Raw genomic sequence first — 60,948 nt, 5'->3', positions numbered from 1 at the left:
GGGTCTGTCACTCCCCCATTTTTTTTTGCCAGGGTGTGGGGCTGTTCCCGGCTGCGCTCAGGGCCACACGGTGCCCACTCCTGTGTAACCGGCACTCAGCTCACTGGGCCATCTGGTCCATTTCCCCACTGTGATTCAAAGGTCAGGTTTGTCACCCAGACTTCACTTCTGGGACCTAACAGATGTGGGCCCACTTGCTCTCTCGGCCTGGTTCCTCGTGTGGGTGGACTGATACCTTCCATCTGAGCGGCCAGGCCTGCAGCCTGCACCACGCACAGCAGCTGCTGACCACTTAAAAATGTGGGTTGTGGAGCCCAGGAGAACAAAGTGTTAAACTTTCAGGCCGGGGCAATAGTACAGAAGCTAGGGCACCTACTTTGCAGGTAGCTGACCTGGGGCTTCCATGCCTGGCATCACATATGGTTCCCTAAGCCCACCTGGACTGATCCCTGTGTGCAGAGCCCTGAGCACCTCTGGGTGTGGCCCAAAAACATTTTAATTTGGGTGGTGGCTGTTCTGGCTCTAGCATGAAGAGCTTCCTGAGTGCTCTGCCCAGCTGCATTTCACTGGTTTTAGTCTAATATTCTTGAACCCTTCAGGGCTGGGTATATACACCTCACCGTTTCACTGGGCATTGGTGCCCAAAATCAACTGTGGGCGAAAATGGTAGAATGAATGAAGGGTTCCAGAGAAAATGCAGAATTGGAACGGTGAGGTAGGGGCTTTCCCAGGGGTTCCTGAGACGCTAGTTGGATCACAAGGTGACTAGACTGGTGGGGGAGCCTCCAACCTCCCTCCCAAGTGTCTGCCAAGATGTGAGGTAGTGTCACCTGATTGGGCAGTTTTTCAATGACAGATCATTGCTGGTGGGGCAGGATGCCTCAGAAAAGGAAAACCACCACCCATAAAAGAGGCATCGAGGGGCTGGAGAGATAGCACCGTGGGTAGGGCATTTGCCTTGCACACGACCGACCCGGGTTCGATTCCCAGCATCCCATATGGTCTCCTGAGCATCGCCAGGAGTAACTCCTGAGTGCAGAGCCAGGAGTAACCCCTGTGCATCGCCGGGTGTGACCCAAAGGTAAAGGTAAAGGTAAAGGCCCTCCCGTTGATCATCGATTTGCTCGAGCGGGCCCAGTAACGTCTCCATTGGAGACCTTGTTGTTACTGTGTCTGGCATGTCATGTGACCCAAAAACCAAAAAAAAAAAGGCCATCGAGCTTGCCTTGCATGCTGATGACCTGAGTTCAATCCCCGGCATCCCATAGAGTCCCTCGAGGACTGCCAGGAGTAATTCCTGAGTGCAGAGCCAGGAGAAACCCCTGAGCACCACCGGGTGTGACCCAAAAAGAAAAAAATGTGCTGATTACTTCCATAACCAAGATATATCTGCAGCAACATAGATTCTTTGCATGCACAACATTTTCTTTGGAAAGAAAGATGTTGCAGCTTCGTGTGCATGCGACTTAAGTTCATTCGCCAGCACAGCAAAAAAAAAAAAAAAAAAAAAAGGAAGAAATGTGTTCTAAAATGGGGGAAGAATGGAAAAGACAAGAGAGCGGATTCTTTGGTCCGGCATGACCATTTTTCCTTGCATTGTTCCTGAGGTGCCCTTGGTTCCTAACGCCTAAGTTTCAGGAGAGCAACATTCTAATCCTCCAGCTAGAATTGCCTCATTTTCCACTGTGACATTTCTACCACATGTATACATTAGTGAAGCATGTCAACTTAATCTCATTTTCTATGCTGTGGTACCTTTTGAATTTTGTCCTTTGGAAACGTGTTACCTGCTAAGAAAGAAACTTCACTTTATTCGTCTTTTTTGCGTCTATAAGTTTCAGCTGACAAATCCCACTGTATTTATGAAAGCTATATTCCACAAGCTTTAAATTACTACAGTTGCTTTAGTCTTTCTCCCTGTCCTCACAGAACCAGCCCCACACACACACTCCTTGTCCCCAGAAAACTTGCCCACAAGCCTCTTGGGCAGCTTCAGAAATAGTTTATTTGGACCAGAGGGATAGTACAGAGGGTAGGGTTCACTTACACACAGATGGTCCCCTGCACCTCATAGCCCCGTCGGGAGTGATCCTGAATTCACAAGAGTGAGACCTGAGCACTGCCAGTAATGACCAAAATGGAAAAGAAAAAAGAGTTTATTCATTTATAATCATCTTCTCACTTAGCATGATATTTGAATCTCTTCATGTCCTATGGAACTGCCTCATTCTAAAATCCAAGTTAGGGCCCAGAGCATGTGCCTCTCACGTGGGAGCTGCGCATTAGACCCTACAAGGCTCCCCAACACCTAAACACAAAGCCAGGGGTGGCACCCACTTACCCAGCACCACCAAGTGTGGCCCCAAGTCAGAACAAAAACAATATTGGAGGGGCTGGAGAGACAGTTCAGGGGGTGGTGCGCTTGCCTTGCACAAGGCCGAGCTGGGTTCAGTCTTTGGTACCACATATGGTCCCCCAAGACCACCAGGAGTGATCCCTGGCCATAGAGTTGGGACTCAGCCCTAAACTCTGCTGGGTGTGCCACCCCCCCCAAAATACTCTGGCCAGAGATGTAATGCAGGGGCTGAATCAGTTGTCTAGGGCCGGATGAGAGTCCAGGGGGAAGGGTGTTTGCCTTACACAAGGCCAACCCAACCGGTTTCGATCCCTGGCATCACATAGGGTCCCCTGAGCATCGTCGGGTGTGACCCAAAAAGTCAAAATGCAAAAAAAAAATCTGAACATCTTGATATAGGAACATCTCAGGGCTAATTAAGATATCACTCTTTCCCTTAAAAAAGTCCCAGAATAAATCTGGGAAAATGAGTCAAGGGCTGGAGTTCCTGCTTTGCATGTGGGAGCCCAGAGTTGGAACCCCGGTAACATGGGCCCCAAGAGCACCACAGGGAGCAAACTCCCCAAGTACTGCCAGGTGTGACCACCCAATTAATCACAGAGTAACGTGCATATTATGAGTCTATTTAAGTTCAAACTCTGTGTAGTAAGTTATGTCATGTAGAGACACCTAGTGAAAAAGAGACGGGTCAGGAAATTGTTATGTTGATCACTCCAAAGGAGAGGAAGAGGTTATAGAGTTGCTTCCATCCCAGACTCCGTTATTTCTGTTCTCGGCAACCTCTGGGTACTTTGTAAGTACTTGTCCAGTATTTCACAGAGAAAGACAAAATATGTCTAACAAATACCTTAAGGTCTTGTATATTCAATATTTAGCTTTGTCAGACCCTAGAATTTTGCTATATTAGGAATTACTTTTACAATGCGAAAAATCCTTTTGGGGGACGAGAGAAATAGTACAGGGTGAAGGCACTGCCTTTCAGGGAGCCAGGGAGATTTCATGCCCTGCCCCTCATGGCCTCCAAATCAAGAAAATTAATTTGTTTTGTTTGGGGGCCACAAGCTGCAGTGTTGGGACAGGGGCCGAGTTAGAAATTCTATTTTGTTCGTTTGTTTATCGTTTGGGGCCACATCCAGTAGTGCTCTGGGCTTATTCCTGACTCTGTGCTCAGGGATCACTCCTGCAAGCTCAGGGAACCACAAGTGGTGTCAGGGATAAAAACCAGGGGCCTGTCACTTTTAAGAGTGCACCTGAACACTACTATCTCTTTAGGGGGGAAATTTTTTAACCCTGTGGGACAGGGTTAATGAGCCACACTGTGAAAATGACTGGCATTCCCAGGGACTTTGGTTTTTTGTTTGTTTGTTTTTCCTCTCCTCTGCCCCTTGTAGATCACGGCATCAGAGAAAGGAATCGCAGAATGTCCTGTAGCCAAAGAGTTGAGCTCTGCTCATTTTAGGATTCAAGTTTCTGCTTAGGCACCTGCATTTCTTAGTATTGTTCTTCCTATGTGAAGATTGGCAGGCACCTTGGAAATATCAGGTGAGTTCACAAAGGGGTTAATGCCAGGAAGACTGTCATAAAAGTTCAAAGAGACTTTGAAAACTTGCGTCTTTGGCTTGATGGACAAGTGTGTTAACCAATAGGAATCGAGATCTGAGTATTACTTCATCATGCTAAATTGCCATTGGTTGGCTCACAGGGGCGGTGGGGTGCGCAGATGGTGGGCCTCGCTATTAACCCTTTCAGGGAAGAAATGTAATGCCTTTGCATTAGTTTTGTTAGTAGGGACATATGGGGGGAAAAAAAAACACCACAAGTTCAAGCCTTTGATTCTCACCGCAGAGGACAGTTTCACCCCGCCGAGGAACACCCGGGGACAAATTTCCTGGAGAAAGGTGTGGAACTTTTCAAATGGGGCATCAACTGACCTTGCGGGTAGGGGAAGGGTTCCCTTTTTGTACTGTCAGAACAGAGAGCAGTGTCGGAGATGATTCCATTAATCTTGCCAGGCGATCAGTCACCCAGGGGATTGAATTGCATTTCCTGCCCAAAGATGTAGAGACAGATGACCTTTGGCAGCCCGCAGACCCCAGAGCACAGCTGGAGAGAGGAGGTGTCAGCATTTACTTTGGGTCTCACCCCGCCCTTTGTTCCGAACTCTTGACTCTGTGTTCCCGCTGCTGCAAAGTTTCTTGTAGCTGTTGATGCTGCTGATTTTTTTTTCAACCTCCCACTCTTGCAACTTCTGAGAAACAAACTGGCAGGAGAAGAGAGAACCAGAAAGGGGGGGTAGGAGGGGACAGAAGACTGCACACTCGCTGCAGACTGAACCAGCTCACCGGAGCCAGGCAGCCACAAAACTAACAGGAATGCCTGTGTTTACGCGGCACCCTTTCAGGAAGACCTCTGCAGCCACTACTTCATGTCAGAAGCACTGCCAGGACAGAAGCATTTGCGTAGAAGGACATTCCAGATTCCCTAACTATCGGGAGCTGCATAACCTTGGACAAAGTAAATGCTTTCAGTTATCTGCAAAAATGAGAGATGGGGGGGAGGGTGTCACACCATCAACTTTCCTGCAAGCCTTAGGTAAGGATTGAATGAGGCAGTGTTCCCTGAATGAAGGCTGGGGCCTAAAAGGAGGCCTTCATTAGGAGGCAGCCAGACCTCAAAGCCATAATTAATGGTCACGAATTGGGGAAAGTGTGATTCCCCCCAGGAGGGGAGGCCCCCAGCGATCCAGCTATGGGATGAGATTGTGGCGTTTCTCTCCCCAACGCCTTCCGCCCCAGCCACTCTCCTTCAAAGGCTGAGCTCCTGGAACTTAGGGGCGTTCTTTGAATAAACCCCTTTCTCTCCTCTGGGCTTTGCATATGCTGATGCCTCCGTCTGCCCCAGCCTCTGCAGCGGGTTAGATCTCCCTGCTTCCTGCTTCCGTCCTGGCTAGTCACACTGAGACCGGGAGGGCAGGGCGCTGCCGGCCTCCTGCATTGATGGATCTCCCACCTAGCCCTAACACCTTTTGCAGATGGAGTCGGTGCCTTTTTCAACCCGCCGTGAAACCACATTCCTTAATTCACCATCCATGTATTTACCATAATTAATACATTCATCATGCGGTGGCAGGAATCCAACCAGGTTGATCTCCCAGCCCTTCCCTGAATACTCTCAAGAAATAGATGTGCAGTGAATAAACACAAACAACAAAACGCCTCTCTTCAGCTTGAACTTCACCTCAAGTATGCCTTTGTGGGCCAGAGTGATAACAGACATCCCATATGGTACCCCCAACATTGCCGGGAGTAATTCCTGAGTACAGAGCCAGGATAATCCCTGAGCATGCCGGGTATGACCCAAAAAAGCCAAAAAAAAAAAAAAACCCTCAGTGACTCCTTTGAAAATGAAAGGTTCTAGGAAGATGGGTGGGTTGCCTGGGGATGCTGGTCCACAAGCCCCTCCTCCTAACCTATAGGAATTGGTCCCAATAGGAGGCCACATAACTGAGTGTGAGGGAAGATTTTTTGTTGTTGTTTTTTGGGTCACACCCCGTGATACACAGGGGTCACTCCTGGCTGTGCACTCAGGAATCACTCCTTTTTTAAAATTTGTATTTATCTATTTGTTTATTTTGCTTATTGGATCACACCCAGTGATACACAGGGCTTACTCCTGGTTCATGCACTCAGGAATCACCCCTGGCGGTGCTCAGGGGACCATATGGGATGCTGGGAATCGAACCTCGGCTCACCGCACGCAAGACAAACGCCCTACCCACTGTGCTATCGCTCCAGTCCCTTTTTTTTTTTGCGGGAGGGAACATTTTTAAATTGATGTATGATTTAGTGCCAGCAGATATTGGGCTTGCATACCTATTTTTATTTTTCTGTTTCAGGTTCATGTAAAAAATGTCTCAGGACAAGAGGTCACAGTGGAGAAAGTCTCCACAGCCCTGAACCAGAGCTTTTGGACCCCAAAGCTTAGCTCTTCCTGAGATCAGAGACTTGGTTGCAGAAGCACCTGTGGGGAGAGCTACCTGCCTGGCTGACAGCTGACATGTGTTCCCTGCAGATCCCAGGATCCTGCTGGGGGGGGAGGAGCTGCTCTCTGCGGGAGAGTGAGGCTTCCTGGCTTCCCGGGGTCTATGCTCAGCAGTGGCAGTTTTTTATTGTCCTGCTTGAGCTTGATATCCTGTGGTGGTGTGGGGGGGGGTGCAGAGCAAGTTGTGGGGACCAGATTCGGCGGATTCCTGAGCCTCTAAGTCACCCACAGTTCCACAAGCCAGGACCTAGGTGGCCTTCATCATCCGAGATTGATCTGTCAGTTACAGCTTCACCTGCTGTGGCCACGTGTGTGGCCACGTCTATGGCGTTCCCGAGGTTACGGTGCTGATGGTCACAGTTCGTGCAGTTTTGTGAATTCTCTCTTCACCTGAGTCAACTGATCTTTCTCTGAGGAGAAAGTTTGCTTCTGGGCCAGAGAGATAGTTCAGCAGGCAGGGAGGGCACTTGCCTTGCACATAGCCTATTCGGGTTTGAAAAATGGCATCCCATGTGGTCCCCAGAGCACCGCCAGGAGTAATTCCTGAGTGCAGAGCCAAGAGTAGCCCCTGAGAATTGCCAAGTGTGGCCCAAAAACAGACAAAAAACGATTTTGGGGGATGAAATGAGATCCCAGAAAACCTAGTAAGCACTTTGCTGTTTCTGCTTCCATTCCCTACGTACTATCAGACTTACTATTTTGCTTCAGCTTTCTCCCCTCTCCTGCTAGAATGTCACTTTCCTCAAAGCAGGAATTGTGCTCTGTCTTCCTTTGTACCCCTAGTCTCTCGAGCAGAGCTGGGCATATGGTAGGTGCCCAGGAAATGTTTGGCGAATAAATGAACAGATTCGTGTAGTGATAGTTCTCCTGGAGTGTACAGTAACAGTAGATGTCATTAGTTTTGCTTGTAACTAAGAACTCAGGCTCTGGAATATAATTGAAAGCTGTGTCTGAGGCCAAGTGATAAATGGAAGGTTCTCAGCTGAGTGCACGGCACAGAATAAGTGCTCAATAAACAATCATCATTACTCAAACTAGAAGGGACTTCTGGATCCATTTAAGTTGCTAAGCACTTTAAAATGTATCAGGGTCCAGCTAGCTCAATGTTTATCTATGAGCTGCTCAAGGGGAAATATTGTGTTTATATTGTCACAATCTTAGTTGGCCCTCCCTAGATTCAAATTAATGTTAAAACATCCTGGAAAAAAGTCACACATGAAGTTAAATATGAGTGAGACAGGAGGACAGTTTTTGGAATAATAACATCAGTTGTCTCCTATTCACTGGACTCTTTATTGAATGAAGAGATAGAACAGTGAGGTTTTTTTGGTTTTTTTTTTTTTACCTTTTTGGGTCATATCCAGCGATGCTCAGGGGTTTCTCTCCTGGCTCTGGAATTATTCCTGGTGGTGCTTGGGGCGGGAGGGGGGCCGGGGGGGAGTCATATGGAATGCCAGGTTGGCCATGTACAAGACAAACGCCCTATCCGTTATACTATTGCTCTGACGCCAGGACAGAAATTTAAAGAAATTTAAAATTTAAAGAAATTTAAAATTTAAAGAAATTTAAAATTTAAAGAAGTTTAAAGAAAGTCAGTAGTCCCTACGTAAAGGCTGGGGGAAGTTAGCAATGGAGACAGACTTTGTACCAATAGTTGCAGGAGCTGGAACACTGTGGCTGATAAGTGAATCACCATGGCATGGTAAATGGGCCCATCAGCTACACAGCATGGGCAGGGGTGGGTGAAGGACAACCTGGTCTGGGGTTAAGGAGGACATCAGGAAACCGTTCCCCCAGAAACTGTGGCACAGAGTTGACCACTGAAGAAAACGCTAGACGGTGTGAGGGAAGTGCTCCCAGCAGATGCAGACGTCCCATGACGGACGGGGCACACAGTAGCTAAAGGAACAGAACAAAGACTTGTGAGACCTGAAAGGAGCACATTGCCGGTGGAAAGCAAGGGCTCAACCGGAAAAAAAATAAATAAGCACTTGAGATACTCACTGAGCAATATCGAGTAATGCTGAAGAAAAATGTAACCTGTGAGGCAGTGGTGGAACATTCTAGAAACACACTGCACCAGGTTACATGAACAAGGACATCAGGCCTTTGCATTCTCAAACACATTTGAAACAAGACCAGTGTCCTTCAACAAGAGAGTGGACAAATTGAGACCGAGTCTTAGCTTTGGTTCCGGAGGAAGAAGAATGAAAAGTGTACGTGAAATTTATTGGGAATGCAGTTCCCAAGGGGAGGAAGGGAACTGAGGCAGGGAAAGCAGGCAGGTGGGCCAATGTGGGGGGTGAGGGGACACACTTCCGAGAGCAGCTCAGAGAAGTTCTGGGAGTGGCTCCTGGCTGCTGGTCAGATGGGCAACTTGGGCTGGAAAGATTGCTCTGCCCTGGTCTGAACCCCAGCACCGCATGGTCACTCAGCATCACCAGTAGCAACTCCCAAGTCATCAAACACCGCCAGGTGTGGCAAAAGACAAAAGGAAGCAAAGCAAATGGAGCTTGGGCCCTGAGTGTAGGCCCGCTCCACTGCACCCTGCTGAGCATCCCCTGGAACTGTCCACTCCTCACCAGACTCAGCCAGCCCAGTCCTCGTTCCGGCCCCAGCAGCTGAACCTGAGAAGTGGGGCTGCAGGGAGCCTCAGAGTCTGGGGACACGGACAGTCGCACGGCGCAGACGGTGCTGTTAGCCACTGACCATTGACTAAGGTCCGCCAGGCTCTGCAAGCAGCCCAGTGCATGGTGGGAGCTACTAATGTGGGCTTCCTGTACTTCTGATGCAGGGCATGGAATCCAGGGCCTCAGTCATGCAAAGCATGTACACTCCCGCAAAGACACACCCGCCCCAGCCTTATGTCATTGAATCCTTGTGTGTGTGTGTAGGGAGGGGGGGTGCCACATCCAGTGGTCCTCAGGTTTTCTCCTGCTCAGGGCTCAGATCACAATTTTTTTCTTTTTCTTTTTGGGTCACACCCGGCGATGCACAGGGAATACTCCTGGCTCATACACTTAGGAATTACTCCTGGCGGTGCTCAGGGGACCATATGGGATGCTGGGAATCAAAATCAAACCCGGGTCGGCCGTGTACAAGGCAAATGCTCTACCCACTGTGCTATCGCTCCAGAGATCACTCTTGTGGTGCTCAGGGACCATATATGGTGCTTGGGGATCACTCCTGGTGGTGCTTGGGGATAACGCTGGGCAGCACTTGGGGATCATACGTTGTGCTTAGAGGAATCAACCCGCGGTCAGCCACGGCAGAGTAGGTGCTCTGCCCACTGAACTACCTCTCTGGCCACCTCTGTCGTTAAATTCTGCACCCCTGGAGGAAGGACAAATCTCTGAATGACATTTCTCAGAATATAGCCACATCATGGGGAACGTGTGACTACATTTACAAGGCGGACAGCCCGACAGCTGTCTTGTGGCATGATGGAGAGTCCCTGCATCCACAAACGGATTCGGGGCTGGAAAGTACTGAGAAGGGGCGAAGGGCAGGCCCCACTGGCAGCTGGTAAGAGATGCAGGGGTTTGACCCTGACACCAGCTAAACCACCAGAAAAAGTTGACCCAAAAGGCCAGGTGCAGAAATAGACACGTTACTGAAGCTTGTTCAAGTCAGCCGAAGATTCGGCTTTCATTAGAGAATGTTTCCCAGCCGGGCACGCAGCGTGTCTCCGGAGCGGACAGGGTTCTGTTCTCTGCACGTCTGTCTCCATGCGTGTGCCGCGGTCACCTCCCCTCCGCCTGGAGGCACAAGCTGCCGGCACCATGTCCAGGCCTGCAGGTCAGCAGCACGTGTGTGGTCAGCACCACTGTCCTCCAGAACGTTCTCATCATCTGAAACCGAAAGTGCAAATGAGGCCTCTGGCCCTGGCTCTAATCCTTGGCACACTCACAAGAAATAAAATGGTCCTTTTCCGTTTCCGTTGTTTTTTGGAACTTTGTTTGTTCATTTTATTTAAATTTACTCTCAGCTGTGCTTAGGGGTGCTTGGAGACGATGGGGTGCTAGGATCACACCTGTCCCTCCCACTTGCAAGTCCAGGATGCCACCAGGGTCCCACGTCCCCTTTTCTGTACATTTTACCATATATATTTTTATTTTTTTAATTTTTTAAATTAACTTTTTTTTTTTTGCTTTTTGGGTCACACCCGGCAATGCACAGGGGTTACTCCTGGCTCTGCACTCAGGCATTACTCCTGGCGGTGCTTGGGACCATATGGGATGCCAGGGATTGAACCCAGGTCAGCCGCTGTGCTATTGCTCCAGCCCCCATATATATATATATATATATATATATGTATGTATCACTGTCTTTCCATTGTTCATCGATTTGCTCGAGCAGGCCCAGTAATGTCTCCATTGTGACACTTGTTACTGTGTTTGGCATATCGAGTACGTCACGGGTAGCTTGCCAGGCTTTGCTGTGCGGGCAAGATACTCTCGGTAGCTTGCCAGGCTCTCCAAGAGGGGCGGAGGAATCGAACTCGGGTCGGCCATGTTGGCTGCTTGCAAGGCAAACACCCTATTCGCTGTGCTATCGCTCCAGCCCATATATATATATATATTTTTTTGCTTTTTTTTGTCACATCCGGCAATGCTCAGGGGTTCCTCCTGGCTCTGCACTCAGGAGTTACCCCTGGTGGTGCTCAGGGGACCATATGGGATGCTGGGAATCGAACCCAGGTTGGCTGCATGCAAGGCAAATGCCCTCCCTGCTGTGCTATTGCTCCAGCCCCATATATATTTTTAAAGTTTGGAAGGAAGAGAAGAAAAATGCCCAGTGGGGAAGGCTGTGAGTGTGTGAGCATTTGAGTGTCACAATCCCTGGACTTTGTGTGTGTTTCCATAGGAGAGGCAGCTAGAGGGGCACGCTGGGTGGCTCCCCAGGAGTGACGGTCGGAGGCAAGGGGCAGGGTGGCAAGCTGGCACCACGGGCTCCATACGGCTCTCTCTTACATCCAGGGAGCGGCAGGATCAGACAGGGAGCGTTGAGGGAGCCTGGGCCGTGGGCAAGTCCTTCCTGGGTGCCCAGGAAGCAAGTGAGGGGAGAGTCCACCTGACGTGCAAAGAGAAGAGATAAGACTGTGGAAAGGTGCAGGACAAGGTGATAAGGGGCCCCTCATTCTGAACACACCCACCCACCAGCCTTATCTGTGTGTGCTAGAGTTATTGATTTACAGACCCTTTTAGCAAGACTGGTGGCTTCTTGAGGACATTGGTGACTCGGGTGTTTCTTTTTTTTTTCCTTTTTGGGTCATACCCAGCAATGCTCAGGGGTTACTCCTGGCTTTGCGCTCAGGAATTACTCCTGGCAGTGCTCAAGAGACTATATGGGATGCCGGGGATCGAACCCAGGTCAGCGCGTGCAAGGCAAACACCCTACCCGCTGTGCTATCGCTCCGGCCCCTCAGGTGTTTCTTGAACTACTCTTTTATCCAGGTGTTGATTTGGGACTGCTGGTATACTGTAGGTACTTGATAAATGCGTGTTGCCCGTATTCAACAGGTACTCAATAATTGCTCCTGGATTATAAAAGCGATCCAGGACTAAGACACCTGCAGATGTTTAGGAAACATGGAGTTGGCCTCCAAAGGGCTGGAGCATGTGCTTTGCACACAGAGTCCACATTTGGTTCTGAGCACTGCATGATCCTCCGAGCTCTGCACTGGCAACAGCACCTGAGCGCCGCCCCCCCCACCCCAAAGAAAAAATATGAAATTGCATGAAGGAAAACATTCCGGTGGGGTCTGGCACAGAAAGTGTTGGTTATATATTGGCCCTTCTACCTATACTACCCTGAGTCTGGATCCTGGACAGTGAAGCCCAGAGAACTAACTGGACGTCTAGACCATTGTGCAACCATCTGTCCTGTTCATCCACCCTTCCAACAGGTTTGTACCAATGTTACTGTGTAACCTATGTCTGGGGGACTTTTCTCTCATCTCTCACACTGCAGAGGGAGAGAGAAAATAAGTCAATGGAAATTAAAATAGGTTTCAGGAGCAATAGCAATAGCAATAGGGCTGGAGCGATAGCACAGCGGTAGGGCGTTTGCCTTGCACGCAGCCAACATGGCCGACCCGAGTTCGATTCCTCCGCCCCTCTCGGAGAGCCCGGCCAGCTACCGAGAGTATCTCGCCCGCACGGCAGAGCCTGGCAAGCTCCCCGTGACGTATTCGATATGCCAGACACAGTAACAGCAAAGTCTCCAATGGAGACGTTACTGGGCCCGCTCGAGCAAATCGACGATCAACGGGAGGGCCTTTACTTTACTTCACTTCAGGAGCCCAGGAGAGTGAGAGCACAGTGAGCACGGTGATCAGAGAAAGGTTTCTCTGAGAAGTGGACGGGGGAGCTAAAGTCTGAAAGGGAAGAAGCAGGACCCCCCGAGTGAGACCGAGAGACTGGGGAGTGGGGGAGGGGATTCCGATCCCAGGCACTGCATGTGCCCCTGAGCCCTACCAAGAGCAGTGCCTGTGCACAGAGCCAGCAGTTGCCGCTCAGCTCTGTGCGCTTAGTAAATGAATCGAAAGGAAGATGCAGGTAGTCCTGATAAGTTGGGGGAAAGAGCACTGTAAGCTGGCGGAACAGTATGTGCAGAACCCTGAGGCCAGGGACAAACTTGCCTGTTCACAGGACCACGAGAGGGGCCGGAGCAACAGTGCAGCAGGGAGGGCGTTTGCCTTACACACAGCCAGACCCGGATTCGATAGCCGGCATTTCATGTGATCCCCCAAGCACTGCCAGGAGTGATTCCTGAGTGCAGAACCAGGAGAACCCCTGAGCATCACCAGGTGTGACCCGAAAAGAAAAAGAAAGAAGCATGAAAAGCAAACATGTTTGTATGCAGAGGTGCTCGGGGAGGAAGAGGAGCTGGCGAAGGTGAGAAAGGGGCTGGGCTGGGCCCAGGAAGGCCTTCTCAGAGGAAGGAGCTGGGCTTCATTCTAATTCCAAGGGCAAGTCCTCAGAGTTGATGTCAGGTGGAAGAGGCATCTCCAAAACAGTGATGTTTCTGGAGTTTCTTTGTTGTTGTTTTTTTTTTGTTTGTTTTTGCCTTTTGGGTCACACCTGGCAGTGCTCAGTGGTTACTCCTGGCTTTGCACTCAGGAATCACTCCTGGCGATGCTCGAGGGACCATATGGGATGCTGGGAATCGAACCCGGGTCGGCCGCGTGCAAGGCAAACGCCCTACCCGCTGTGCTATTGCTCCAGCCCCTCTTTGTTGGTTTTTGTTTGTTTGTGTTTCGGGTCAGACCTGGCAGCACTCAGAGGTCCAGCTGTGGTGCCAGGGATCAAACCAGAATTTGTAGCGACTGTGCCAGGCACGCACCCACCTCTGATACTCTCTCTCTGGCCCCCAGCTTCGGGGTTTAAGCCATGACACTTGTGCACATTTGTTATAGCAGCAACGGGAAATGACGGAAAATGAGGGTAACCAGGGCCTGGAAGGACAGGCCCAGACAGTAGGAAGATTCTACGCGTGTATGTTTGCTCTGGGACCACTTACACCCTGCAGCATTTGGGGGCTACCCCAGCCTGGCGCTCTGAGGGTCGTTTCTGGGGGAGCTCTGAGCAAACCCGTCTCCGGCACTGAACACAGGTGCTCCGAGCTCCTTGCGGGCGCTCCTCCGCGCAGATGTTTCTGGTTGCTGTCTGAGTGGCTAGAGGGACGGGAAGCTGGAGTGTCATTTCTTTTTTGTTTTTATCCTTTTTTGGTCACACCCGGCAATGATCAGGAATTACTCTTGGCGGGACCCTATGGGATGCCAAGTATCGAACCTGGGTGAGCCGGGTGCAAGGCGAATACCCGCCCCACTGTTCTATCACGCCGGGACTGGAGTGTAAAAGCTGGCATGGAGCTGGTACTGCAGCGGGCGGGCAGGGAGGGGGGCAGCCTGCCATGACACAGTGAAGGGCTCTCCGGGGCGGGGGACTCAGCGCAGTGAGGAGAGCCCGGGTGAGGAAACACTTCTCTCGGCAGCTGAGGCAGTTCGGGGTGAACGGGACCCCACTTTCCCCACCTTCCAGCCACACTTGCCAGATAGTTGCTGGAGTCGGGCTGTTATGTGAGATGAGCCTAGGCTCGAGTCTTCCTGGGTCTGAAAGGCCTTTCGAGCCAGGGCAGGGGATTACAGGTGGGAGCACTCAGGGGACAGAGGGAGCACTCTGCCGGAATCGGAAACTCCCAGCCAGGGTGTCCCTTTAAATACATGTTTGGCAACATCAACATAGGCTCTTCTTTTTTTCTTCTTAATGATACAGAGAAAGATCCTGGAAGCAGCTCAGCCCCGCGCTGGGGGAAGCAAGGGCATTTGGGCAGCGCTTAGAGCAGAGACACCCAGAGAAGCCAGTGGCTTCAGGATCCTTTCCCAGAGACCAGGCTGCCTGCTGCCGGCCACGCTGACTGGCCTTCTAAAAGGGGAGTGTGGGTCACTGGCTTCGCACGGGGACAGCCCGACAGGCATTTCCCTGAGATAAAAATATCCCTTGCACAAGCCCAGCCCAGCACCTGCAGCTTATTCCTGGCCTTCATCCTCTCCTTTCATGCTCTGAGCAGAAAATAAAGTTCCTTCACCCCTCACGGACAGAGGGTGGGGGAGGGGTGAAGGACACTGACAAAGAGCTCCACTTTTGGGGTTGGAGCATTAGTACAGCGGGTAGGGCATGTACTGAGCCGGGTTCGAGCCGCGGCATCCCATACAGTCCCCTGAGCACTGCTAAGAGTAGTTCTGGTATGCAGCACCAGGGGTAACCCCTGAGCTGGGTACGGCCCCCAAACCAAAACAAACAAAAGCCTCAAGTGCTCCACTTTTTGGGGGGCACGTCCAGCAATGTTCAAGACTTACTCCTGACTCTGCTCAAGGGTCACTCCTGCCGAGTGGCCAGGCTCAGGCGACCCTATGGGGTGCTGGGCATCAGGCTGGGGTCAGCCGTGTCCAAGGCAGGTACCTTAATCCCTGTCTAATCTCTCAGGTTCCTCCTTCCTTCTGGAGCGACGCTGACAGGGCTGGGTTGGCTCGATGGCTGGGGCTCTGGGTTCAGTGCCCGGCACCTCCTGGTGACAAATGTGCCTCTGGAGACTCTGGGGCTGTTGGGGGGAGGCCACGCTTGGCTGTGCTCGGAGGTCGCTTCCTGTGGTGCAGGAATCGAAGCTAAGGCCCCGCACAGGCGAGGCCAGACAGAGCTCACCACTGACCACGCTCTGGCTCTCGGGAGCCTCTGCCAAGGTCAGAGCTGCCTGGGGTGTCAGACCCCCCCATCCGGGCGCCCCTAGAGGGTTTCCGGTCTGGTACTACCACTCACCAATGTGCCCTTTTCCTGTGAGTAAAATGGTGATAGAAATACAATGGGTTGTGGGGTAGTACAGTGGGTAAGGCGCTTGCCTTGATGGCTACCAACTCAGATTCAATCCCTGGCATCCCATATGGCCCTCCTGAGCACCGCCAGGAGGAGTTCCTAAGTGCAGAGCCAGGAGTAATGCCTGACCACTACTGGGTGTGGCCCCCCAAACCAAAAACAACAAAATACCATAGGCCATTGCAAAAAATTCCTGTGTTCAACAGAACATATCCAAAAGAATAAACAACAAAATGAGGCTTTTTTTTTTTTTGGTTTGGGGTCACACCCAGTAGTGCTCAGTGCTTATTCCTGGCTCTGTACTCGGGGATCACACCTGAGGTTTGGGGGACATGTGGGGTTCTGGGGATTTAATCTGGGTCAAATGTATGCAAGGCAAATACCCTACCTGAAGTATTATTTTTCCAGCCCCCCAAATAAGGCTTTCTAAAAGGGAAGTGTGAGTCACTGCTCACATGTCAGGCATCTAGTATTTAATATGGAGATGGAGAGTTGATATCTCTTTCAAAATACTTGATAGGATACGGTTAAATTTTTTTTCTTTTTGGGTCACACCCGGCGATGCTCAGGGGTTACCCCTGGCTTTGCACTCAGGAATCACTCCTGGCGGTGCTCAGGGGACCATATGGGATGTTGGGAATTGAACCCAGATTGGCTGCATGCAAGGCAAACGCCCCAACCTCTGTGCTTTTGTTCCAGCCCCAGATATGGTAAAATGTTTTGTTACATATTTGTTCACGGTAAATAAGTTGTTTACTAATAAAATACTTAAAACTACTTAACTGTGGGGCCGGGGAGCCAGTTTGAAGGGCTGGAGCACATGCTTTGCGCTCAGGAAGCCCAGGTCCCATCCCTGTCTCCACATGGTCTCCCAAGCATCACTGGGAGCAACCTTCAAACACCCCCTAAACCCCCCAAAAGAAAGCCCTACTTAAGATTGCCTCTAGAAGAATATCAAGTCTTTCTACCCTTCTGCTGGATCTCTATACCCACTGGCAGGCGGATTGAAAAGTCCCATTCTGTCCTTATAAACCCAGAAGGGCTGGAGCAATAGCACAGCAGGTAGGGCGTTTGCCTTGCAAGCGGCCAACACGGCCAACCTGAGTTCGATTCCTCCACCCCTCTCGGAGGGCCGGGCAAGCTACTGAGAGGATCCCGCCCGCACGGCAAAGCCTGGCAAGCTCCCCATGCCAAACACAGTAACGATTGTCACAATGGAGACGTTACTGGGCCCACTCGATCAAATCAATGAACAACGGGAGGATAGTGACAGTGACAGAAATCCAGAAGACTGCACACACACCTCCCGGCCAATAGGCGGAGTCACACAGGGCGGGTGGAAACACCAGCCACAGCACTACCCTCCCTCCTTGCTGGCTTCTCTGGGTCCTCTGACAAGGTGCTTGCTCGCTGGGCCTCAGTTTCCCCATGTGCTCAATAGGCATTGGGTCTGGTATTGGTACATCTCCAAGTCTCGGCTGGTTCTAACAAGATTGGGGCAAAGTCACTTAACGCTTACTCTTCAGGCTCTGAGGCTGCTGCCCATGTAGTACTTTGGGGTTTGTTTTGCTCGATGCAGGTGGATTTTGGACCCCGAGACTCAGTAGACAGACAGAAGGCGCACACTCTGCCCACACCCATTCCAAAGTCCCCAGCTGAGCCAACGGTCCCACCCTTTGATTCCTCTTTATTTTTGAATCTTGGGTCTTTGAGGTCCTGGTTCTCTGCTCAGGAATCACTCCTAGGGGTGTTTGGTGTCCGGGGATCACATGGGGTGCTGGGGATCAACCTGGGTGGGCCGGGCCCAGGCAAATGCCCTCCGCATTGTACTATGTCTCCGACCCAGCTTCAAACCCTTGTGTGCACCCAGCTATGGGCTCGGGTCTGTGGGAACAAAGGGAATGTTTTGTTTGTTTTTTCCGTACTGTTACTGTGCTGTTTTGGGGCCACACCCAGCAGCATCTGGGGGTACTCCTGCCCTCTGCTCTATTTCTGTGGCCCTCCTTTTCCGTTTCATTGAAAGCTTCCAGTGGGAGTCTTGGCCTGCCAGCCGCTGGGGAAGTGAGTTAGACAGGAACTTAGCTCTCAGGCCTCATGGGGTGGCATGGAGCAGCGGTCAGATATAAATAAACTAGTCAATCTCGCTTATTCTAGCAGCGAAACTCTCCAGGAGGGGCCCTCGAGACAGCACAGGAACTAAGACACTTACCTGCAAGAGACCCCCTTAGGTCCCCAGTGCTGCATACGGTCCCCCAAGCACTGCCAGGAGTGACCCCTGACCACAGAGTCAAAAGTAGTTCTGGGCACCACTGGGTGTGGCCCACTTCCTCCACCCACTGAAACCCCCAAGCCCTAAGAACTATAAAGGAAATAAGATAGGGGTAGGCTGGGCCGGAGAGATAGAACAGGGGATAAAGTGCTCGCCTTGCACATAATCAACCCGGGTTTGATCCCGGTATCCCATATAGTCCCCAGAGCACCACCAGGAGTGATTCCTGAGTGCAGAGCCAGGAGCAGCCCCTGGCCATTGCTAGATATGCCCCCCTTCAAATGCCCCCCCCCAAGTGAGTCAGGTAAGAGCTCCTGAGAGTTAGAAAAAAGTGAAATGGGATCTTCCCTCTGTGCAAGTGTGCTTGCACAGAGATATGGAGGTAAGTGGTTGGGGTGACAAGGACAAAAGCGGCAAGAAAGAAGGCCAGTGCAGAGAGAATTCCCTGTAAAGGCACCAGAAAAACACCCAGAATTCCATAGATTCTGGGGGTTGAGGGGCTTCAAGGGCATCCTTCAACGTGGACGAGGGGAGGGGCGCGCCCTAGTGGTCACAAGAGTTGCTTGCCTTGGCTGCCCTAGAATCATCCAAACTGGCCACTTGATTTATTAACGAATTCTTGGTTTTATTTTTGGGGGGGAGCCACACTTGGTGATGCTCGGGGGTCACTCCTGGCTCTGCACTCAGGAATCACTCCTACGGTCCTCAGGGAACTGAACCCTGGTTGACCTTATGCAAACTGAGTACCCCCCAGACTGGACTATAGTTCCAGCCCCAAACTGACCCCTTAAACCAGGGCTACTTAGGAGCTTCTCTTCTCCCTGGCTTCCCACACTGATTCATTCAACGAATCGGCTACTCAACGCGAGAATGTGCCAGGTTCTTTCTAGATGCTCGAGGAAGTTGTGAAATAGATTGTAAAGGTCCCTACCCTGTGGAAGCGGGAGTCCTAGGGGACAGGCCTGGCCCAGGGCCCAGCCACACCTCACCTCTGACCTCTACTCTTCCCTGGCAAATTGCCAGATGGGACGACCATGGCTTCAGGGTGTCTGTGCTTGCATCCCTAGCCCCGGGAACAGGGCTGCTCAGGGGAGCAAAGTAAGCTGGTCAGAGGGGTCAACTTCTCTGAGCCACTGTTCTCACTGAAACAAAGATTTCAGGAGGTCACTGGTTTTCATGCACTCAGGAATTAGCACTTTATAGGTGCTCACTTGCCGAATGGGATTGAACTTCCACACGTTCAAAACCCATTTGTGGGGGGCTGGAGCAATAGCATCGCAGGTAGGGCTTGCCTGGCATGTGGCCGACCCGGGTTCGATTCCCAGCATCCCATATGGTCCCCCGAGCACCGCCAGGCCAGGAGTGATTCCTGAGTGCATGAGCCAGGAGTAACCCCTGTGCACCACTGGGTGTGACCCAAGAAGCAAAAACAAAACAAAACAAAAAACAAAACATTTATGGTGCCTCAGGATGGGATTCAGTGGTAAAGCCTTTGCTTTGAAACATGAGACCTCGGTTAGATCCCTGACAGCAGGGGGGGGAATTAAAAACATGTATAGGGTGACAGGCATTGGTGAACTGTGTGAATGAAATGAACAAAAAATCCCTGCCCAGCCTTATTCTAAAGTGAAAAATGAACCCCCCCTCCACTCCCAACTCCTCCTTAATTTTTTCCTATACATTTATCACCTTCTAAAATTCCCCAGGCCAGGGGCTGGAGTGATAGCACAGCGGGTAGAGTGTTTGCCTTGCACGCGGCCGACCTGGGTTCGATTCCCAGCATCCCGTATGGTCCCCTGAGCACCGCCAGAAGTAATTCCTGAGTGCAAAGCCAAGAGTAACCCCTGTGCACCGCCGGGTGTGACTCAAAAAGAAAAAAAATTAAATAAAAAAATAAAATTCCACAGGCCGGAGTGATAGCACAGCGGGGAGTTTGCCTTGCACGCAACCCACGCAACCGGCAACCGACCCGAGTTCGATCTCCAGCATCCCAAATGGTGGCCTGAGCACCAGCACCGCCAAGCCAAGAGTAATTACTGAGCACAGAGCTAAGAGTAAGCCCTGGGCATCGCCCCTGGCTGTCGCGGCCCCAAGGTGTGACCTCCTCATAAAAATGAAATACGGCTATAACGTAGTACTTCTCGATGTGTATTTTCTCTCGGCCACTCGAAAGTGAGTTACAGGAGAGCAGAGAATTTTGTCCATGCGCGCTCTGGACGCGTCTCGGTATCCAGCAGGCGCTCAATGTGTGCAGGACGAAGCCTAGAGGCACGGAGGCAAGTGCCACCCCGCTCTTTTTTCTGCAGAACGTGGGCCACCTTGTCCCGAGGGGGAATCGAGCCTCAGGGAGTTCCCAAGGGTGACCTCGGAGTCTGAGTGCCGGAGCGGGGCCGCGGGAGCAGCTGCGGAGACCCGAGGCGCGAGCCGGGCCAGCGCGAGGCCCGGGGGCGTGGCGCGCTTCCAGGAAGAGGGCGGGAGCAGGCGGCGCCGCGCCGGGGCCTGTGGGCGGGGCCGTCGGAGGAGCCCGTCACCTGACTCCCGCGGGCCACGCCCACCCGGCGGGCCGCATGCAAATCGGCCGGCGGCGGGGAGGGCGGGCACATGCAAATCGGCCGGGGCGGCGGCCAATGGCAGCTCGCGCCGGGGTCCGGGCCGGGGAGCCGGGCTCGGCCCGCGCGCCGCCCGCCGAGCCGCCGCCCGGGCTTTGGCAAGAGGCGCGGCGGGCTGCGAGCCGTAGGGCCGCGCGCGCTCGCCGCCTTCCTGCTCGCCCTCGTCGTCGGCCGCCGGCCGGGTCGCGCCGGGCCCGCGCGGCGCAGGCGGCGGCTGCCGCGGGCGGGGGCGGAGGGAGGGAGCCGGGGGCCGCGGACCGCCGCGCCCGGCCCGCGCCTTGGCCGCGAGCTCCATGCATCCGGAGCCCGCCCCGCCCCCGACCAGCAGCCCCAGCCCCGAGCTTCCCCTCCGCGGCGGCAGCACCACCACCAGCGGCAGCCGCCGGAGCCGCCGCAGCGGGGACGCGGAGCCGCCCGGGCCGCCGCCGCCCGCCCTCGCCTACCCGGACTGGATCGGCCCGACGTACTCGGAGGTGATGAGCCTCAACGAGCACTCGATGCAGGCGCTGTCCTGGCGCAAGCTCTACCTGAGCCGCGCCAAGCTCAAAGCGTCCAGCCGGACCTCGGCGCTGCTGTCCGGCTTCGCCATGGTGAGCTCGGGCCGCCCTTGCCCTGCCCCCTCTGCTGCCCGGCCGCCGCGACGGGGCCCCTCCGGGGGCCGCCTGGGCACGGGGGCGACGGGGGCCGCGGACCCGCTTCCCTCCTGCCGCCGGGCGCTCCTCGCCGCTCCGAGGAGGGCGCCTGCAGTGCTCGGCCCGGCGCGGGCTCTGAGCCCTGGGGACAGGTGCTACAGGTGGGCGGAGGGGCGCGCGCCCGGGCTTCCCCGCCGCGTCCCCCACCCGCGGCCGGGCCGGGGCGCCGTTTCCACTCGCGAGGGGATTTCCCACCGCGACTTCCGACAGCCCCCGCCTGGGGGCCGACAGCCGCCCCCCACCTCCGGGGCTGCTGCAGGAACTTGCACTGGGTCCCGGCTGCGGGGGAGGAGGGCGGGTCAGTGCCTGCCGGACGGACGGGCCGGCTCTTGGTTTGGGGGCGGCCGGCCTCCTCTCCCGCGGCCCGGTGGAAGCAGCCGAGGGGGAGGGTGGGGGAAGGGCCTCACCCCCTGGCCCCGGGGCCTGGAATCCCGGGCGTGAGGCCCTGCCCCTGAACAATTCTAGCTCTGGGTGATGTCAGCCCGGCCTGGGGTCTGCCTGCTAGTTGGTGAGCTCAGCCCTGGGCCTGGCCCGGGAGTGGCCTAGCCCTGAATTTTCCCGGGAAGGGCGTGTGCCGCCTCTGACCCTGGGCTCCGCCGGCTCCGGGCAAAGGCTGTGAAGCCTGAACGTGGCAGGTGCCAAGCGTGTGCCCACGGCAGACACCCGTGCAGAGAGGCCAAGGCCGGGTGACTGCAGCCGGGAGGAGTTCCTGCGCTCGGCCACTTGCTGCTTGACTGACCTCGAGCAAAGCCCCCGCGCCTTCGTTTCCGATTGTCTGACTTCTCAGAAGTGGAAGGCCTGGGAGGAGAAGGGAGTATGAGTGTGTGTGTGTGTGTGTGTGAGATTCACCCACGTGCCCGTGAATCAGGGAGGGGCGCCCTAGTTTGTAGTTGGACCCATACAGTGGAATGCAGTTTCTCTCCATCTCAGATTGCGAGTCTCTTGGCCTGGAGAATCTCTAAGCATAGCTGAGCCCCCTCCCCCCCGGGCCCCGGAAGTCTTCACCCGCCTTTCCAAAGCCACGCCGCCCACTGCTCAAGCCGGACCCGAATCAGGCCCAGGCTGAGGCACGGCCACCCTGGGTGGTGTGTGACGCTCTATCGGACACTGTGCTGGCGACATCAGGAGCAGCTCTTACAATGGGAACTGGAGCAGAAACGTGCTCTTAAAACAGGCTTCTGGGGCTGGAGCAGTAGTGCAGCGTGGAGGGCGTTTGCCTTGCATGTGACCGACCCTGGTTTGATCTCCGGCCTCCCATTTGGCTCCCTGAGCACTGCCAGTAGTGATTGCTGAGTGCAGAGCCAGGAGGAACGAACCCCTGAGCATCGCCAGGTGTGATCCCCTGCAAAATGCAATAAAGACAAACAGGCTTCCCTTGCTCCGAAGAAGGTGCCGCTGCCTGGGGCAATGGATTTAGGATGGTGAGGTGCCCTGCCCCCTTTCTTTGGGGGAAGAGGGGCCTCTATACTACTCAGACCCCTTCCCCGTTAAGCAGAAGTGATGGCGACACTTGCTGGCCTGAGTCTCCTCTATCCTAAAGAAGCACCTTTAAGTCCCCTCTGCTCCCGCCTCCTGAGCCCCGGGCCACCCCAGGACCACCCTGCGCTGGATAGAGCAGTGCCCCGACTTCACTAATGGGTCCCAGGATTCTGCTGAGAAGGAAAGGCTGAAACCCAGATGAGCGTCCAAGTGGGCCCGTAACCAGGGGGTGCTGCCTTTGGGCAGGAGCCTGCGAAGGGGTTGGTCTTGCGAGTGACCCTCTGGGGGAAAGAGCGAGCTGACTGGCCTGGTCTCCGTGGCCTCTGAGTCAGCGCCCCGTGGCTTCCTGCCCCCTTAGTTTCCTTCCTTGGCCCATGCTGTCCCCTCCAGACCTGGGAAACTCAGAGCAGGTGAGTGGGAGGGAGGGTCTCTCAGGAACCTGGAGGGCACTGAGCCACCCCCCACCCATGTCCTGATGTGGGCAGATGGGCCTGGGACACCTTTGGACCTCAGTTTTCTCTGCGCTCCAGGGGACATGTGCCCAGTTGGCCAAGAACTGGCCAAGAACTTGTTGAGGGCTCCTGACTCGGCCCGTGGGACTGGTCACACAGTCTCAGTCTGTACTGCCCACCGTGGTCAGCACACAGGGTTCCTACTCCTGGCCACCCTTCTAGAGGCCTCTACGGTTGGCTCTGTTCACATCTGGGCACCTGTACAAAGCCAGGGCCCTGGATACAGCCCAGCAGGTGCCCAAAGAGCCCAGGCTCCGCTCCTGGGCTGTGCTCCCGTGCCTTAGTTTACCTTTCAGAGGATGCCAACCTTGGGCAGGCCTGCCTCCTGCAGGCCTGGGAGAGGCCCAGCTCCCCCACCTTGGGCTGTAACTTTAGCCTAAGCAGAAGATAATTGGGAAGGTCAGGCTTCTATTGTAAACAGAATGCTTTCCCCCACCTGGGATCAATTATTTTTGGATTATCTGCCTCCTCTGGTTCTCTGCCTTTTGTTGAAAGTTGCCTGGAATTTCTGTGAAAGGGCTGGAGGGAGGCTCCCAGCCTAGGTGAGACAGCCCTTCAGTGTGATTGGACTGGGGGGGGGGGGGGTTAGCCTCTGTGCACGTTAAACCTTGCTGGAGGGGGCGCTCTTCTGAGCCCCCCCAGGTAGGGTGGAACTAAAAACAGGGAGTGAGTCTAGGGTGACCCACTTGGTTCTGATCCCAGCTCTACCAGTACATCTGAGACCCGGTTGGGGCCCGGGCTTCAGCCTCCTCACATGTAAAGGGAAACGAGGCTAGTACCCACCTCGGAAGACTGAATTCTTGGTCCGGTTGATTTAGTATTTATTTACAAAGCACGTAGACCTTGCCGGCCTGGGTATCCAGGCAACTGCAAGATTCCAGCTAAGCCTGGAGGGCAGCAGCACCAGGGCTTGGGAAAGGCCTCTGGTCTGAGGCTGCGTCTGAACCCGCTGAGAACCGCCTGGTTCCCGGGAAGGGCAGCAGGGTGTGGATTTGAGGCTGTGTGGGGTACTGCAGGAGATCAGGAGATGAAGCTGGCCAGACAAGATGTGAGGCGGGGGCAGGGTCTAGACAGTTTAACAAGTTTGGATTCTTGGGGGGCTGGAGTACAGAGGGTCGGGTATTTGCCTTGCATGCAGCCAGCCCAGGTTCAATCCCCAGCACCCTAACGATCGATCCTCGGAGTTTGTCGGGAGTGATTGTTGGGCTGTTGGGCGCAGACCGGAGTAACACCTGAGCGTTGCCGAGTGTGACCCCAAAACCTTCAAGACCAAGAAGCATGAATTCTTGGGAACCTGAGAAACAGCACAGGGGTCAAGACGTTTGCCTGCATGTGGCCGATCCTGGTTTACTTCCAGCGTTTGAGGCCTTTGTTGGTCTGGCTGGCGCAGAATACCCAGGCCTCTCCTGAGCACCACTCTCCAGAGAGTTTGGACTTGGGGAGAGAGATGCTACAGCAGATAAGGCACTGCTTTGCATATTGCCGACCCGCACCGCCAGGAGTGATCCTTGAGCACAGAGCTAGGAGTAAGCCCTAAGCACTGCCAGATGTGCCTCCTCCAAAAAGAAAAAAAACCTAACCACCTAGTTTGGGCTCTGTTGTGTGGTCAGTGGGTGCTGCTGAAGGCGTGGCACGGACACTTTTCATGGTGACTTCATCCCGTGTTAGCGATGACATTCCCCAGCTCTTCCTAGCTGCTGAGTGACACTGCGCCTGGACCCTCTTTCTCCCTTACCTAGCCCTGCCATTAAAGTGATGTAGAAATAGGGTGCTCATCGCAGTCGAGGGGTTCCGGGTGTGGGTTGTTGCCTGCTGGCCATGGGTACGTGGGATTTTGCTGACCACCCGAAGAGAGGGTGCCCTCCACCCCGACCCCCAGATGCGGCCGTATTATTTCATGGGGGCTGCTTTATCTTTCGGAGTTTCCAGCGGGATGTGGATAGCTGTGTGGAGAAAGACAGACAGATGGGTTTAAGCTCCCTGGGACAGTGGTCAGGGCCTGGACCCTTGGGAGGGGAAGTTTCAGGGAAAGCTGGAAGTGAACCAGCAGCTTTCTCTCCAGATAGTCTGGAGAGGGCTAGGACTTGGCAGTGCTCGGGCGCTCCTGTGTCTGTGAAGTGTGGGGTCCCCCCTGCGCCCCCCAAGCAGCTGCAGCCTCACCTGAAAGACCAGAAACAGTATTTCCAGCGTGGCAGGTGCCGCGACCTCAGTGGATTCACCCACCTTTGGTGGCCTGTGTCTCTGTGCCAGTGCAACTGGAATTTCAGAAACGACAGCCCTCCACCATGCCCTGCGTGGGGAGCTGGGCCCCCGCGGGGGAGAAAGCGGACCCCAGATGGAAGTCGCAGCACGAACGCTTGCTTCCCAGGCAAATGTGCGTTGGCTGCGGTGTGTGTCCAACGTGGGCCCAGGGCTCTGCTCTGCTCCTGCCACTCAAGCCCCCAGCACCGGGCCCTACCCCCCCGGGCCCGTCCCATCCCTGACGTTCACTTAGCCTCAGTGTCCCAGGGCCCGATCCTATTGTGATCGTGTCTGGGTGGGCCCGGGAGGTGGTCCAGAGGGTAGGGAGCTTGCCTCGCATGCAGCCTGCCTAAGTTAGACCTCTAGCACCATGCACGGTCCCCTGAAAGCCCACCAGGAGTGATCCCTGAGCACAGCTGGGTGTGGCCCCCAAACCAGAAAGACATGACAGTTAACAGACATAAAAATGCATGGTTCAGGGTGCCAGAGAGTTGGGCCCACAGGGCTGAGCACCTGCCTTGCAGCTGGGAGAGAGAGACCTGATTTCGCCTCCAGCGTTGCATGGCCCCCCGCATGAGCAGCCCCCCACTCACATACACAGCTGAGATCGCCACTGAGATCTTTTAAGGTACAAAACGGGGCACTGGAGTGAGAGTATAGTGAGGACGCAGCTTTAATCCCCGGCACTGCCTATGGTCCCCCAGCACTGCTGGGGTGATGCCTGAGTGCAGAGCCAGGAGTAAGCCCAGAGCACTGCCAGGTATGCCCCCCCCAATAAATAAAAATACACACATAAATAAATAAATTACCAGATTAAGGAGTTGGGAAAGGAAAAGTGAAATCTTTAAGGGATCGCAGTAAGTTCTCATCGGGGTTCCAGGCCCCTGTGGGACTTAGGGCTAAAATACCCGCAGGTTGGTCTGATCTTCATTTATTCCCCAGCGGCGGGGGAGGAGGGCCTGGTGCTGGGGGCGAGAGTGGCAGAAGCAGAGCCCTGGGCCTGTGTTGCGGGCACCGCAGCCAACGCATTTGCCTGGGAAGCAAGCGTTTCTGCTGCGGCTTCCGTCTGGGGCCCGCTTTCTCCCCTGCAGGGACCCAGCTCCCCTCGCACACTGGAAATTCTCAGGTGGATGTTTCCACGATTGAAGGCGTGTAGTTCCAGCCTCACGAGACCACACGCCTGGGGATTGGGGAGACTCGGAAGGGAAGGGCTGAGAAAGCCGAGACCCCACCGCTGGCCCCTGCAGCCAGCCGCACATCCAGACTAGTTAAGGACATAGAGGCGGTAAGGATGCGCCAGGGTTTTCCCTTTCTGCCGGGGCCTCTCCCCTTGAGCGGTAACCCCCACCCCAGTTGCCCCCATGGTCCGCGGCTCCTGGCTAAGTAGTTCAAGGCGATTGTGAGGCAGAAGCCGCCGCCCTTGCCTATCGCTTGTTCTCGGGGTGTATTGTTTGGGGGAGCTTTTCATATTCTCTTATGTGTGTGCGTCTATTTATAGAAGCATTGGAGCACAGGACTGTTGCTGTCCCGTGTAAGTCGCAGGGCTGGGACACCCTCCTGTCCTAAGAGACGTGTGCCTTCCCTAGGGACCCTCCTGCTCGGACACCCCAGGCCTCCCCAAAGCAGGGAGTAGAGGAAGCCAGCTGGGCAGGGCTGGACCAGCAGGCTCGGGGGGCTCAGTGGAGCCCCATGGATGTTTGGCCTGAGGAGAGGCTGGTATTCGGGTGAGGCTGGTATTCGGGTGTGGAGACCGGCCGTGCCTGCCCCTTGGGAGGTCGTGTGGTCCTAAGCGTGGAAGCGGGGCGTGTTGAGGCTGGTGGTCCCCGTGCCAGGGCTGGGCAGGCCCGTGCTGACGAGCAGCTGTTTTATTTTGGGCTCGGGCAGAGCTGCGGCTATATTTACCATGCACGGCGACCAGCAACCCGATCGGATTCAGCTCTGGCTGACCCCGCCAGCTCCTACGAGGCCCCCTGGCCTGGCCCTCTGGCAGGGGAGAGTCCCCAGGTGGGGAGCGACTGCACAGAGCTGCGTTTTCCAGCGGGGTCCAGGGTCGGTGCCAGCCATTCCTCTGCCCCCTGCGTGGCCCCGGTGAGGCAAGCGTGCTGCCAGCCTGCCGGGTCGGGCTTCCAGGAACTGACCCGCCCAGGGTCACAGGGTTTCTTCCGGGGTCCCTTCCTCTTTGCCGGCCAAACTTCCCATCCCCAGAACCTCAAGGACAGCTGGCCAGGGGTGGGTCCCCAGATCAGTGCGTCCCAGCTGCTGCATTTTCCAGCCAGATGTGGCTGATAGGTGAGGGCCTTGCTCAGCACCTGGCCACGTGTGGTTTGGGGCTCACATTCTCCTTGTGCCCCAAATTTAAGAGGTGGAGAGGTCAGAGTGGTAGTCAGTGGGGAGGGCGCTTACCTTGCACGTAGTCAGCCCAGGTTCCATCCCCCGCATCTCAGGTCCTCTGCTGAGCACTCTCAGGAGGAATTCCTGAGCCCAGAGCCAGGAGGAGCCCCTGAGCATCGCTGGGTGTGACCCCAAACAAAAACAAACCCTTAGAACGGGGATTTTGCTGCCTTCTTCCTAGAAGGGGTTGACTTTGATTCTGTCCTGAGATGAGGGAGTTCCAGGTCACGTCCTCACTTTAAGCAGGGGTTGGTGCGCACCTGGCAGTGCTGGCCCGCTTGCCCGCTGTGGGGCTGGAGGACTAAGCCGGGATCCAGTCGGGGCTGAGCCTCTGCTCTCTGCCCTGTGCTGTTCCTTTAATGGAGGTTTCTGAGCAGCTCCGAGGCCTGGTGCTGGGGTGACACTTCGGCCGCCTCTGAGCTGGTCTCGTGTGTCCGGCAGGAGCAGCTTGGGAAGGCCGTTGTCTCACCATGTTCTCACGTGGCAGGAGGACTGAGGGATCCTGGGGTCTCTGAGGACCCCATCATCTCCCCAGTGACCCACTTCCTGTCACCCATAGCTGGTATGTTCTTTTCAGCAGACTTGGGAGTATAGGCTTGGGGAGACCATCGCCTATTGTGACAGCCGTGTGAGGGAGCCATTCTGCCACCTCCTTTGCCCACGGGCTTTGACGCCAAGTAGTCTCAAGGTCAAATACCAGCCCCCCCCCCCCCCCGCCCCATGCTTCGGAGCCCAGAATCCCGGGACCATGCACTGCCCCCTCTCAGCCTGTTTCCTCCTTGGTGACGGAGCCTCTGTCACTCCTAACCGCTGGCCCTGGATGTTCCCTGCCATGTCCTGCCGCTCTTCTGGGGCCATGCCTGGCAGTGCTCAGGCTAGGGGAGCACTCACTGCCGACGTCCCGTGCTGTCAGGCGCAGGGCCTGGATGCTGGAGGTGCCAGCAGACACACCGACACACACTTCACACACACACACACACACACACATACACACCCCTTACGGCAGATGCAAGCCACTGGCCCATTTGGGAACCAGCATCAAGAAGTTGGAAGGCTTGTTTGTGGTCACCAGCTTTTGGTCTTTTTATTTTATTTGGGGGCACCCTCCTGGCTCTGCACCCAAACATCACTCCAATGGGGCCTAGACTAGATGTGCTGCTGAAGACTGAGCCCAGGGTGGTCACATGCAAGGCAAATACCCATGGCTGCATGCAGGGGAGGGCTGTGGGGTGTGTGTGTGCGTGTGTGTGTATGTGTGTGGTGGGGGGGTATCCTGCTTCCACCACCAGCGTGTGTGTGTGTGTCTGTCTGTGTCTGTGTGTGTTCTGCTTTCACCTCCAGTGTTCAGGCCGGCACCTGACAGTCCGGGAGTTTCCGGTGAGTGCCCCGCTGGCCAGTGGACTTGGCAGCCCAGCCGAGGCTCCTTGCTTGGCCCTTCCCTGGTTTCTGGTTTCAGCTTCCGGGGCAGCTGGCCAGCACAGGAAGAGGTAGAGTTGGGGGGTGGGGCTGCAGCAGGAGGCACATGCCTCTGAGGGCACCCCTCTTCTCCAGTGTGAGCAGCCTGACAGGGACCAGGGGCCTCAGGATGGGGTCCCATGCTCCACACCCAGATACCGCTAGGAAATCTTGGGATTGGCGTTAGGCCACCCTTGGTCTTTAAACAGTTGAGATCCCGAATGGCACCGCCCCAGGTTTATACGAACCGTTTTGTGAGGTCTGGGGCCAAAACCTTCGTGCAATCCTCAGCACAGGGAGTTCTCTGGCACGGTCTGGTACAGGGAGACTGAGAAGCCGTGTGAATGTCTCCTGCAGCTCTGCCGGTGTTCGGATGGTGTCATACGAGATTCTGGTGGGCTTGAACCCCACATCCACTCTCCCTTGCATGGTGCCCCGCCCTTCTGGGGGCCGGGCTGTGCCAGGCTCATCCAGGGAAGCGGGAGCGCTGCAGAGCGGACGGCAGGCCTGATTTGGCCCCTCGTACTCTCTGGGCAACAACACCCCTCGAGAGGACACTAGGACCCCCAGGAGGATTGGGGTTCGGGCTGGGGATTGGGTTCCTCCTGGCGGTGCTAGGGATCTAACCAGGACCAATCACGTGAAGAGCAAATGCCGTAGCACTGGCACTCTCCCCCAGAAGATTTTTTTTTTTTGCTTTTATTTTTTTTGGGGGGGGAGGGTCAACCCGGCAATGCACAGGGGTTCCTCCTGGCTCTGCACTCAGGAGTTACTCCTGGCAGTGCTCAGGGGACCAAATGGGATGCTGGGAATCGAACCCGGGTCGGCCGCGTGCAAGGCAAACGTCCTACCCGCTGTACTATCTCTCCAGCCCCATCCCCCAGAAGATTTTTTTGAACGTTTATTTGAACTTATTCCTTTGGGCCACATCCAGTGGTGTTCAGGGTTACCCCTGGCTCTGCACTCAGGAATTACTCCTGGCGGGGCTTGAGGGACCATATGGGGTGCCAGGGATCAAACCCAGGTAGGATGTAGGCAGGCCAGAGCCTTCCCCGCTATTTAATTGTTCTGGTCCCCCCTCTCTGTAGATTTCTCATTCTGTCAGTGGGACTGAGGTTGCTAGGCAGGAGAGCAGTTGTACAATGAAGCTGTTTTATTTTGGGAGGTACCCCTGTGGATTCTCAGCCAGGCTGTTGAATAAATTCAGGAGCCCAAGAATACGGTGCTGCTGGGGTCCCTGGGCAACTCTATCGGTGCTGAGGACCTCCAGGACCGCATGCAGCCGTGTTCCAGGGACCATGCAGGCCAGGAACCAAACCCCCAGTGCTAGACAGATGCCCTAACCACTGCACAATCTTATAGCCCCAAGCACTTTTTTTTTCAACCTTTGGGGCCATACCCAGCAGTGCCCAGGGGACCATGCGGTGCCAGGCCCGAGACCCTTGGCTCTCACACATGCATGCTCACCCGCGTGTGCTTCCAGCCCTTTGAGCCATTTCTGGGCTCCCGTAAAGGGCACTCAGAGTGATCCAAAACACAGAACCAACAGTTCACTTTCCCGCAGCGCCACTGAGCCGGACACTTTCCTTTGGTGTGGTAGCCCTGAGTCAGCTTTGTCCCCTGCGCAGACCTGGGAACTGAGGCCCAGATGGTGGAAGGAACTGGCCAGTGTCCCGCAGCTTCAGATTGGGCCGAGATAGGGTTCGAGCCGGCTTCTGCTGGAGCCCAAGCTCCAGACCCTAGCCCTTGGAGTGGTTCAGGGGGATGGCCGGGAACAGGGGCCATTGTTAACGGAGTGGGCTGCCCCTGTTGGCCCCTGCTCTGAGCCTGCTCAACCCGTAATGGACAGTCCAGGAAGGCCCTTTATCTGTGCTGCATTTCTGCCACTGGCCTGCTGCCCGCTGCCCGCTGCCGCACTATCTGATCGCCTCCTTCACATGAGGGTGCTTGCAAGGTGAGAAGCTGCGGGTGGCAGGTGCCCCGAGTCACCCCAGATCCATGTGCCTCCAGGAATTGGGGGGGGGTGTAATGGGCACGTCAGCTTAGGCTGGTGGAGGAGGTGGCCGCAGGGCTTAGGAACAAGCCAGCCCATGGCACTGACCACAGACTGAACTTCTGAGAAGCCTCTGGGTGCCCTGTGGGTCCAGCACTGTTCTCAGAAAGGGCCAGGTAGTTTCGGTCCGCCCTTCACGCCCTACCGAGGCCACCAGTTGCCCCCCACTAGCGGCTCTCCAGCACGGCCACGACTCCAGAGCACAGAAACCAATTTCTTAACTATCTGACTTTCAGTAGAAATACTTCCAGGGTCAATAAGTAAAATAGCAGAAATCCAAAACCAACATTTAATTCTTGAACCCAGCTGTAGAAAGCAAATCACGTCACAATGCTTTTTCAGCATGTCTGATTTGGGGGGGGGGGGTAAACTCTAAATTATAGTGGTGAATCTTTTATTGAAACAATGAATCTAATCAAAGCAGATAGAGTGTTAACTAGAATTCATCTGCCCCACAGGGACTGGGAGGGGTGGGGGGTGGGGTTTTATTGGGGTTCTTCATGGTAAAAAAAAATGTATTGGTAAAGGGAAATGTGTTTGATATTTGCATGACTGAGACCTAAACTTGAAAGCTTTGTAACCTTTCCCAAGGTGATTCAATAAATAAAAAAAAAAAAAATTAAAAAAAAAAAAAAAAGAAAGGGCCAGGCCTCGACTGGTGGCCCCGTGTCTGTGCACCCGCCCACCGTCCTTATCCTCACAGCTAGGCATGGAGCGGGCGTGGACAAGGGCATGTACAGCCAACAGGGAAGGTGGCTGGTTAGCAGGTTTTGTTTTGGGGCCACACTCAGGGTGCTCAGGGGCTGCTCCCCACTCAATGCTCAGGGTTGCTGCCAGCTGTGTTTGGGTCCCAGGTCTGGGATCAAACCGGGGCTCTAATATCTATGCACAGTACGTGCTCCCACCCTCTGTGCTCTCGCCAACCCGCCAGCAGTTGGTTTTTGTTTGGCTTGGGGGACGCACCCCACTGTGCTCAACATTTACTCCTGGCTCTGTGCTCAGGGATCTTTCCTGGTGGCGCTGTGGGGCCCTGTGCTATGTTGGGGATTGAAGTTGGGTCTGCTGCATGTACGGCGGTGCCTCAGCCTCTAGTCGCTCTCTGCTGTCTCTCCTGTTCCAGCAATGGCTTTGTCCAGTTTAGCTGGAGGGGAGGGGGTGGATCGCCATATGTGGTGCCCGGGATCGAACCCGGGTCAGCCACATGTATGGAAAGTGCCTGCCTGCTGTATTCTCTCCAGTCCCCAGCAGCGATTGCTTTTGGTTTGTTGGGTTTTGTTTTGGGAATTTGGTTCGGCTTGTTTTTAGATAACACTGGGCAGGGTGGGGGGCCTGGGGTGCTACTCTGAGCCCGAGGGTAGCTCCTGGTGCTACTTCGAAGACCATACAGTGCTGGACATCAGGTCTTCTGCATGCAGAGCATGTGGGCATGTTCCCAGCCTTTATTTTTTCCTTTTACTGGCAGTAAAATCTACCTGACGTACCACTTCCTGGGTTTTTTTTTTTTTTTTGGCTTTTTGGGTCACACCCAGCGATGCACAGGAGTTCCTCCTGGCTCTGCACTCAGGAATTCCTCTTGGTGGTGCTCAGGGGACCATATGGGATGCTGGGAATCGAACCCGGGTTGGCCACATGCCAGGCAAACGCCCTACCCGCTGTGCTATCAGCTCCAGCCAACCACTTCCCGTTTGAACCATTTCTGCTGTTTGAACCATTACTGCGTAATGCGAGCAGTGGGCAGTTTGGGGGTGAGGGGTTCACTGGGTGGGGGCCTTCAGGTAGCTGTCAGCCTCGTCCTGCGACGTCCCCAGATCGCCCCGTGTAGGAGGCAGCTCAGGCCCCGAGGCTTCCCTGCACATGTGTGACCCGTGGGCAGCAGGGCAGGGTCTCAGATCAGGCAGCCCGGGCCCCCGCCCCGCTTCCTTCAATCTGCATGAGGGCCGGCGTCGCCACCGTCCGTAGGTGTGGAAACTGAGGCTCAGAGAAGCCCAGGAGGGTGGAGAGTCCCGGGGCCTGGGCCGCACTGATCCCCCACCCCTGTGCCCCGCCTGCAGGTGGCGATGGTGGAGGTGCAGCTGGACGCAGACCATGACTACCCACCAGGGCTGCTCATCGCCTTTAGCGCCTGCACCACGGTGCTGGTGGCCGTGCACCTGTTCGCGCTCATGATCAGCACCTGCATCCTGCCCAACATCGAGGCCGTGAGCAACGTGCACAACCTCAACTCGGTCAAGGAGTCGCCGCACGAGCGCATGCACCGCCACATCGAGCTGGCCTGGGCCTTCTCCACCGTCATCGGCACGCTGCTCTTCCTGGCCGAGGTCGTGCTGCTCTGCTGGGTCAAGTTCCTGCCCCTCAAGAAGCAGCCGGGCCAGGTGCGGCCCACCAGCAAGGCCCCGAGCGAGGGCGCGGCGGCCAACAGCAGCGCGGGCGGCATCACCCCGGGCCAGGCCGCCGCCATCGCCTCCACCACGATCATGGTCCCCTTCGGCCTGGTCTTCATCGTCTTCGCCGTCCACTTCTACCGCTCCCTGGTCAGCCACAAGACGGACCGGCAGTTCCAGGAGCTCAACGAACTGGCTGAGTTCGCCCGCTTGCAGGACCAGCTGGACCACAGGGGGGACCACCCCCTGAACCCCGGAAGCCACTATGCCTAAGCCCCCACCCGCACTGGGCACTTGAGCGCGTTGGCCTTAGCCCGCCCGGGCAGAGGGGAGGGGAGAGGCTTTTTTGTAACGAGAAACTCACAGCACTTTGGAACTTTCCTCTGAGAATCCGCACTTCCGTTCTTCCACCTCCGGGTGCTCCCATTTGGAGACCACCGGCAGGGGCCAGCTTGGGGACAGACACTGCCTTTGTCCCTCCGTGCCCCGTGCCGGTGCCACCCGGTTGCTTCCTGCCCCCTCCCCCTCCTCCCCATTCAGGGTCGAGTGTGTGCGTGTGTGTGTGCGCGAACACAATATATTCATAAGGGACACCTCGCGCGTCTGTTAGTGGGGTCCGGGCTGCCGGGTACGATGTCGCCGGGGCCCCGGGGGCGCAGCCTCTGAGCATATTGTTCTCCATTCTCCGGGAAATTGCGTGAAGAGTAAGGAGGCGTCCAGAGTGCTCGGTGCTATTCTGCGCTCCCCACACCGCTCCTTGCTGGCCACAGGGACTACAGAGAGGGGAGTCTGTTCTGTGGCCTGCCCAGCACTGCTTTTGGTGTCAGTTTTTGGGCCACACCCAGCAGTGCTCAGGTTACTCCTGACTCTGCTCAGGAATCACTCCTGGCAGTGCTCAGAGGCCCTCATGGGATGTCGGGGATTGAACCCGGGTCAGCCGCGTGCAAAGCAAACACCCCCCCCCTCCTGTGTCCTATTGCTCCGGCCCCCGGTGTGTCTTTGTTTTATGTGTGTTTCAGCTTAAAGACACCTTGTTGACTGGTCCCCAGTGGAGTGGGCCTCACACAGCTTTTAGCCAGGCCCGTCACAGCCCTGAGGAAAACCCGCATGGAAAAGACGAGGGTTCGAACCGGGCACTAGGATTGCCTTGCACACGGCCGACCCAGGTTCGATTCCCAGCATCCCATATGGTCCCCTGAGCACTGCCAGGAGTAATTCCTGAGTGCAGAGCCAGGAGGAACCCCTAAGCATCACCAGGTGTGACCCAAAAAGAAAAAAAAAGTTTGCTGTATAGATTTGCAGATAATGAAACTGCCAATGTCCTTCCTCGGAGCATCCCTTTCTGCCTCAAGGCAGGGTGTGTATTTGTGGGGGATCACCCTCAGGCCTGTGGGCAGCCTTGGATCCCCTCCCAGAAGGGCGTGTCAGTGCCCTGGCCTCCTCACTCAGGGCTCTCCCCTCTGAACCACTGTTAGGGCCTCCTGTTCCAAGCTGACGCTCCCTCTGGCCCCTGGGCCTCCCTGCATCCCTGAGCTGGGGTGCTCCTGTTTCATTTTCTGGGCAACACTTGGCAGGGAGGCAGGTGGGACTTAGCAGGGACTGGCGGGGGGACTGTGTGTGGTTCCGGGAATGGATCTGGGTTGCCTGTGGGACAGCGCTGACCCTGCAGCATCTCTCCGGCCCCCGCAGGCATGCCCAAGGTGCAGATGCAGACCAGTGGGAGGTGGTCTGCTGCCCAAGCTCCCCCGCTCCCCCATGGCACTCCATTAACATCACCAGGTTCTCCTTTATTCTCACACACTCAGGAATAGTTCCAACCAGGGGTCTGACAAGGAACAGGAGTCACCTCGCCCAGCCTGGGGGCGAGTGTGAGCACCCCATTGGCAAAGACTGGTCCAGTGCTGGATGGGCAAGGGTGCCCTCGGAGGGTGCCCCAGCTGAGCCCAGAGCCTACAGGGACCATGCCAGTCTGAGTGGTTGGTGACACCAGCTGGTTTTCTCCTGAAGCTCCAGGTTCACTGCCAAGGCAAGGGGTTGCTGGGAGCTGGAGATCGACGCTGCTGCTTTCGGGCCAGCATCGCCCATGCCAGGAGGGGCTGGCACACCAGGCTCCACCAGATAGCGCCAAGGGTGGGGCCAGGGCAAGCCACCCCTGGGGTGTCCAGGCAGGACTCCTGTGAACTGGTCTTTGAGCTTTGGAGGGGAGGTTTGCACGGGGACTGGCCGCCCACTTCCCAGGGCAAGGAGACCTGGACTGAGGCGTGGGCACACCAAGGGTGGCGATGAGGTCACCTCACCTGGCCCGAGGCGAGCTGCTGGGCTGCGTCAGTGCGAAGCCTGTGTGTCCGCAGTCCTGCTGGGCTACACACCCGATTCACTCTCTCCTTCCTGTGCTTTCGTGAACTGGGCCAGGGCTTCCTCCAGCACGCCGTCGGGGTCTGCAAGTTTGATCTGGAGGGAAACAGTCAGAGGTCAGATCCAGGTGCGTGAAAACCTAGGCTGTTGGCTGCGAAGAGTAATGCCAGCCTCCGGGTGCTGCCCGCCTCCGTGGGAACGCTCGAGCTGAACACGGAAGCGTGTCTGCTGTCTGGGCAGGCAGGTGTGGCCCAGGTTCTATTCATACTCTCACACTCGCTCGCTCTCTCCCTCCCTCCCTCCCTCCCTCTCGCAGGGCTGCCCACCTCAGGAATGGGGAACTGTGTGGGCTTGGGGGCTTCATCGCGGCCAAAGTCGATCATGGTGCCACACTTGGCCACGTCGTCCACCCAGAAACCTTCGAACAGCTGTCCGCGGTCCAGGTGGAAGAAACGGCCCTTCCCGTTCTTCATGCCTTTCTCCCACTGGCCCTCATAGCGGTTTCCATTCTCTGGGGGAAAGTAGAGAGGGTATGAGCGCTGGGCACAGCAAACCCGTGGGCAGGCCGGCCTGTCTGTCACCTCTGGGTGATACCATTCTGTCCAGGAGCTGGAGGAACCATGCTGATGGCGAGTTTGTGCCCTGGGGTCCACCGTTTCCACAACAAATGTGGCTCACTTCCCTGAACTTGAATTCTCTCAGCCTCCTTTCGGGCAGGGCAGGTACAGCCCGGCAGGCCCTGACACTCCCACGCTCAGCTGGGCAGCCGTTGTTCTTCCTGACCTTCCTCCTCAGACAACTGGAAGGAACGAAGGAACCACACCTCCTCCTGCTGTTTGTAGAAGGTTATGTGTGTGTATTTGCAATCCAGAGGGCAGGAGCCCAAGCTTTTTTTTTTTTTTTTTTTTTTTTTTTTTAGTTTTTGGGCCATACGCGGCGGTGCTCAGAGCCTACTCCAAGCCCTGTGCTCAGGGTTCACTCTTGCCGATGCTTGGAGGACCGCATGGGATTCTGGAGATTGAACCGCAATCAGCCACATACAAACCAAAGGCCCTCTCCACTCTACTGCTGCTCCAGCCCAAATGTCTAACCCCACAGAGTGAGAACAGCAAAGCTCAGGCTTCTCAGCACCGCATGACCTCGGCTGGTCCTTTCAGCCCACGTTGCTTTTGTGACACGGAAGTCACAGTAGCACGTGCGTGCTCACACTCAGTGTTGGAAGGTTCAATGAGCAACACACGCATGAGGAGGCTGAGCGGAATTCAGCATGGATGGGCCAGCCAGTGCCTCTGTAGACGGGCAGGTCATAGGGGTTTCAGCTGTGTGAGCTTCAGGGCTCAGAGCAGCAGTGGACAGCACAGGAAGTCTGCTTGGTGGGAACGTGCTGACCCTGCACTGGCCCTGTTTGCTGACCCTGCCTCTTGCAAGGCTGAGGGGTGCGCAGCTCTGAGCACCTGCTCACAGGTACCAGGCTGAGCCCTGCACCACACGGGGCTCTTCTCACCTCCCCCCATACCTTGACTCACATGTGCATGTGCCCAGATGTATCTCCACTGTGGTACCCTGGGTCCTCACATGCAGGCAGGCATTCTGTCCCTGAGCCACATCCCCGGCTCCACATTTACCTGCATTTCACTGATGAGGACTCAGAGGTACAGTTTCAGCAAACTGACAAGCCTAAGTCAGAAACCGAAGCCTGCAGTTCCCCCAAGCCCAGACCTGAAGCGGTGACACTGCGAGGCTGCACAGGAAGCTTCTTTAACTTGGCAGCTAAAAGGTGGCCGGGGAAACAGGCATGCCCCAGGCGCAGGGGCTGGTGAGAGGAGCACAGCTGTCTGTCCCCCAACTCAGCCTAATCACATGGGAAACTGAAAAATTCAGGGGAGGAGGGGAGTGCTCAGGGGCTACTCCTGGCTTTGCTCTGGGGTCATTCCTTGCAGTGCTCAGGAGAGCATATGGGGCTGAGGAGGGAACCCGGCTTCCTGCATGCCAAGCACGCGCTCCAGTCTCTGGAGCTCTCAGGTCCATGGAGCATTTTTGGCCCCAAGCTATGTGATCTTGAGTGAGTGCGTGACAACCTCTTCATTTGTAAAGAGCATCTGCTTAATGGGAACAGTGAAATCGGCCATCTCAGAGGGAACAAGGGAGGAGCACTTGCTGGTCTGTCCATGAGGAACCCTCTTGCTTGCACGTCACAGACCCTGGTTGCATCCACCAAACTGCTGGTTCGCGGTACTTGGGGGTGCCGAGGATTGAACCCATGTCAGCTGCATGCAAAGCAAGAGCCCTAACTGCTGTCTCGTCTCTCAAGCCTCACCTCCCCTATTTACCTCAACCCACACCTGAGAGAGGCTGAGGGGCGTGGCCACACACGTTGCTAGGAGGCGGGGTTTGAAGGCGGGTGTGGAGGTTTGTGTGGGTGTGGCCAAGCTCTCGGGGGCGTGGCTAGATGTGCCAGGTGGTCATGTGTCATAAGGAGGCGGGGTTTATGGGCCAGGCTGCGGGTTTTGGGGGTGGGCGTGGCCTCGCACCCGGAAGCTGGTTTGTGGGCGTGGCCATGCCGCCAGGGGCGTGGTCAGCGGTGTCATGTGGGCGTGGCCACACAGTGCCAGGAGGCGGGGCTTGAGGGTCGCGGTCGGTGGGGGCCAGGCGGGACACTCACTCAGCCGCAACATGCCCTCCCCTTCGGGCTTGTCGTCGTACCACTGGCCTTCGTAGATGTCTCCGTTGCTGTAGTACATGCGGCCCCACCCAGTGCGTCGGTTGCCACACCACTCACCCTCGTAGTACTCCTTGGGTCCAAAGAACTGGATGCCGTAGCCCTGAAAGCACGCCCCCGTTCAGTGCCGCCGACCCTCCAGGCGCCCAGGCCAGACACCTGGACTGCTTTCCGCCGCCCCCTCGGCCCGTCCTTCCTCTGGGCTGCCATCCCCCCTAGACTTCCCTGGCTCCGCGCTCAGGAATCGCTCCCAGCGGTGCCAGGGAACCGTATGGGATGCCGGGGACCGAACCCGGCTCCGCCGTGGGCAAGGTGAGCACCCTCCCCCCTGCGTTATTGCTCCGTTTGTCCGTATTTCTAAGGGGCCTGCAGGACTGTGACCCGTTTGGGCGTTTCTCGCTCGGGGACACTGCCTGCCTCCTATCCCTCAGGACCATCCTCTGTCCTCTCGTGGTCCCGGCCCGGCCTCTGCTTTCTTGTTCCACTTTCCCACCCACCTCCATCTTGTATCCAAGCCCAATTCAAGGGAGGCTCTGATAAAAGGGAGGCCCAGGGGAAAGAAAGCCAGGAAACTAGCGGGGACAAGCAGGGGGGAGGCTGGCGGCAGGGGCTCACTTCATGGCTCCTTCCAGGCCCTCTCCTCCAGCTTCCCGTTTCCTGGCTTTTGTTCTGAAACGCCTTCAGGATCCCCCACCCCTTCCTTCTCCCACCCACACCCCATCAGACAGACACCTCACACCCCACAGGCACTCAAGCACACCATGCACTCACCGATTTCTTGTCACCTTTCCACCAGCCCGAGTATACTCTCCTGTACCTTCCAGTCTCTTTCTCAGGAAGGCTGAGGGTCCCATAGCCATCTCGCTTTCCAAACTTCCAGTCCCCCTCATAGATGGCACCTTTCTTCCAGATTTGTGTTCCTTTTCCTGGAGACACACAGAGAAGTCAGTGCTGCAGGCACGGCCGCCACCTTGCTGGGCATGGTGATGGCAGGCTTTGTCTAGGCCTGGGTCCTAGGGCCCTCAGACCTGGTGATTCCAGAGCTGGGAGAAGGCTCAGTGGCTAAGGCATGAGGCAGTGGCTGTGATCGCTGATGCCGCTGGTCTGAGCATGATCTGGGTAGTTCTGCTGGTGGTGCGCTGCCAGCTACACCACAGCCAGGCGAGTGCAAGCACTGAAACTAAAGATGCTTAGTTTTGGCACTTGATGTACCTAAGGCTGACCCAGGTTGGATTCCTCGTATCCCACATGGTCCCCTGAGCCCTCCCGAGCGTAGAGGCAGGGGTCAGCGTTTGCCCTGGTTGATCCAAGTTCGATCCCCGTTATCCCATATGGTCAGCCCTGAGCACAACCAATGGTGACAGAAAAAGATAAAAACAAAAGGTCCAGGGGCTGGAGAGATAGCACAGCGGGTAGCGCGTTTGCCTTGCACGCGGCCGACCCAGGTTCGATTCCCAGCATCCCATATGGTCATCCCAGCATCCCCTGAGCACCGCCAGGGGTAATTCCTGAGTGCAGAGCCAGGAGTAACCCCTGTGCATCGCCAGGTGTGACCCAAAAAGCAAAAAAAAAAAATTTAAAAAAAAAAAGGGTATGTTTTGAGGATAGGGAAGCATATGGCTCCGTGGTAGAACTTTCATGTTACAATTATGAGGTTCTGGGTTTAGTTCCCAGCACCACTAAAAAAATGTTCAAGGGTCTGAAGCTGGAGAGATAGTAGTTTGTAGGACACATGCCTTGCACATGACTGACCAGTTGAATCCTCAGCATTCCATATACTCCCTAAAGCCCTGCCATGAAAAAAAAAAAAAAGCCCTACCGTGATTGACCTCTGAGCACCACTGAATGTGGCTCAAACCATCTCCAAAATATTATTTGAGCATTGTGAATACAAATGTGACCTGGGGTGTCGGGCCCAAGCCTGGATCTTATGGGATTTAGGGGCTAAAACCTGACTGGTCACGTGCAAGGCAAGCACCCTGTTTATAACTGCCCTTAAAATTGTTAGTGGACCAGAGAGATAACACAGTAGATGTGGCGTTTCCCTTGTACGCGGTTAACCCGGGTTCAATCCCTGGCATCCTATATGGTCCCCAAGCACCGCCAGGAGTAATTCCTGAGTGCAGAGTCAGAGTATGCCCTGAGCATCGCCGGGTATGACCCCAAAAGACCGACAACAACAACAAAATTGTGCTTGCTTTTCGGCCACACCTGGCTGTGTTCAGGGATTACTCCTGGTTCTGAGCTGAGGATTCGAACCCGGGTCCACCCTACATACTTCCTCTTTGACGCCTTCAACCTTATTTTCTTACGCTCTCAAATCAGGAAGTTGGCATCGGCGGACCCCGCCCCCTGGCAATTCTAGCCAATCAGCCTCCACACCCAACGCCCTGTGATTGGTTCAGCGAAGTACATGTGACCCACGTTAGACCAATGAAAGTCAGTTCCTTTTAGTCGCTTTGGGGCCTTAGGGGCATCTTGAACCGCTGCAGTGAATGGCTTATCTCTGGAAGGGAACTGGGAGAAGGAACTGAGTTAAAGGAACCCGGGGTCACTCCTGGTGAGCTCAGAAAACGGTTGCGGTGCCCGGGACCAAACCCGGGCCGGCCGCGTCTCTACGGGCCCGTGGCCTTTGCTTAAAATTAACCACCACCGTCACCAGCGCGGGAGAGAACGCCGGGAGGGGGAGGGAGAGGCCAAGTTCCATTTGGCCTCTGAGTCCAGCCGTGCCCGAACTTGTATTGATTGCTTAAGCCGGCCCACGTGAGTTTCTGTCTGGAACCACCTGGGCAGTCTGGGCAGATGCCCACGCCACCAGAGCCCTGAGCGGGACAGATGTCGTGAGACCCGCAGGGCCAGCATTGGAGTGGACGGGGCCTTGCACACACACCCATGCCTCGCCCCCATGTCCACTTGGACGCCGGCACTAGAAGAAAGTGAAGGTTTGAGGGTGCAGCAACCAAGCAGGAACAAAGGGGTGCAGCTCGCCACCGGATCTCAGCACGGAATCAGCCCGTGAGCGGGTCCAGAGACCCAGGCTGAAGGCTGCCTTCCCATGCTGGAGACACCACGCAAGGAAGCCAAGGTTAAGGGCCAGCGGAGCAACAGACTGTTGCCAGCAGTCTCGGCCCCAGAGGGAGCGAGAACAGGAGCCAAAGAGGAGACTGAGGCAGATCAGATGCTGGCAAAGCCAGAGCCACAAGGCGGTGGGTAGCCCACTAGACCCACGAGAGCCCACCAGCGAGGCCACCTGGCAGGGGCCAGACATGTGGAAAGAGCTGCTCGATGGGGGCTGGGGCTTCAGAGGAGAGAGCCAGTGCCAGGGGTGCCACCGACCACAGGGCTTTCCACCCCTCTTTATACCTACCTCTCTCTCACCTGGATCTTGACCTAGCTGGAGGCCAGAGAGCAAAGCATGCTGGGAAGTGTAGTTTTCTGTAGTCCAGAGTAAAGCAAGTGGGAGGAGGCCACATGACCAGGAGTCAGTGCTCCTGGGGCCCGTTTGTGAGCCCCTGCCCCTAAACCAGGGTGTGACGTCAGTGAGCGCCACAACTGAAGAGACTTGTCCCCAAGAAACGCTGGGCGTCGGTGCTCCCAACCAATCTCCACTGGGCGATAGCACAGTAGGGAGGGTGTTTGCCTTGAACGCAGCCGATCCTGGGCATCCCAAATGGTTCCCTGGGCACCGCCAGGAGTAATTCCTGAGCACAGAGCCAGGAGTAATACCCGAGGATAGCTGGATATGGCCCCCAAACCCAAAATCATAAAAACTTAAAAAAGAATGCCCATTCTGCAAACCTGGTCTATTCTGCCTTGTGTCCGTTCTCACAACTTCTAGCCTCTACTGCGGTTATTTTTCGGGTGGGTCTTGCCCTGTGTATGGAAGTCTGCTACAGTTTTCACTGGAGCTCAGAGGTTAGCAGAGTCCCTAGCACACAGTAGGTATGCAGCTCAGTGTTGGGAAGCCAGTGTGAGGGGAGCTCTTCCTGCCTCCCAGGGCCTCCCGTGTTCAGCACTGGTTCGGTACACCCTCCTCTGGGTACCAGGAATGAAAGTTCTGTTTGGTTTTTTTTGAGGGGGCCATACCCGGTGGTGCTCATGGCTTACTCCTGGCTCTGCACTCAGGGATCACGCTTGGCGGTTGCTAGGGGCAACCATATGGAGTGCTGAGGGAACTCTGGTCACCACAAGCCAGGCAAATGCCCTACCTGCCGTGCCGTGGCCCCACGGTATCAGGAATGATGCAGATAAAGAGGTTGACTGGGTCTTATCCTGCTTATTTGATGGCGAGGGCCACCCCAGCAGTGTCAGGGTTTACTCCTACCTCTGCGCTTAGGCATCACTTGACCATAGATGTTTCTGGGGATCTGAACTGGGGTCAGCAGGATGCAAGGCAAGTACCTTAACCCCCCTCTATCTCCTGCCCACATCGATCAGTTATTTTCCTCGTTTTGGAACTGTCCAGAGTTACTGAGGGGCCCTCCTGCTTGGTCCTCAGGGGTCACTCCCAGAAGTGTGCAGGGTTGAAACGCAGACTCCTGCCTGCAGAGTACGTGCTCCAGCCCTTTAGGCTCTCCCCCCACTGCCCTCCGTTTGATTTTGGGGCAGAGAGAGGGAAGTAAGACACCCCAAATCACACAGCTCCTCGGTGTGGGGGTGGAGGTGACTCACTGGGGTGTTCATATCTTGCAGGCACAAGGCCTGGGCTCAATCCCAGCATCCCCCCCAAACAGAAGGAACCTCAGGGTTCAAGTACAGGGCTCAAGTACAGGGCTGTGCAGCCCACATGACCCGCCCGAGGCTGGAAGCAGACACTGCTGGGCAGGCTGTGTGAAGCTGGGCCCTGAAGTCAGGGCGGGGGCCTGGCTTATACTGGAGGTGCGAAGATCAGCCATGGAGGAAACCTTAGAGCAGGAAAGTTCTAGATTCTTTGTGTTCCCCACCCTTAAAGAACCTGCAGAATTCCCCTTCTCAAGGCTCCTGCAGAAGAAGCACTTGAGGAAGGTCCAGGGTCCCCCGGGGCAGGGATGGGGTCTGAGCTCCAGGGCAGAGGGTCTCTCTTCCCCTTTGTGCTGGTTCCTGAGCATCTCCGGGAGAGCCCTGGGCCTCTCCTGCCCCCGCCACCAGGCCAGATGCCCTTACCGTGTTTCAGGTTGTCCTTCCACTCGCCCAGGTAGCGGTCGCCGTTGACGGCGTACACCTGGTGGCGGATGCCATTCCTCTGCGCCTTGCGGTCCCACTCCTTCCACAGGGGCAGCGACTTCTGTGGGCACTTGGTCACCGGCATGCCGCCGCCTACTGCTGTGATGACAGGGCAGGCAGCAGGTCAGACGCTCCGGGCTCAGCTCACGGAACACCCAGATGCCGGGCTCCCTGGGCTGGAGCCGGGCCCCGGGGAGCAGCGGGGGATGATTTGTGGTGGACGCAGCCTCTCCCGCTCCCTGCCATCTCCGGGGCCCTGTGAAGGTAAGGCTGATGGCACAATTACTTGGGCACCCCGGGAAACCAGGGAGGGAGGTTTGTGATGACACCAGGGACAGTCTGACCCCAGGCAGGGGTGAAGGTCACCTGTTTCACGCCCAGCTGACCACTGAATGTGGACACTGTGCTGACTTTCAAATTGGAGTCTGGCCTGGAACAAGCAGGGTTGTGATGCCTGGGACCCGGTTCAGAGGGTTTGAGGGCAGCCAGGCAGGGTTGAGAGACAACTGCTGGGCACGGGGGGGGGGGGGGGTCACCCCTACCCCCACCTTGAGTCCCTTATTTCTGCCTCTTCCTTCTGAGGGATACTGTAGCACTGTCTTCTTGTTGTTCATTAATTTGCTTGAGTGGGCACCAGTAACGTCTCCATTTGAGACTTGTTACTGTTTTTGGCATATCGAATACTCCATGGGGAGTTTGCCAGGCTCTGATGTGAGGGCAGGATACACTCAGTAGCTTGCTGGGCTCTGAGAGGGGCAGAGGAATCGAACCTGGGTCGGCCTTGTGCAAGGCAAACACCCTACCCGCTGTGCTATCGCTCCAGCCCTGGAAGAGCCCAGCACTGGTTCTCCTGAGTTCGCAAGCTGAGCTCCAGCTGAAGAGATGGTGCAGGGACAGGGCGCTGGCCTGGCACAATGTAGGCGCATTCTTACAGCCAGCACTGCCAGGAGTAAGCCCTGACCACTGCCCAGTGTGGGCGAAACCAAAGAAAGCAAAACAAAAGCTGAAAAATTATCAAATATTTTTAGTTTTTGTTATTTTTTTCCCTTTTTTTGTTTTGTACGTGGCTGACCGAGGTTCAATCCCCAGTACGCCCCAATTGTCCCCAAGCATGGCCAGGACTGATACCAGCACAGAGCTGGGAGTAAGCCCTGAGCACTGCTGGGTATGGCCCAAAATTGGAAAAAAGAAAAAAAGTGAATTACAAAAATTAATTGGAAAGGCCAGAGAAATAGTATAGCCAGTAGGACATTTGCCTTGCACACAGCCAAACCAGGTTTGACCTCAGCACCCCATATGGTCCCCTGAGCACTGCCAGGAGTGATTCCTGAGTGCAGAGCTAGGAGTAACCCCTGAGCACTGCTCGGCGTGGCACCAAAACCCCCAAATAAATAAATAAAATTTCAAATGAATCGGATTCAAGCCCTGAAACACCGGTGATCCTCCTGGCCTGCTATGGGTGATGCCTGAGCACTGAGGCAGGAGTAAACCCTGCACACCTCGGGTTGTGGCCCAAAAAACAAAACCAAAGAAAATAAACTAGTGAGGGGCTGGAGTGATAGCACAGTGGGTAGGGCGCTTGCCTTGCACGCCGCTGACCCGGGTTCAATTCCCAGCATCCCATATGGTTCCCTGAGCACCGCCAGGGGTGATTCCTCAGTGCAGAGCCAGGAGTAACCCCTGAGCATCATCAGGTGTGACCCAAAAATTTTTTTAAAAAAAAGGAAAAAAAAAGAAAATAAACTATTGAGGGGAAATAGTCACTGTTTTCTTCTCTTATTTCCACTAATTAAACTTTAATTCATAGGAAAAAATTAAAATAGAAATAAATTTTAGGGGCTGGAGCAATAGCACAGTGGGTAGGGTGTTTGCCTTGCACGCGGCCAACCCGGGTTCGATTCCCAGCATCCCATATGGTCCCCTGAGCACCGCCAGGGGTGATTCCTGAGTGCAGAGCCAGGAGTAACCCCTGTGCATCGCTGGGTGTGACCCAAAAAGAAAAAAATAATAAGTAAATAAATACATTTTAATTCAAGGGCCCAGGAGAGGATTCAGTGGGCTGGAACCTCCCCTCTGTGAGAGACCTGGGTCAGATCCCTCAACCACACGGGGCCCAAGAAATTCTGGGAATAGTCTCTGAACACTACTGAGTATGGCCTGAAAAACAAGAAAAAAAATTTTAAGAGTTTTGTTTTCCTGGGCTGGAGTGATAGCACAGCGGTAGGGCGTTTGCCTTGCACGCAGCCAACATGGCCGACCCGAGTTCGATTCCTCCACCCCTCTTGGAGAGCCCGGCAAGCTACCGAGAGTATCTCGCCCGCACGGCAGAGCCTGGCAAGCTCCCCGTGACGTTTTCAATATGCCAAACACAGTAACAGCAAGTCTCACGATGGAGACGTTACTGGGCCCGCTCGAGCAAATCGATGAACAACGGGAGGACCGTGACCGTGATTGTTTTCCTGAGGGGCCAGAGAGACAGTACAGTGGTGAGGGCATTTGCCTGGCATGCAGACTACTTACTGGGTTTGATCCCCAGCATCCCATATGGTTCCCTGACACTGCCAGGAGTAATTCCTGAGTGCAGAGCCAGGAGGAACCCCTAAGCATTGCCAGGTGTGGCCCCAAACAAAAACAAAAGTGCTTTCTACTGAGCACTTTCTCTCTCTCTCTCTCTCTCTCTCTCTCTCTCTCTCTCTCTCTCTCTCTCTCTCTCCCATCTCAAAACTTCCAAATAAACCTGTTTTCACTGAAAAAAAATTTTTTTAACTTCATTAATTAACTGAAAAAAAAATCAAGGTAGGCCCACGGATATAGCTCATCAGAACAAAGCATTTGTTTTGAGGGAAGAAGAGATTTGGGCCACACCTGGCTGTGCTTGGGCCTGACTTCTGGTTCTGAACTTGGGAACCATCCTGACAGAGCTCAGGGACCATATATGATCCTGGAAGGACCGAACCAGGGTCCGCTCCATGCAAAGCCAGCACCTGACTTGCTGAGGCCCTGGGTTCGATCCCTGGCACCAACATCAACAGCAGCTACAGCATCGCCAATTTCCCCAGTGCCGGTGATAGAACCCAGGGCCTTAAGCTGAGCTCCATCCCAGCTGTGATAAGAGTAATGGTCAATACATCCATCCAACAGACTTTGCATATCGTTACTATCAATGGAAGCTGAGTATCAGGTCCCCTACGGGCTATGGAAATAAAAGCCAACACTAAGCTTTAGTCATCTTGGCTGGCAGTTGAGATCAGCAATGTGCAGGAAGGGGTTAACCCCTTATGAGTCTAAACTGGTGCTCTCGGGCTGGAGCAATAGCACAGCGGGTAGGGTGTTTGCCTTGCATGCAGCCGACCCGGGTTCGATTCCCAGCATCCCATATGGTCCCCTGAGCACGCCAGGGGTGATTCCTGAGTGCAGAACCAGGAGTAACCCCTGTGCATGGCCAGGAGTGACCCAAAAAGCAAAATAAATAAATAAATAAAAATAAAAAATAAACTGGCACTCTCCGTGGTTTACTCAGAATTGTAAGCGAGCCTAAAATCTGGTAGCTTTTGCTGCGGTTGGGTTTGGTTTGGGGGCCACGCCCGACGGTTACTCATGGCTCTGCATCCAGGGACCAGATCCGGCAGGCTGGGGGTTGGGGGGGGCGGGGGCTGGAGTGTCACCGGCTGGGCGCCGTGCCCCTCCTAGCGCCTCGGCCATCTCTTACTGCTCAGCCCTGCCCCGTGAGGTCATCCTTTGCCCACCCTGGATTCCTAACGGGCACGTGGGCTCAGGGCCTCAAGACTGGGCTCGGCTCCAAGTAACAGCCGTGGCCAAGAGGAAGACGGGATGCGCTCGGGGTCCACCCCCTGCGCCCTGCGCTCACCCGCGCGGCGGAAGCTCAACTCGGGGTCTGCGTCCTCGGCGCTGGGGTCGCCCAAACGGCGGCCGGCTCGCTCCAGCGTCGCGGGTCGCCAGGGCAACGCGGGCCCGGCCCGCCCCTTCCCTTCCCGCCGCGCAGTGCGCGGGCCCCGCGGGTGCTGGGCGGGCGGGCCGGGGGCGGTCAGCGCCCGCGGTCACCGCCCTCCCCCCCTCTCTCAGGCATTTGGGCACCTCCAGGGATCGCCCCAGCGACTGCTGCGGACGCCAAAGGGTTAAAGGCCCCGCCGCCGAGTTGCAAGGACAAAGCGACCGTGCTGGAAGCCACAGCCCAGCCTCTGGGGGGTTCTTGTCTGGTGGGGGGTCTCCTGGACTCCTCTGAGAGTTCGAGGGGCGCTGTCCCGCCGGCCCTGGCGCGGTGGGTTCAAGCTCCAGTTTTCAGCCCTGCGTGGGGATCCAGACCCAGATCCTCCGCTGGCTCGCGGTGGGGCAAACCCCAGAGAGCCCCAACTTCCCCTAAGCCCTAACTCCCTTCTCCCTGTCCACAGCCCCCTGTGAAGTCCTGTTCTCTGGTTTTTCTCTTCTGGTGTTGGAATATACAACTCCAGTCCTCGGCTCTACCAGCTGAGCTATGGAAGGGAGCACTGGAATAGAGGCGCTGGGGTGAGGAGGTGGGGGAGGGTACTAGTCCCGGCTGGTCATCTGGGGGTCTCAACCAGGGCCAGCGGTGTGCCAGGGACCCGCCTTAATCCTTGCACCTTCTCTTCAGCCTCTGTTAGCTGTTCCTGTGGATGTTTTTCCTCTGGGACCATCTACCATGGGATTCATACAACCCACTTTGGGTCGGAGGGATGGTACAGTGGGTAGGGTGCTTGCTTTGCACACCCAGGACCTGGGATCAATCCCTAGCGCCCCATAAGATCCCCGATCCCCGCCAGGAATCCAGGAATAAGCCCCCAAGCACTGCTGGGTGTGGCCCTAAAAATAACAAAAATACAACCCATTTGTGTGTCGTGGAGGTGAAGCTTTGGCTCTGGGGTCTGTGGCAAGGTCAGTCTGCCCACCCGAAGGATCGCTTTCTCCGGGACCTCTTGCTTCCCTGCACAGAAACACTGAGCACTTGTCCCCTCTCCTGTTGTCTGGGTAACCCCCAAATCAGTGCTCCAGGGCTGCTCCCTGCGGTATGCGCTGTGGGGAAGCTCGCCTCCCTTAGCCCATTGGCTTATTGCTCTAACCTCACTTTTTTTCTTTTTTCAAAAACGATTGGCTTTGGGGGGAGGAGAAGGGGGAGTTGCACACCTGGCAGTGCTCAGGGGCTGCTTCTGTTTTCTTTTTCTTCTCTCTCTTTTTTTTTTTTGCTTTTTGGGTCACAATGCCAGGGGTAACTCCTGGCTCTGCACTCAGGAATTACTCCTGGCGGTGCTCGTGGGACCATACGGGATTGAAACCCTGTCGGTCGCGTGCAAGGCAAATGTCCTACCTGCTGTACTATCGCTTCAGCCCCTGCTTCTGTTTTGTTGCTCAAGAGTCGTTCCTGATGGTGCTCAGGAAATGGGACTCTGTGCAAGGCAGAAGCGGGACTGTCCCAAAGCTCCGGAGTAGCTCGGGCCTTCCCCAGGCTCTGTGCCAAAGGATCACTCCTGGCAGCGCTCGGGGGAACATCTAGGTCCTGGGAGTCGAACCCCAGTGCAGCTCATGCAAGGCAAACACCCTGCCCACTGGGTGGCGCTGGTCTCTTCAACCCAGATTATTATATTTATTTGATATGCCAAACACAGTGGGCTGGAGTGATAGCCTAGCGGTAGGGCATTTGCCCTGCATGCAGCCGACCGTACCGACCCGGGTTCAATTCCTCCGTCCCTGTCGGAGAGCCAGGTAAGCTACCGAGAGTATCTCGCCCCCACGGCAAAGCCTGGCAAGCTACCCGTGGCGTATTCGATATGCCAAACACAGTAACAACAAGTGTCACAATGGAGACGTTACTGGGCCCACTCAAGCAAATCGATGAACAACGGGAGGACAGTGCTACAGCGCCAAACACAGTAACAGAAGTCTCACAATGGAGACGTTACTGGGCCTGCTCGAGCAAATTGATGAACGACGGGAGGACAGTGCAGTGCATTATTATTATTGTTATTGTTTTAAAGACACCAGCTGTGCTCAGGGCTTGATCCTCGCACTGTCCTGGGGATCACGCAGGGACTAAGGTAGGCATGGCCATACGGAAGGCAAGCATCTTAACCCATGTGCATCCCTCTGGCCCCTAAAGAGAAGTTATTACCTGTAAAAGCTGTTGGGTTTGAGCCCCAGCACTTCAGATGGTTTCCACATTCCTGAACGCAGAATCGGGAGAAAGCCCTGAGCACCACGGGATCTGCCCCCTTCAAGATGGACTCACCCCAAGAAAGAGATAAAAAAAAGTCTCCTTCTAATTCTCTCTCCCATGCTCTGGCAAGATCACAGCCCAGTCTAGCACCTTGATTCTTGACCCGATCATGCGCAGACGCTAATGGTTCTTGCTGGCTCCATGTGGATTTCCTTGTCGACCCGCTGGGCTGCAGGGTTCTATTGCTGGTGTTTCGGCTCCCGTCTCCACCAGCCTCTCCTTCCCAGGTTCTGGCCAGAGCCTCCAGCTGGGCTCGGTTCAGGGTCCTTGGCTTCACGGCTGGGTGAAGGGGGGGACCTTGGGTGGTGGTGTGGGGTGAACCGCTGCTAGTGAAACCCTGTCATTAATATATTGTATATCATGATGTCTTATGTTTCAGTTGTTTTCTATATTTTTAAGTGTCCTGGACTGGTGGTGACTTTGCCAGATGCTGCCCTGCTACCTGCGTTTGTTCTAGAAACCGCCCTCCCATCCCCTGGTTAGGCCCGCGTCCCACCGCTGCAAGGAGTCCTTCTACAGCCCCAAACTGGACCCCAGCTCAGGGGACTCCAAGATGGTCCCTGGAGAGGAAACTAGGCGCATAGCCCTCTCAGTCCCCCGAGCCCTCCCGGAGTTAAGCCTGTGCATCACCAGGTGTGTCCAATGAACCAAAACAAAAATCAAAATACAGATTCTGGGAAATGCCCTGCCCCGTGGGGGTGGACTCTGGTTGTCCCAGGCTGAGTGGGGGTGGTGGCTGGCTACTCCCCATGCTGCCCTGATAATGAGGTAAGGAGGTGCCTGGACTGGGCCGACCTCCCCGCTTCCCCCACTTGCTGGCCTGCTTTGCCCTGTGGGGAAGGGAGTTGCCCTTGATGCTGGGGTGAGAAGGGCCCCTCAACCCCCCAGATAAACATTCCCAGGGCAGGGCAGGGTCCTCTTGACACTATCCTGAGCACAGAGTTTGGCTGGGTGCCTGCATGCTCCACCCCTGTGAGGAATTTTCTACCCAGCTACTTACCCCAGGGGGCGCCACTGAGGCTCCAGCGCTCCTGCCCAGGGGCCTTCTGGCATGGGGCAGCCTGGCTCTGGCCTCCCAGATAGCAGGAGAGACCCACTTGGTCAGGACCAGCAAGAGTCTCCCATATGCTGGGTGGAGTGTGGCTTAGTGTACACCTGGGTTTGATCCCCCCAAAGAAAAAGACAAAAGAGGAGGGGGCCCCAAGGGATAACCTAACACACTACAGTGCATGCTTTGCAAGCAAGAGCCCTGGTTTCATCCCCAGCACTGCAAAGCACTGGTAGAGTGGCCCAGAGCACTGTACTAGGAGTAGCCCCCGAACACTGCCAGATACGACCCACACAGCAAAACTAAAGACGAGGCTCGGAGAGATACACAGTGGGTAGGTCACTGCGATGCACGCAGTTGACCCTGGTTCAATCCCCAGCACTGCATAGAGTCCCCGGAGCTCAGAGCCACGAATAAACCCTGAGCACTGCCTGGTGTGGCCCCCCAACCCAAACAAAACAAAGCAATAAATCAGGATGGGAAAATAAACAAAACAGAGTATACCTAGAACCAAAACACACCTCGTATATTCACTCTATGAAATATGGAAGGAATGAAAACTGACACGGGTTACCCCTTGAACAAACCTCAGAAACGTGCTGAGGGAAACGGCCATACGCTACGGGGAGCGAGGGAGCTGGTGTCTGGCAGAGCACCTGCCTCTGTAATACGAGTCTCTGGACTCCATCCTGACACCCGAAAATGCTAAATGAAACAAAACGCCGTGGATCGTTTAATTCCATTTATGTGAAATGTCCAGAACAGGAAACTCTATAGAGACAAAAAAAAGTAGATCCGTAGGGCCAGAGAAATAGTACAGTGGGTAGGTACTTGCCTTGCGCGCAGCCTTGCAGGATTCTGACCCCCTAGTCCCCACCAGGGCCAGGAATAATCCCTGAGCACAGAGCAGAGCAACCCCGAGTACAGCTGGGTGTGGCCCAAAATCCAAAAGAAAAAGAAAATAGATCGGTGTCTGCTTGGTCATGATTTAAAGGGGTTTCAGAGTTGATGAAAATATTCTCTGACTGAGGTGGTAGTAGTACAATTCTGAGACTAAACTGAAAAAATGTGTGTGAGTTTCTTGCTCTGGGGGTGAAGGGCCTCCAAAGAGAGGGGATCTGAGTCTCTGGCGCAGGATGAGCGCCCTCTAGGGGTTTCCCAAGGCAACGAGCGAGACACGGGCCTCCTCTAGGTTTCAGAGGTTCGGTGAAAATTGAAAACCTGAGAAAATACTCAAAGATGGTAACACAAAGCGCGGGAATTGTTTACACTTTTATTGTCACGTAAAGCGCATGAAGGTAGTTGAATTACCATTAGTGCACAGCTGGGCACCCTTAGGGACCTGAACGTACGCTTCTTGTGAAAACGGGCCTGAGGAGGCAGTAGTGCCCCAGCTGCCTTCCCTGGTTTCCTCATCACTGAGGCGGCTACTAGTGTTTAAATGATGTTCGGTGAAAATTAAAGCTCAATTCTTCTGTGGCACTAACCACATTCCCAGTAGGCCTGTGTGGTCATGGACTCTCCCCTGGGCACTGCATGGATGGAACTTGGCTTTATCGAAGATAGTTCTACAGAACAGTGGTCTGAGATGGTCCAGGGGGTCAGGCACTTGCTTCGTTTGCAGCTGATCCTGGTTCAGGGTTCAGTCTCTGGTACCATATATGGTTTTCCTGAGCGCTACCAGGTGTGATCTCTGAGCCCGAAGCCAGAAGTAAGCCCTGAGCACCATTGGGTTTGGCTCCAGAAACAAAACAAAACAAAAAGGTAAGGAATGTGGGGGGTTGGAGAGATAGCACAGCGGGGAGGGCGTTTGCCTTGCACGCGGCCGACCCAGGTTCGATTCCCAGCATCCCATATGGTCCCTGCGCACCGCCAGGAGTAACCCCTGTGCATCGCCAGGTGTGACCCAAAAAGCAAAAAAAAAAAAAAAAAAGGAAGAAAATGCAAGAAAGGAAAAGTAAATTCATTCTACAGAACGGCCTTGCTTTGGCAATGAGCTCTGACGAGACTTATTCCCTCCTTCAAAGTTTCCTTTCTTTGACTTTCTCTCTCTCTTCCCCCATCCTCTTTGCTTTTTTCTAACCGATCAGCAGAATTTTCTGTCAGACCTAATGTGATGTCTGCAGGACAAGCCTATGAAAATTACAGTTTGAAAACAGTGGTTAGGCAAAGAAACACACTTAACAAATCATCCTGAGGAAAATATATGGCCTCAGTAGCAATTACAGCCAGGAAAGTCAGCGAATGCTGTGGCCCGTTACATACCGTCTAGACTAGGAAAACTGTAATCAAGAGCGACTGTCTTGGCCACCCTGGGGGAATGAGCCATCACATTTTCTGGCACCCTAGAACCAGGTCAATCCTGTTACGGGGGCCAGAAACTTGTCTGATCATATACATCCGTTTAGTAACTACTAACTTTTTAATTTATTAACTGGTGCATGACTTGCCATTTGTGTAGTTGGCATTCTACACACTTTGTTGGTTTACTTTTGGACCACGTAAGACCATCCCAGTGGCCACTCCGGGCTCTGCTTGGGGGTAACTCCTAGCGGTGTTTGAGAACCATGTGGTGCCAGGGATCTCTGGGGCCAGTTGCATGCAAGGCAAGTGCCTTAACCTTTACACATCTCTCCACTTCCTATGGTCTCACTTTTAAAAAATTGGGGTGCTGGAGTGATAGTACAGTGGGTAGAGAGCACTCGCCTTGCATGCAGCTGACCTGGGTTTGATCCCTAGCCAGAACAAAGTTTTATCCTTTTCAGCTCCATACCCTGTGGTGCTCAGACTATCATGCATGCCGAAGTTGTGGGGTCCTTGCTATCTTCATTTGAAAAATTAGCAAACTTCTGGGCCAGGAGATATTTCCCAGGACTGTTGTATATGCTTTACAGGCAGGAAACCTGGGTTACATCCCCAGAGCACCAAAACAAACAAAACCCAGCGATGATCCTGTAGATTCATCAGGGGCTGATAAGACCTGCCCAGAACCTCCCAATTTGCATCCCTTTTCTGGGAGTTACCTCCAGGGGCACAATTTGGGTGAGGAAAGACATGCATGCAACGGCCACAAAAGGGAGAGCCTGGGGAATGCACGCCGGTGACAATGCAAGATGTGTCGGGTACAAAGTAGACTCTCAAACACCAGATCTTGGAGGGCAAGAGCGCTTGTACAGCAGGTAGCGCTTTTGCCTTGCGTGAGGCCGACCCGGGTTCGATCTCCGGCACCCCGTAGGGTCCCCCAAACACCACCAGGAGCGCAGAGCCAGGAGTAATCCCTAAGCATCGCCGTGTCTGACCCAATCAAAAACAAAAACAAAAACAACAACCGCAGTCCCCTCGAAAAGGGCTCTGGCCCTTTAACAGTCAGGCCGGTCTCAGCCGGGGGGCGAGTTTCGGAGGTGACGTAAGCGCCTCGCTGCCTCGAAGTGAGCATGCGCCTGCTCGCCCGCTCTCCCGCCACGTTCCAGCACTCAGTGCGCCTGCGCGCTTCCGGGCCTGCCGGGACTCTCGGCCCCGCCCGCCTACTTAGGTGGGTGGAGCCGCTCGCGTGAGTTCGGGCGACCCACTTTCTCCCGCGCAATTAGCCGGCCCCGCCTCCTTTTCGCACATGCGCGCATCAGCCCGCGAGGGGCGCGGCGCCTGCGCGATGGACGCGCCCGCGCCCGGAAGTGGGCGTGGCCAGTGCGCGCGCGGCGGCGGTTCTCGGAAACCGCAGCAAGGGCGCGTGTAGGGGGGATTCCGCGCCTTGGCTCGGCGCTGCTGGCAGCCCCCAGGACGCGAAACCCGCTCGCAAGCGTGATTGTCTTTTCTGCCCCTTTAAGAATTTACCGGAGCCGGAGCGATAGTACAGCGGGTAGAGTGTTGGCCTTGCACGCGGCCGACCCGGGTTCGATTCCCAGCATCCCATATGGTCCCCCGAGCACCACCAGGAGTAATTCCTGAGTGCAGAGCCAGGAGTAACTCTGTGCATCGCCGGGTGTGACCCAAAAAGAAAAAAAAGTTATCTGCAGGGCGAAAGAACCATAGTAGAGTGGGGATGGCGCTTGTCGTGCACGCGAGTCCAACCCTAGGCATCCCGTGGGGTCCCCAGAGCACTGCCTGGAGTGAGCCCTCAGCACCTCGGGTGTGGCCAAAAGAGAAAACAAGGGAAATTTTATTTTATTATTTTTCTTTTGCTTTTTGGGTCACACCTGTCAATGCACAGGGGTTCCTCCTGGCTCTGCACTCAGGAATTACTCCTGGCAGTGCTCAGGGGACCATATAGGATGCTGGGAATCGAACCCGGGTCGGCCGCGTGCAAGGCAAACGCCCTACCCGCTGTGCTATCGCTCCAGCCCCACAAGGGAAATAAGTTTTTATTTTTTAATTTATTTTGCTTTTTGGGTCACACCTGGTGATGCACAGGGTTTACTCCTGGCTTTGCACTCAGTAATTACACCTGGCAGTGCTCAGGGGACCGTATGGGATGCTGGGGATCCATCCCAGGTTCAGCATGTGCAGGGCAAACGCCCTGCCCGCTGTGCTGTCGCTCTGGCCTCCCAAGATTTTAATTATTTATGTTTTGGGGCCACACCAGTGATGCTCAGGCTGGCCACAGGCAGGACTAGCACCTTAACCCCTGTTGTAGCTCTCCAGCCTTTATGAATTTTTACATTTCCAGAAGACTCACTGAAGGTGCCTGTGTGTGCAGGTAGAAAATAATATTTTAATGAGTCAGAGAGGGACCGACATAGAAAGACTGCATTCATCTGGGGGAGATAAAGTAACAAAATAGGAGACTAACACCCAAGAGGAGCCAAGATAAGTACCAGGAGGTTCACTCCATGACTTGGAGGCCAGCCGCACATGCAGCTCAGATAGAGAAGGGAGCACCAAATAAAGTTTGTTGGGAGGATCCTCCTAGGATGGGAGGTGCATGCTGAAAGTAGACTATAGACGGAATATGATTGCCACTCAATGCCTCTTTTGCAAACCACAGCACCCAAAAGGAGAGAGAGAACAAAAGGGAATGCCCTGCCACAGAGGCGGGAGGGGATGGGGGGTGGGAGGGATACTGGGATTAGTGGTGGTGGAGAATGGGCACTGGTGGAAGGATGGGTACGCGATCATTGCATAACTGGAACCCAAGCACAGTCTACAACTGTACCTCATGGTGTTTCACTAAAGTAAGTAAAGTAAAGGCCCTCCCGTTGATCATCGATTTGCTCGAGCGGGCCCAGTAATGTCTCCATTGGAGACTTTGTTGTTCACCAATAAAATTTTTTTAAAAATTGAGGTTGGGGGGGGAGAGATAGTCCAGTGGGTAGGACACTGCACAGGGGGGACCCAGGTTCAGTCATGGTACCACATATGGTCCCCTGAGCACTGGTGCCCGTATAGTGCTGGCTTCTGAACTAAGGGAATGGCCTCAGGCGTACAAGGCACGAAGGCATGGACTCCAGGTCTTTGAGCCGTATCCTCGCCCTCAAGTGCTTTCTATTTATTTTGTTATTACTATTTTTTGCTTTTTGGGGTCATACCCAGCAATGCACAGGGGTTACTCCCGGCTCATGCACTCAGGAATTACTCCTGGCAGTGCTCGGGGGATCATCTGGGATGCTGGGGATCAAACCTGGGTCGGCTGCGTGCAAGGCAAACGCCCGGTGCTATCACTCCAGCACCTCTATTTTATAATTTTGTTTTGTTTTTATTTTGGGAGCCATATCCAGGCATTAGGGCTTACACCCTAATGAATGCTTGGGAGAGCATGCAATGTCTTGGGTCAGTTCTGGGTCTCTTGCAAACACAGTACATGCTCTGGCGCCCTCCGGCCTTTTTTGGGCAGGTGTTGTTTTGGGTCACACTGGCTACTCCCAGAGACGGCCAGGGGACCATGTGCTGGGGACAGGACAAGGGTCAGCAAGCATGCACGGTGTGTTCCTGGGTCGGCTGCATACTAGGGAAGAGCCTTAACCGTGTACTATTTACTATTTCTCTACTCCATCAAATACTTTTTTTTTTTTTTTGCTTTTTGGGTCATTCCCAGGGATGCTCAGGGGTTACTCCTGGCTCCGCACTGAGGCATTACTCCTGCCGGTGCTTGGGGGATCACATGGGGTGCTGGGGATTGAACCCAGTTTGGGTGCGTACAATGCCCTACCTGCTGCACTTTCGCCCCGATCAAATACTTTTTAAATCCTTGGTAACACTGGCCCAAATGTACTATCCAGCCAACCTCCAGAAGTGGGAAATCACTCGGCCTTGGGAGTAGACAGCTGCCCTGCTACCCTGCTTTAGTGAATCCTTCGCTATCAAACTTCCTAGACAACAGATACTGTCTCCCCTTCCTGGAGGTGATGTGAAAAGAAGTAGCCTGAGAAAGGAGATCTGGAGTTTCCCCACCCAAGTGACTGTGCCCAGAATCTGACTCATCTCCAAGACACCCAGAAATAACATTAGCTCTCAGTGTGGCTTTGGTGAGGTGAAATGTTTGGGAAAGCTCCTGCAGGCAGTTAACATTCACGTGAAGAAGCGTGGAAATGTGCAAGTGGGCAGGTGTGTACCGTTAAGGGTGAGGGAGCTCGAGGGAGCTCGCTTTTGTGGAAGGGATTTGCTCCTAATCTTTGTAAAACCAGCTTTTTGTTGGAAGCAACGGAAATTCTAGGAAACTGGCAGTAGGGGGCGCAATGAACCAAGATTTAAACTTGCAGAGCAAAAAGGGAAACCAAAACAAAAACTAAGTTGGCCGACACTTCACCAGTGCGTGGAAAACATTGTGTAAATTTCCCCAAGCCTACAATCTCCTTCTGATATTTGCCAGCATACCAAAGAACCTGGTGAAGATGCTTCCATTGGGAACTATAAGACCTAGTTATTGAATCGCATTGACAAAATGTAAAAGAAGACACTTGATGTTTTCTATTGCTTTTACAGTCTTCAGAATAAGAACGTTGGCTGGGATCCAAGGCTTTGTGGGTCTGCCACAAATGAAGATAGCAAAGGAGTTTTGCAATAATTCCTTAGATCCTCTAGAACCTGGCTTTTGGTAATAGGTATTCAGTTTCTAAACCTTCACTAAGCATTTCCTTGCACCCTTTTATAGTGACAACAACCGTTGGAAGTTTGGGAAATTTTTACTTGGAAAAACACCCCACTTTTTAAAAAATTTGGTTTTGGCCACGCTCAAAGAAAGCAGTGCTCAGAGACCACTCCTGGCTTGATCCTGAAGGCTGAGGATTATTCTGGTGTGCTGAGAGGACCCTGGGGTGTCAGGGATCAAAACTGTGGCCTCTGCGTGCAAAAAGCATGTGCTCCGGCCCTTTGAGCCAAGCACATGTGAGCCAACTCCGAACAGGAGAAAGAGGAAATAGTGCAGGCCCCAAGGCGCTTGCCTTGCGTGCACCTGCCCAGACTCTAGCCCCAGCACTGCATATTACTTGGGGTAGCCCTGAGCACTGCTGGGTGTGGATAAGCCCCGCCCCCCCCCCCCCCCCCCCCCGCCCTCCTAAGCAGTTAGAGTAATGGCCCGTAACTCATTGATGAAAATTTTGCCGACATAAACACACAGGAGCTGGATGCAGAGCAGGGCACCCCTGGTTCCTGTCTCCCTCCTGGGAGAGACTTAATAATGAGGGGATGGTTAACTGCAGGGGAGAGCCCAGGGGCTTCAGGGGGCTAGCAGGCCAGGCGGTACCTGAGGGGAGAGCGTGGGCGCCATGAGCTGCCTGAGCGCCTGGCAGAGAATACGTTGGGATGAGACTGTAAAAGCAATATCTCAGAACTGCGAAGGCACGGATAGATCGGAGAAGCAGGGCTGGCACAGACCGGAGATACAGCAGGTGCCCGTGGCAGATGACCTTGAGTCACCATCACTAGTTTCTTTCATCTTCTTGTGGGGGACACACCTGGCTTTGCTAAGGGAACACCCCTGGTCGTGCTCGGGGACGATCTGTGGTTCCTGGAATTGGACACTGGTCGGCCTCATTTGTAAGGCAGACACCCTACCAGCTGGACTACCTCTCTTCCCTGCACCCCCCCTTTGTGTCTTTCAGGTCATACCCAGTGGTTCTCAGGGTTCGTTCCTGGCTCTGTGCTCAGGAATCACTCCTGGGGCTCTGGTGTGGGGCCCTTACCTCTATACTGACTCTTGGCCCCCCTCCAATAATGTTTAGCTGGATATCAGGGCATCAAACTGGAAGTAAGTGGTCATGCTTTTTTTTGGGGGGGGTCACTCTGGCGATGCTCAGTGGGTACTCCTGGCAGTGCTCAGGGAACCATATAGGATGCTGGAATTCGAACCCAGGTTGACCACGTGCAAAGCAAATGCCCTACCCACTGTGCTATCGCTCCAGCCCCTCCAGCCCCGGTCTTAATGAAACTATTCTTTTTTTTTTTTTTTTTTTGCTTTTTGGGTCACACCTGGCGATGCTCAGGGCTTACTCCTGGCTTTGCACTCAGGAATCACTCCTGGCAGTGCTCAGGGGACCATATGGGTTGCTAGAATTCGAACTTGGGTCAGCCGCATGCAAGGCAAACGCCCTACCCCTACCTGCTGTGCTATCACTCCAGCCCCAATGAAACTATTCTTTAAAAAAAAAAAACACACATATTAACTTTTAAAACTGAGTCGAGGAAAGGGGAGGAGAAGATCACAGACCCCAGGAAACTGGAGGCCAGCTTCGGGGGCCTTGAGCCCTCTGCCCTCTGATCTCCCTTCCTGCACACCTCCCCTCCCCCCACCTCCTACCCCCTCACCCCCACCCCCACCCCTGGGGCGCGGGATTCACTCATGGTCAGGTACCTGATGGCAGAGAGCCATGGCTTTCCTCACGCGTTCCCTTCATGAGGCACTGGCATCTTTCCAGTCCGTGGTGGAGCTGGAAGTGCTGCTGTCACCATTCCACACACTACTGGGACCGTCTTTGGGACTGTTTGGAGCACGGGAACTTGTGGGCAGGAAGGGAAAGCCGCTGGAATTTTTGCCTCTCCTTGGACAGGAGTTCTGTGTTTAGACGCGGCTCCTGGTCTCTGGCTGTGCTCTTGCCAGGGTCGCCCCTGCCCCTCTCCGCTCTCTGGCCTTCTGCTGTTTAAAGAGCGGCTCTCAGGGACTCAGCCGGTGCAGGGGTGAAGGATCTGGCCTCTGGCCAAGCGGGAGTACAGAGTAGGGAGTGTTCGCTTGGCATGCAGCTACAGGGTTTGAGCCCTGCACCACATATGGTCCCCCAAGCCAGCCAGAGACAGGTGGCCAGGTGTGGCTCAAACATGCACACACACAAAATAAATAAAGGAAAAGAAAAGTTGCCTACCTGGTGTGTGGCTGAGCCCGCTCCCACCCAAGGTGTGACTCCTGCTTCGATCTCCAGTACAATGTATGGTCCCCTGAGCACAGAGACAGGAGTTGCCCCTGACTCAGTGGTTGAGACCACACACTGCCAGGTATGGTCCCAAAGACCCCAAAATAAAATAAAGAGTAGTTCTTGGTCAGGTAGGACGGGCTGGGGAGCTTTAGAATTCCAGGATCTCAGGCCCTTCCTAGAATGCCC

At 55.0% G+C, this 60,948-nt stretch overlaps 2 protein-coding genes across 3 annotated transcripts; one reads left to right on the top strand and one right to left on the bottom strand.

The window, feature by feature from the left end:
* Positions 1–20,820: 20,820 nt before the first annotated feature.
* Positions 20,821–34,450, top strand: ORAI1 (ORAI calcium release-activated calcium modulator 1). Its single transcript, XM_056107132.1, has 2 exons — positions 20,821–21,239; positions 33,524–34,450. The coding sequence occupies exons 1-2, from the start codon at positions 20,943–20,945 to the stop codon at positions 34,124–34,126; spliced, it is 900 nt and encodes a 299-aa protein (XP_055963107.1). The 5' UTR covers positions 20,821–20,942; the 3' UTR covers positions 34,127–34,450.
* Positions 34,451–35,808: 1,358 nt separating this feature from the next.
* Positions 35,809–48,107, bottom strand: MORN3 (MORN repeat containing 3). Of its 2 annotated transcripts, XR_008791234.1 has the most exons (7): positions 47,998–48,107; positions 44,070–44,228; positions 39,699–39,853; positions 38,871–39,030; positions 36,535–36,719; positions 36,151–36,304; positions 35,809–35,871 (listed from the first exon to the last, which is right to left on the bottom strand). XR_008791234.1 is itself a non-coding variant. In XM_056107133.1 (6 exons), exons 2-6 carry the CDS (start codon positions 44,212–44,214, stop codon positions 36,215–36,217), a joined length of 735 nt encoding a protein of 244 aa, XP_055963108.1. In that variant the 5' UTR covers positions 44,215–44,228; positions 47,998–48,107; the 3' UTR covers positions 36,120–36,214. The 2 variants fall into 2 exon arrangements, 1 of the variants encoding a protein (XP_055963108.1); XM_056107133.1 differs by lacking the exon at positions 35,809–35,871 and having other exon boundaries at positions 36,120–36,304.
* Between the last annotated feature and the right edge of the window lie 12,841 nt (positions 48,108–60,948).

Source organism: Sorex fumeus, unplaced genomic scaffold (genome assembly GCF_029834395.1).
Source record: "Sorex fumeus unplaced genomic scaffold, SorFum_2.1 ptg000155l, whole genome shotgun sequence".
In the NCBI taxonomy this organism is placed as follows: Eukaryota; Metazoa; Chordata; class Mammalia; order Eulipotyphla; family Soricidae; genus Sorex; species Sorex fumeus.
Note: the sequence above shows the minus strand (reverse complement) of the source record. Positions and strands in the feature narration are given on the sequence as shown.

Bases quoted from the DNA above. Each gene is read 5' to 3' on its own strand.
- ORAI1 (XM_056107132.1), top strand. From the start codon at position 20,943: ATGCATCCGGAGCCCGCCCCGCCCCCGACCAGCAGCCCCAGCCCCGAG. The intron at 21,240-33,523 runs GTGAGCTCGGGC...CCCCGCCTGCAG, and splicing joins TGCTGTCCGGCTTCGCCATG to GTGGCGATGGTGGAGGTGCA.
- MORN3 (XM_056107133.1), bottom strand. From the start codon at position 44,214: ATGCCGGTGACCAAGTGCCCACAGAAGTCGCTGCCCCTGTGGAAGGAG. The intron at 39,854-44,069 runs GTAAGGGCATCT...GTGTGTCTCCAG, and splicing joins GAAGGACAACCTGAAACACG to GAAAAGGAACACAAATCTGG. The intron at 39,031-39,698 runs GTGAGTGCATGG...GCGTGCTTTCAG, and splicing joins GGAAAGGTGACAAGAAATCG to GGCTACGGCATCCAGTTCTT.